Source organism: Podarcis erhardii, assembly GCF_964252035.2.
Source record: "Podarcis erhardii genome assembly, chromosome: 4".
NCBI classification, from domain to species: Eukaryota; Metazoa; Chordata; class Lepidosauria; order Squamata; family Lacertidae; genus Podarcis; species Podarcis erhardii.
The window spans coordinates 61482470-61554558 of record NC_138508.1 but is presented as its reverse complement, the minus strand read 5'-3'; the positions used below and the strand labels follow the sequence as shown (position 1 = coordinate 61554558).

At 40.2% G+C, this 72089-nt stretch overlaps 1 long non-coding RNA gene across 3 annotated transcripts; it reads left to right on the top strand.

Annotated features, from left to right (window-relative positions):
* Positions 1-28371: 28371 nt before the first annotated feature.
* Positions 28372-53927, top strand: LOC309340256. 3 transcript variants are annotated; one of them, XR_014155890.1, is made up of 6 exons: positions 28372-28389; positions 36370-36408; positions 36557-36654; positions 48615-48730; positions 49399-49530; positions 53803-53927. It is a non-coding gene; the product is annotated as an uncharacterized lncRNA (long non-coding RNA). The 3 variants fall into 3 exon arrangements; XR_014155891.1 differs by having other exon boundaries at positions 36535-36654; XR_014155892.1 differs by lacking the exon at positions 49399-49530 and having other exon boundaries at positions 36535-36654; positions 53803-53921.
* Positions 53928-72089: the final 18162 nt, after the last annotated feature.

The following is a 72089-nucleotide window of genomic DNA, read 5'->3' as shown; positions in this document are numbered from 1 at the left end:
CCACAACTTTGGTGCCACCACAGAGAAGACCCTGTCTTGTTTCACCACTGTTGCACTGCTGACAGTGGGGGCATATGAAGCACTGTAGTATTGGTACTATTTTATACTATTATAGGGTCAGAGTCATGTTAAGAGTGAGTTGGGTTATATTAACAAATCAGAGGGGGAGCAGGTTCTATGGCTCCTAGCTGGAAAATGATTCAATAGATTGATTTTGAAACTTGGCAGTGTAGGAGTGAGTGACCCGCAATTTGCTTCCATTTCAGCCAAATTTTGACTACCCAGAGCCAAAGATTTAAATTAACGTTTTCATTGTTAGATTAATTTGACCACTCTGTGTGCATTTAAAAAAAACACACACCTGGAGAATAGTACTGATTACTACCTTTACTTTTGCTGTCATTAATTGTGACACTATACTGTCAACTTATGCAAATTAACTGACACTTTTGGATTGGCCGTCCCCATTATGAAAGCTGTGGGTGCTGCTGTATGATTAGGATGCTGTCATTTCGGCACAGTTACAGTCTGAATATAAAATGCATTCAGCCCTGTGACAGGCAGCTGTTTTTATACAACATAAAGCTTGGGCCACATGTGGCATTTGGGAACGGGGTTGCGCTCATACTGGTGTATCCCAAATTTGCAATCCTGATCTACAGATGGGTACATGAGACATGGTAATGGTCCCACAGACACTCTTCTTTCTCTTTGAAAGAAGAAATTCTACCTTCTTTTAGCAGTGCTTCCATTAACTGCGCCACCCAGTTTAGAATACATATGGTGATTATGCCTGCAAATGGAAAATCTTATCATTGTCTACTTCAATTATCAACTGCATGCCTCACACACGGATCGTATTTCAAAAAGCTGGCAAATGAAGAAATGAATATTCCTCATTCATGGGCAATGTCAAGAATGTAACTTTTTTAAAAAAATGAAATAAAATGAAAAGTGGCAGGGAGAAACCACACCCCTTCTTTTTTAAAGAAAAAGAAAGAAAGAAACAGGTTGGATAGCTGCCATGTAGCTTTCCTTAAGTAGACTGCTAGTTACCACTAATTACTATTCCTGAATTATTTTCCCTATGTTTATGTTATTTGAAAACTCTGGCATCTGATCCACAATGGGCAGTCTGCACAGGGAACCTGTTTCTTGCATGAATTACCCCCTGGATCAAAAGGGTTTAAAAATCAGTCCAGAGGAACACAGCAACCTTTCCTGGATTTAATTCAAGCACATATCCCCTAACAAACTCCTTAATCCTTTAATGAGTGAGGTATGTGAGAGCTGGGTGCATATTTGTTTTGGGGTGTGTTTTTTTAAACGTCATACATTCCCTTTTAAGCGGGGTTTTGGTTGCAAAGTTTATTTAATCTAAACAGATTGCTGCGCACTGTGTTACAAAGTAATGGACTGCATAGGCAGCTTGTATAACTAAAGATGGGGAAGGCTATTGCCGTCACTACCCTAAAGTCATGAACTTCAGCAAGGCCTCACAAGTGTCGTATAAGGTAAGTGTGTCAGGAGAAGTGCAAAATGGGTACATGGTGAACTAATTAGATGACTGCGTGGCTTGAAATGTGTATTTTACCGTTCTGATATCACACCATTAAAAGGGTCTTGCAAATTGTCTCTAAGTAGTCATGGCAAGGCTGAAAAGCTTTTCTCTTTCCCCTTCATTGCTGCTCACACAAGATCAGCCAGTACTGCCAGAGCCATTTAATGCTTTCACAATGTAACCTATAACACACGTTAAAACTTAATAGGGTTTTGATGTAACATTTTCAGGAAAGTCCATAGTAGCTCGGGCAGATCATAATTGCTGAACTGAACTGAATAAGATCTTAAATAAAAAAAAGCCCTGCAGCATTAAATGTTTTTGAACAGAGTCTTTTTCATTGAAACTAATCAGAAGAGAAATGCCATTGGTAGACTAAATTGTATAAGTGGACAGCACTGATATAGTAAATGAAACCATTCCAAGTGTTCAGGCGGCGAGTGTTGTTGCTTTTGGAGCCAAAAATGCACAGAAACCAGAGACAGGCATCAAGCTTGACGGAGCCTCAAGGTTTGAAGAAAAAGAAGAAGAAGAAGAAGAAGAAGAAGAAGAAGAAGAAGAAGAAGAAGAAGAAGAAGAAGAAGAAACAACTTCGGGAGGGGGGGAACCTTGAGGTGAAGATTGAATGTATTTGGTGAAAATGGAATGCTGGCTGACTGTTGTCAGGGGGCAGAATGGAAAATGGGAAGAATGGAATAAAGTGGCTGGATTCCTGAAGAGGGAGCACTCCACACTTCAACATTGGTATCAGACCTCATCTGTAATTCAGTGGTACCTCAGGTTGCATACGCTTCAGGTTACAGACTCTGCTAACCCAGAAATAGTACCTTGGGTTAAGAACTTTGCTTTAGGATGAGAACAGAAATCGCATAGCGGTGGCATGGCAGCAGTGGGAGGTCCCATGAGCTAAAGTAGTGCTTCAGGTTAAGAACAGTTTCAGGTTAAGAACGGACCTCCAGAACAAATTAAGTACTTCACCCGAGGTACCACTGTACAGATAATTGATCTAGCAGTTCCTTGACAGAACAGATCATGGCAATGTTTTCTACCTGAGCAACCATTAAAAAATAATTGTTTCAATCTTTTTCGCTTACAATTCTCATAGTCGAAAACAAGCCTGGACAAAGCCAGACAATTTGCTGCATCCTTACTATGAGGGGTTAAAAAAAAAATCAGACCATGAGCCATACTATCACGGAAAACCATAGTTGAGATCACAAAGTTTAGTAGGACAAGGACACTAGTAGGATTAGGACAAAGACACTGAAATATAACTTCTTTTTACATTTCAATGATCCCCACTTTGTGTTCACACTCTACAATTTTGAGTGATACCAATAATTCAGAAAATATAACTTTCTGTGTATATATATTTCCTTCCTAGCATTAGTTGTTCTAAAACAGATACCCACCATGATGCCTATGGTGAAATAACAGTTTGAGTAGTAACCTTATCATCACACAAGAGGAGGGTATGGATTTGGAATGTGAAAATATAGAATCAAAACAAATGATGTCTCACTTTCATTTCTTCTGCTACAAGCTGCATTTCTTGTACTGGATTGATTTGCTTTATTTAGAAAAATGATATTTTCCCTTGTTTCAATTACATGTACTTCATATTGCAAGGAATCACTGCCAGTTTTTGACTAGTTTTGAACCTTTTTGAAAATTATATTTTTGGTCACATGCATATCTGCATTGATTTCTATTTTACATACAGTACCTATTTGTTTGGAGAAACAGAACATTAGGTTTGACAGGGCCTTTTCAGTGGTGATTACCTGTTTGTGGCATGCTTTCCTTACTGAGGTGTGTCTAACTCCTTCATTATTGACTTTCAGGACAAATTTAAAAGTATTCCTGTTTACCCAGGCATTTGGTCAGTGAAAGATGCTGTTCCTGGCAATCCTCAGATCACTGGCTGAGACCACTTTTAACTTTTTAAGAATGTTTTTAACTAAAGTAAGAACATTTTAACTATTTTTAGCTTTCTAAAAATGCTTTATCATTGCTGTGTAGGCTCAGAGAGCAAGAGCAGTATATAAATCAGATGCATAATAATTAATAACAATTACTCAAGTTTGCTGTTTGTATTTTGTGAAAACAATAAGCACATGACATTTTGAAAGTCAGGAAATATCTGGTGCAGAAATTCAGCTTAACTCCCATGATGTATGGTAGTCTTCCAGAACCAATGGCAGATCAATGTTGATGATGAAAACACCTGTGGCTCACTACAGCTTTTCTATACCAATTCGCACTTTTCTTCTGGCCTACCTGGTGGTAGTGCCTTGGCTAGCTCTTTCTTGGCAGCCATTACTAATATAATTAAAGAGCTTGTCACTCTTTCCCCTAGGCTGAGACCTTCTCTTTCTTACCTAGAGCAATGGGTTTTCTATTTCACACTTCAGTGCATCCCCGATAATAAGAAATCCAATCATCTAGACCACCGAGCAGGTGATGATTGTTCCTTGACATAACCTTCAAGCAGTTAAACAAATTCACAAGCCAGGTTTGGCTTGTTCCTCCTCCTCTTCTTCCCTCCATATGCATGTATTTAAATTGCAACAGCCAATAATGCAGGCATTCCAGTTTAAGCGACCTCTCCAGCAAGTTACATAAGCATGTTCATATTTTGTTTTTTAAGCACATAATTAAGCCTATGAGATTCAATCACATTACTGTGGTGTTTTGATGCATGCAAACTCACCAAATATTACTGCAAAGCTGTACTTTCTGCTGGGTTTTCAGAGGTAGAATACAGATTGCCAAGATTTTGAGTGAGCTGCCTCAGAGACCATGTCATTGGGAAGATAGCCAATGACAATCTTTTAGCATCTGGATTCTGGAGCATCTTCCTTATCTCAAGAGAACATGAAACCATGCTTGAACTATGCTGTAAAATGGTTTTTAAAAAGGCACCACATGGACAAGCACACACGCATGGGCAGAAAGATTACAGGCTGTGTTCGGTTGGCAGCTTCATGACAGAGACCATGACCTGACTGAGTAGTGTAATTATGACTCCTGGAAGTGCTTTTCCAAGGTTGAGGTACTCCAGTGTGGTAGCACAGAAAAAGGCCAATACTGAAGCTACTTGAAAAATGGAACTTACGGTAATTCTCCATAAGTATGTATCCAGTACCTTATATCATTACATTCTGACGCTTATTAAGCGAAACATTCTTTGACAGCTAGCATAGGCTAGCTCTTGGCAATCATGGGATAAGAGGATAGGTCCACTTATAGATCAGCAATGGGTTAAAGAAAATGAAGCTGAAATTAGAAATTAATCAACAGATCTCATAATGGAGGGATGTAAGAAGGGGGTGTCACACGCACACGTAAGTACGGGGGCTGTGCTTTGTAGCATGTTTGTAAATGACCCGGGATTAAGGATGAGCAGGGCTTTTCCCCGGCCTGAACTCACTGGAACTCAGTTCTGGCACCTCTCAGATGAGTGCCATGGCCATTATAAGAGAACAAGGGAGGTGTTCATCATGGTGAGTTCCAGCACCTCTATTTCTAGAAGAACAGCATTGGGCATGAGCAGTATGGTGGTTATGTTTGTGGATGACACCATGACCTGCTTGTGGGCTTCCCACAGACATCTGGTTGGCCATGGTGAGAACAGTATGCCAGACTCGAAGGGCTCTTCATAAATTTGATGGTTAAGAGTAAGAAGTCATGGTCTTTGATTATGAGCAATGAAACCTATATGCATTCTGCAAACCATGACCCGTCATTTTACCTTAAATAATGATTGTGAGGACTTACCCCCCGGTATTATTGTTCATCTTAATTAACTTATCTCTGTTGATGACACACACTTCCATTTTAATGCTGTTTCTCCTGTCTCTGTCAGATGTTTCTATCATCTCTTCTAAATGTTTACTTGGACGTCCTTAAAGAGAATAGTTTTCTGTTCTAAATCCTTTCTTTTCCCCATGCTGCTTAGCCCTTACCTTACTGAAGGGGGAAGTGGGAGGAGGGGAAACCTATTGACAAAACAGTTGCAGAAGCTTGAAACTGTCTCATATATGTTTATTGGGAATTTAGCTATCCATGTAGTTCAAAAAGCTTCTTACAAAGCTATCTATCAAGTAGAGGGGGGGGAACAAGAAACCTGAGTCTAAACCAAAATATTTTATTTTGCCTTTGGAAGCAAGGATATTGCAAAACAGTAGGAGCATTTACTTTCCATGTGTATGGCTACTATTTAGTGCTTCTAGGGGCCTTTCAGCACTTACCATTTATAGTAGCATAGTTGCTGTTTGATCCAATGTTTTTAAGTGAATTCATAACTCATTGCCACCTTGGTCACATGTTGCTGTTATTAGAGAGTGAGTGTGGACTTTTCTTTTCCATGCAAATGTGCCTGAATTGAGAGAAGTTCAGCGGCTGTAATCATGCCCCTTATATACCCCTGTATTCCTCCAGCCGGTAAATGTCAGAGTTATGAGCAATTGCGTGGGGACAGCCTTTTCACAGCTTTGCGTGGGTGGGTAGGGGTTATTTAATGTCTAGTATTCCAGAATTCTATTTTTGTGGGAGTGTGGGAGATTATGAAAGGAAAAATGTGCATGCCTGAGCTATGGCGAACCCAGTTATTGTGATGAAATTTTGTCTGCTGTTAGTAACTGCTGTTATGGGCAGTACTTTGACTTGGTACTGGTCTCTACATCTGCCATATCTCTTCTCTGAACTGAGCTAGCAGCTCAGAGGGACGTGGCACAAAACAGACATCTTTCAAACCACAAACGCCAATCCCGTCCTCACAGAAACAGGGGTGATGATTCTACACATGCCACACAAATGAAAATATTGAGGATCCTTTCCAGCTCTTTCACAAAAGTCAGCTTTTTGTGGGGTTTGGAGTACATTATTCCAGAGTACTGGCCAAATAATGACAAATTCAGCATACCAGAAAATCTGTAGAAAAAGCAGCAACTATGCCACTATAAATGTTAAGTGCAGAAGGGCCCTAGGACCAGAGTGGATAAGCTCAGGTCCAGGGGCCAATGCAGCCCTTCAGGCCTCACGGTGTGGCCATTAGGACCACACATCCTCTTTCAAGTTCACCTCCTTCTTTGTTCACAGAACTTGAGCTCTGATAATAGGCTTGCCTGAACAGAGGGGTGTGTGTGAATGTGGGCAGAAACTAGCCTACTGTGCAAAGGTAATATTCACATTTGGTTCTGCACACACTTTTGCTTCTGGCCCTGCTCACCACTGGTATGTGGCCCCCAAAAGGCTGCCCAGAAGGGAATGTGGCCCTCAGTCTGAAAGGGAAAAAAGGGTTCATCAGCCCTGCTTTAGGATGATACCTTAATGAAAGCAACATTTTTTTCCTGAAAACACGAACATATATTTTGATTAGAAAAAGCCCTCACCTTTGTTTATGTGATTTTTATGCTCTTTGTACTTGTGGCATTTGTAGCTTGAATAAGATTTGCAGAGAGAAGCATTTTGTTTACTTTGGAAATCCTAGGCAGCCATCTTTGTTAATTGTTCCTCTAATGCTGTTTCCCAGTCTTTAAGGTAGCTTGCTTTGCCTGTTGTATGGATTTACTTGATTAAATGTTAGCATATAAATAGCACTGCCTTCATTCTTTTGTTATAAGTAAGCATTCTTGTCTCACGCCTGCCAAAAGACATGTTAAGAAATCTAAGTGCATTATACTAAAAAAAAAAGTGTTTCCTTTATCATTAATGTCCCCAGAGCCAAAAAATGTTGGGAGGCATGATATAGCTTAGAAGTCAACTGACACATCAGGACCATGGACCACTCACCAACAGGGGAGCAGAACGGCTGAAGTATCCAAAGGCCAAGCTTTGGTGTTGGTCTAGAGCAGGTAATGCAGTAAAGGATTAATAACCATAACACAGTAACAGACATATACAAAGCTGTAAGTGCAGAATATTGACATAAACTGATAATGCCCTTTAGTAATTGTAATGGTTCTAGGGGTTGCTCATGCGTAAATCGGCGCCACACCTGGCTGGGTTGCCTGAGTGAACCCTTTCTGTCCGGACAGCCACTCACCCGTGGCTGTCTCAATCGCTGGCAGAATCCGTCAGTGGGCGTTTCTTGAACTTCTTCCAGCAAAGAAGCTCTTTGACGCCTAATCTCCACCTACTCTCCCTGAGCAGAAGCCTTCTGCGCAGGGAGGGTGTGGGCAGCGGAGGACCCGTGCTCTCCCCGCTGGTCTCCGGTGAGGAGTCATGGAACCACCTCGCCGATTCCCCCATCTGCCCCCCTTCTCGACTGGTGCTACGCTGATTTCCTTCCCCAGAAGATAGGCTGCTTCTCTCCCTCCCGGGACGCCCTCCGGAATCCCTCTGGAGCCCTCCCTCTCCCTCTGGCTCCGATGGCAGTTCCCTGACAGTAATCAATGAAGAGTCTGGAAGCACTTCGTGCTCCAGCATGATTGAAACTAAACAGATTATATAATATACAGTATGCCCAACAGGTCGCACCTGTTTGTGCAAGTGTAATACATCTTGTGCAACTGATCTTCTCCCCTGCAGTTCCCCAAAACATCTCCAGTGGTCCTCCAGGTGAATCACCTGAACCTTATAGGCTGGGTCATTTTGGAACTGCAATAGGATAGAGGAAGTACCTGAAACTGAGTGGAGGGATCGTGTAGCAACAAACTCCCATTCATTCAAGGTCCCTTCCTCCTGGCACTATAGTCCCACATGACATAGTCCATGCTGCTCAAGAAGTCCCCTTTCCTCAGGACAGGCTTTTGGGGGCAACCAAGGGGAGGGAAAAATGGGCTGTGCAAGCTGGCTGGATCTGATAGGAATTGTAATCCAAAACTTAAGGAGAGCCCCAGGTTGGACAAGGCTGAGCTAGCCATCACGTTAGGACCTTTGTAAGGCTTCTGCCTCTGTTTTGTTTTGCTTTGCACCATGTACGAAGAATATTTATTTAGTGGGAAAGATTCTTGAGGATATATTTTGATGGGTGAATTTCAAGATGTACCTAAGGATGTCCTTTTACTGATGCGAGACATTTGTGATTCAGTGGAGGCTTCTGTCAATGCTCCAGGGAGGGAAGTAATTTTCAATGAACTCTATGGGGCCCCATTTTCTCTGTCCCATTCTGTCCCAAAGCACTGGAGAATTACTTGAAACAATATGGGTAGCAATATGCAGGCTACAGGTGGGAGGGGAAATTGGCAAAAAATCCCCTTCCTCTTTATTCCACTGATGGAACCCTCTGGTGCTTCAAAGAGTCTCCTGTCAGCAGAGGAATACCAAACTGTATACAACCCTGAGTTAGTCCAGTTTTTGCCAAGGCAATTAAACTGAACAAGAGGTCTTATTTTGAAATGAATGTTATTTGAGGAAGAATGTGTGGTTTGTGAGTATTCAAGATTAATGTGAAGTCTAATTAATGTGAAGTCTAAATTTACCACACTTTTTAAAAGATGCAATTATCAGTCTGAGGGCAAAGCAAGGGAACAGAATTATGACATTTAAAAGAATGTTTGTACTAAATTTTAGAACTGTGTTCTAACACAGATCCTTAGAGCAGTTCTGCACAAGCTATTAAGGAAGAACAGGATTTTAAGGACTTCCCCTGAAAACTAAATGAGTGACTGTCCCAATCTCAGATTTTTGGTACCCAGCTTCCTGTGCTTCAGTCGATGAGGACTTCGTAAAGTAATTTCTGCATGAGATGTTTTCAGGAAGTGCAGTCAGTCAGGAAGATTTCAGAGCACAACTGCAATGTATAATGGGAAGAAGAAGAAGAAGAAGAAGAAGAAGAAGAAGAAGAAGAAGAAGACGACGACTATTTGTAGCCACCTCACAATGATTAGGGAAATTAATCACACCCACTAAAATTTTAAAGAATTTCAAAAATGCTCTGAGAATAGGCAGGAAAAAATGGAGTCTCTTTCCCAGGAGTGAAAGAGGAAATGGGGAAGACACGTTTTGGTACAGCACTGGTTTCAAAACATCTGCTAGCCTCCAGCTCAGAATTTCATTTTTAGGGCAGAGGGTGTCCAGCAATGGCATACTGAACCACTATGTCTGTTCTTGGGGAAGCATTCAGACGAGCACATTCTGTGCAGCTTAAAATAGCAGCACAAGCAAATTTTTCGTATTGCTTTCTGTTGGCAGTTCTAAATGGTTTCAGAAGAGAGGCTCTTTTCAGTTATCTGGCTGAGAAGCAAAAAACAGAACAAAAATCTTCAGCAAGAATAGTCAGTGCAAAACAAGCATTCTACCAGGTATAGAATATTAGACCCCTGGAGTGCAACTCCCTTTATTGTGCATCTTCTGCAATTTTTTTAATCTTTTATTGAAGTAAAATTGCTTCTGTGTAGAAAAGGAAAAGCTTTTGCTGTTCTCCCTGCCTACTCTCATTTGAAATATCTAATTTTGCATGTGGCTGCAGAAGAGAGGCTCTGAGTGATGCTTGTCAGAAGCTCTTTATGTGGGTGGGGGGAGGAGGTAATAGTGTGGAAAGAGAACTAGAAAAAAGGCAGTGTTCTTGCATAAAGGAGAGTTTCTACCAATCTTCCAAGTCAAATCCCTGAAGATGTGTGAGCTCTGAAGGGTCCTCTTTAGAAACACATGAAAAGATATAATTCAACATAGCAGGCACTAGCAGGAGCCAAGGAATATATGATTTGCATCTGCAGGAGGCACACATACTATAATAATATAATAATTTATTATTTATACCCCGCCCATCTGGCTGGGTTTCCTCAGCCACTCTGGACGGCTTCCAACTGAATATTAAAAATAATACAGCATCAGACATTAAAAACTTCCCTAAAGAGGGCCACCTTCAGTTGTCTTTTAAAGGTAAAATAGTTGTTTATTGCCTACAAATGACCTACAACCCACTTTGAGAGAATATTGCAAAACTAAATCTATTATAATCTGAATCTCTGATATCATATTAGTTCTTAAACCCCCAGGTTGCCAAAGAAAGGCACTTAAAAAGACACAGAGAGCACCAAGACCTCTTGACTTCCAAGCCCTCTGTGTGAAGAAATAAGACATGGAAGGGAACAGAACTGTGCCTTCTGGTCCCGTTCCCAATGGGCTCTGCCCACCAGTCATTATCATCCACCCCCATGCACCTACCGATCTATGTCCTTCTGACTTCCTTCCGATCTATGTCCTTCCGATCTATGTCCTTCTGACTTCCATGGTTTCATCGAAAGTCTGAAGGACTGATCCCAGCTGTGGGCTCAACCTACAGAATCTCCAATCACATAGGGCTCCCCTAGTTGTGTGAAGAACGCCCCACGCTTACATCTGGCTTCCCCTTCAGACCCCCACCAAATGCAGAGGTCAGAAGGCTTCAGTCAAGCTGGGTGTTGGGAAGGTGGGTAGCAGGGATCTTCCTTATTAACATGTTAGCCCTCCACATGAAAATAGAAATTCAGATTACTGGGCAAATATTTTGGCATCAGTCTGATAAAGTTTGCAAATGCCTGCCAGGAACCTGGGAAGAGGTGAGAAACTCTATGGAGAACACCAGTAGAACTGGACACCTAGAAGAAACCACTTTGGCCAAAGGCACCTAGTACCATAGCCATGTTGCCTCAGCCTCGGAGAATCTCTCTGATCATGTTCCAAGACCTACCTTGTCCCCGATTCTTCCCTTCTTGGATCTCAAAGGTGGCAGCATTTAGGGATGTGTGTGTGTAGATGCTAGAAGAGGATATATTTTTCCTTTTTCACATGTGTGAGTTCAGCAGAGTGCACCCCTTTGCAGATTAAAATGGAAGCTTTGATGGGCTAGTTTTAGCCTTTTAGTTTAAGTAATCCAGGATGCTTTAAGGCAAACTAGATTCTTCTGGTATTTCCTCCTTTTCTCCCCGTTAAAACAATAATCACACAAACAGTATTGTAAAAGGTAAAAAGAGCAATTACTCAGAATACTTGAAGAGTAACTGATACAGCAGCTTTGTTCATGTGGGCTTAAAATGGTGATCCAGTTCCAAAGTCATATTTTAGTTTAGACTAGGGGTTGTGAACCTGGTCCCTATAGCTCACTAGTGGGCGTTTCAGGATTCTAGCTGGGCGGTAGGGGGTTCTATGGCACAAGCTGAATCCTCCTTCCATTGAGCACTGGTGGGCGGTAAGGAAATTTTACCATCAAGAAAGATGCATTAGTGTGCAGTAGGTATAAAAAGATTGACTGCCCCTATTCTAGACAATTGTTCTCACATAGCTGGAATGAGGGGGGAAGAGGAAGCGCCCTGGCCAGGTGAGGAGATTATATTGAAGGATACACCCTCCCCTTGACAGGTTACTGTGGGAGTTTTTCCTCAGAGTCCTCTAGAAAACTTACAGGACTCTGAGCTTCAACACCTATCATGTGTCTATCTAGCAAACATGCATTGTTGGCTTGACTCTATTGTAAATATCCCAAACAGCAGACCTAGTGGGAAACCAAGAGTGGAACAGGAGTTCTTCCTAGGCTGGCAGGAGGCTTTAGGGTCTCTTTGGGATGAACAGTCTCCTCTGTAGGAAGGAGATGCCAGAGGAGATTCAGCTTTGGACAATGGCCTGGAGATGACCAGGAAAGGGAGGGACTGGCATAAGCCTCTCTGGTTCTTTGGGACCCTTACTGCAATAACAGTTCCAGCACGAGAGCCAGTGTGGTGTAGTGGTTAAGAGCAGTAGATTTGTAATCTGGTGAACTGGGTTCGCATCCCCGCTCCTCCATATGCAGCTGCTGGGTGACCTTGGGCTAGTCACATTTCTTTGAAGTCTCTCAGCCCCACTCACCTCACAGAGTGTTTGTTGTGGGGGAGGAAGGGAAAGGAGAATGTTAGCCGCTTTGAGACTCCTTCGGGTAGTGATAAAGTGGGATATCAAATCCAAACTCTTCTTCGTCTTCACTGCTCACCTGACTCTGGGCTAGGTGAAGCTATGGTATATGAGGATGCTTGATATTTTTAGTTGTCACTAGGGAATCATTGCCACAATTGTGCACTTGGCCCTAGAAATTTCATGTCACAATTCTGGATTTTCACTGTTTAAAACAGCCACTGTTTAAAACAGCAGCAGCATAATAGCTAACAAGTTAAATGGCAGGAAATAGTGAGAAAAGCTGCATGTAGCCACACAACAGGAGCAAAGGCATAATGGCAATTGTGTTGTTGTGTTTTCCTTAGACTAATAAGGAAGGCTGACAATGCATTCGAATGGTCTAATATTTCCTTCCCACTGTGTACCACAAAAGCTATCAAATCACTCTCTTCAAATAATATGTAAATACAAAGTTTGGCAACTGTGCAACAGGAAAAAGTCTCTGAAAATATAACATTTCTGTGAGCTTCTTGAAGAAAAGTGTAATATAGAACATCTACTTAGGATGATTAATTACCCCTGTCTGTCACTTTGCCTTGATTAATTTCAGGTAATGTTTATCATCAACTGGTAAAGTTTCTTTCAGTTAGTTTAAAGTGCCCCAGTACTAAAACATGGTAATAGCTGACAAATCCCAAATAAGCTGTATTTAACAGACTAATTTCATGCACATTCTGCTGGCAATTGCAAGGGTGTGCCAATTTTGTGTTCAATGATTAATAAGCAGGTTCTATATTGCACTAATGTTTTACTGGATTAATAAACAGTGCAGAGATAAATTTATCCTACAAAACTAATGCTCCCTGCACTAAAATTTACAATGTTTTTACTATAGTAGCCTGTTGGGGTTAATTAACATTTCTTCTGACCCTTCAGGATAGTATTAATCTTCTTCAGTAAAACTATATGTTTTCTTCTAGTGGGAATTCAGTGGGAATTCAATTTGCATGTTTAGACTTATCTCCGGAGTTAAAAACATACATGCTATAAGAAATGCAGAAAAATTGAAACAATTATTGTGAATCAATTATTAAGATTTTAAGAGGTCATCAGGAAACCTCAGAAAATTACCTCTCTCTCAAGAATTGAGTGCAACCTATTTTAGTGCTCAAGACAGGCCAAGAGTTAGGGAAAACAGAGTCTCATCTGGTCTCTGAAAGGAGGGTTTTATTGCCAGGGCTAATCTCTTGGCTCAGGCACTAGGGTGATATAGATAGACCAGCTAATCCCAAATAATCTCACTCAGAACCTTTAACATTTAAAAGGGCAGTTTCATTAGGAGGTAGAACAGCAGAAAGGCTTAAGAACAGCTAAAGGAAAGGGATGTTAAAAATCTCTTTCTCAGTACCGTCACTTTTCTTCTTGGCCCTGCTCTCTGTTTCCTAGGTAGGCTATGATCATACTTAGACAGAAATCTTATGCACACCTAATGAACACTGGGATGGCAGGACCTCTGAAAGGAAGCTCACTGTTCCCCAGGCAAAGCTTAAGAAGATTAGTCTGCAACTGGAAATTTGCATTTTCTCAGATGTAGCAAAATTTCTTATAGAACAAGAACAAATTAGTAATTTTTAAATCCAGTAAGTATGATTTCCCCTACATCAATAAAACAAAACATTTCTAGGAATTGCCGAAAGGAGGACTAGCTCTGCAAAAATCAGTTGTCATCACTGAACCTCCCTCCTTTGGTGATTTTTTTGGGGATGTAAGTGTGTAAGGCAATAAGATGTTTCATGTGCTCAAAAGTAGCACCTTTGGTTTCATTTACCCTCAGTGATGTCATCAGTTCAGTATTCTTGAACAGCTAGGATCACCCATACAATTCATCCAGGAAGCATTAACTTTATAATAGCTCCACATTGCAGACATTTTCTGGCTTGCCTGAATAAGTCCTGATATTTATTAGCAACCAAATGAAAAATGGGTGGATCATGTAGCCAAGGAACTCTGCATTTTTGATACGTACCAGTACTTTTCAGCAAGCAAGGATTTAATAACCCACTCTAAAGGTATTTTTTAGGTGTGCACTGTACATCATTGATCTTATTTATAAAATATAAACTCCAATATCTTCCCAAGATGCTGCTGTAAAAACAAAACAAAAGGTGTGTGTTTCCATTAACGATGGAAGTGTCATTCAGTGACAGCTTTTGAGGAAATGCTGTTCTGAGAAATTAATAACAAAGCTAGAATGGATGCCAACCACTTAGCTAGGCATTGCTGGGGATATGAGATGGATCAATTTATTAACATGATTATATTTATTTATACCCCACCTTTTTCCCAAATGGGACTCAAGACAGCTTACAGATAAAAAAGGAGAACCACTAAAAACATAGGGGGGAAAACATTAAATTCAACACTGATAGAATTAAAACTATATGTTTATATAAATCTTACCTCCAACATTCACATATTGTCCGCATATCATCAAAATATTTGAATTGATATAGTCTCCCTGCAAGAACTGGGACTGATATACTGTATATGCAGTTGCTGCAAAACAATTGATTTTAATGGAATCGAACCTAGTTTAACTTTAAAGGAACTCCAATGATCAGCACACTTCATTGGCAAGCCCAACACAAAAGGGTCTATATAGTCAATACAAAGTTCCCATTGAACAGAACTGATAATCTTTGACATCGGTTGCAAATAGTTTACAGAAATAGATAAAAAATGCAGCATAATTTCCATAGGTCAACTTTGAGCAATTTGCAGAGACGAATTAGACAATTCTAATTTCCAACAAGTGTTTTAAATAACCTGGTTTGGGAAATTTCATTGACCATGTGGAATTGTGCTTCTTGATTTGCAAACTAAGCTATGGCAGGTTAGCAAGCTGCAAGCAGCAAATTATTAAGTAAGGGACTCATATAAAGAAATTATTTATTGAAACCCTGTAAGCAGAATGAAGCAAGTTCTCTATTTTGTGGACTCTGTTTTAGTTCACCTTACTATGATCCACCCGTGTGATCCTCCTGCATGCTTGTTTTGAAAAGGCACATGGCAATGTACAACCCATCTATATATATTTTTAGTGTCCAGGGTTATAGTCATCCTTATTTTTGTGGATTTCAGTGTAGCAGGTTATAACTTTATGACCCAATAACAACCTCACTTGGCGTACCATAGTGCTTCTCAGTTTTCTGTTACTTTTTAATAAATAGTCTGACTCCTTGATGCCCAGTGCAGAAATTCCTCACAGCATTAATAGCTCCCCGATGTGTTTTTTGTAATTAAATTGCTGCTGTTATTGAAATACCCAGTTCTTGAGATCAGCTACATCTGTGCTTTTAAGTCAGCACACTCAACCAAAAATTAGTTACCGGTACTCCTTGGACCCCTCTTCACTCCATCACCTTCACCCTCTTGTCTTAGAACTCTCCTTTAAAATGAATTCTGTGGTTGCCCCTGGCAACCTGTCCCTTGAATTCTGATTCTTCACCGTGGGTATTGTAGAGTTAATTGCTAAAGATTAAGCATCAATTGCCTTTGAGAAGCTTTGTTCACACTTCAGCTACAGCTGCTTCCAGACAAAAGCCTTTCAGATGGGGGGGGGGAATCAGGCATGATTATTTTTTGTATCCAGCAAACATGGCAGCCTTGCTCCCTGTTGGCCATGGGGCAAAGGAACTACAAGAATGTGGCACAGAAATAGCACATAGCTGGCACCTCTTGCATGCAATACTTTCTTCCAACTCAAGAAAAGGCTGTGTAGCTCAAGTTTATGGACCAATGGAAAGGCATGGGCGTGGCTACCCCTGAATCTGGATTTCACACTACAAATTGTGAACATATAGTTTCTCCCACCTGTGCATCCCAAGGCAAGACCAAGGCACCAGTATGCAGGTTTTTTACGGCCAATTTTACTACAGTTTACAAAATTTAGTGGACAGCAACACTTGTGGGAACTTTTCCATGTGGTGTAATCCTAAGTATGTGGATTCAGAAATAATTCCCAGAGAGTGAGCCACACCCCCCTAGTAAATAGATTTAGCACTGCATCCTTCATTATGTGAAGACAGAAATGCACAGGGTAGGCAGCGTTTTGTGGACTAAGGTTCATATTGAAGTGGTATCCTCATAAGTAGTACTCATCTAGATATCCAAACCTACCCTGAATGACCTTTCTGAAAACATTGCTTTTAACTGATGCAAACAGAAGCAGATGATATAAGTGAGGCTTGCAACCTGGGGAGGTTACTTTGGGGCTGCTAATGCAGCACTTTGACTTCACCTCCGAAGGCACACTCCATCGTCTCTCAAGACAGTTAGATGCCAACAACAACAAAGGTGAGGCATATTTGTCAACTAAGCACACTTTTGCTTTGCACCTTCTGCATGGTCTGTAGTTCTCTGGGAAGAAAATACAGTGGTGCCTCGCAAGATGAAATTAATTCGTTCCGTGAGTTGCTTCGTCTTGCAATTTTTTCGTCTTGCGGAGCGCGGATTCCCCGGGTATTAACGGCTTTAAGAAAAAGGAAGCAAACCCTCAAGATGTTTTCGTCTTGCGAAGCAAGCCTATAGGGAAATTCGTCTTGCGAAGCACCTCGAAAAACGGAAAACCCTTTCATCTAGTGAGTTTTTCGTCTTGCGGGGCACCACTGTACCCAGAAAAGGCCCACTCTATTTGTGTATAGCCCTGATGGAATTCTACGGTGTGTTTCCTACCTACAAAATATCTTCCAACAGTATCAAATACCTAACTACAAAACAATAATGACATGAAGTTCAGAACACAATGGCTTAAAACCTATAACACCACATAAGAAACAGTTCTTAATTTCCCCTGTGGTTTTCTGTGATCTCTGACAATGTATTTATATTCTATGTAGCCTTCCAATGTGTGATAGGATCCCTGAATAGCAATATAAATGTAACATGATTCCAGAGAGTGATATTAGGATACAAGAGTTCTCCCAGACAATGCATTAGCTATTGATAATCTTTATGAATAATTTTATTGCTTTTTATTACTACAAGATTCAGTTTTATTATAGTCTATTCCTTGCATTTTCAAATGAATTATTTTGATAGTTTTGTCAAGCAACCCTTTTCAAATGCAATTCTGGAATTGCAATTCTAGTTTGGATACAAAATGTAATTAACATCCCGTCATCACTAATGTGAAATTGAAAGTAAAAATATATCCCTGCCTTCTTACACTTGTCTTGCTTTTTTAGTCTCTAAGACACATGATAGTGTCTTACTTTTCACTTTAGAATTCAGTTTGCTACTTGTAAGGAAACATTAATTGTTCAGTGCCTTTTGTCATTAGATATTCCATATTAAAGTTAAGCATTATTTGGGCCCAAGCTGTTCAGGACGAGTTTGTGCATTTCTATGCATAAGAAAAGATTGTACAGATGTCCAGTGCAATGAACATGTGCATCACCACACCTGTGTTAACTTTGTATGCTGAAGGTTGTTTTGTATGAGATCCTCTCTTGCTGTGGCAAGGATATGGGAGACTGTCTTTTTATGGGAGTGATATTCTACTCCTTTTAATCTTCACACTGGTTTCAGTCTCTCTTTTTTGTTCACACTGCCTCCCCGCCCCTCCAGTTTTCCTGTTGTTGTGTGTGTAATCTCTCTCACTCTCTTGCTACAAGAAGACTTTCCTACCTGAAAAACGTACTGGTTTCTATTGCAAGGATGCTTATATAGTTTGTAAGAATCAAGGTGCGAGACAAACTGATTTCAGGCTGGAATCCTATGTGCACTTACCAGAGTAAGTTCCAAGGAACACAGTGGGGTTTGGTTAGGTGTAAACATGCATAGGATTGCATTTCCATTTCCCTGGGGAGGGGCGGGAACCTCACCTCGGTCTTGCTGCAGATAGTGGGTTAGTGAAGTTGAAAGGTGAAAACTAGAGCAACTCTTTGCTGCCAAGGTGGAACTAAAAGGTGCTGAGACTGATGTTACCTGTAAAAGCCAGGCACAAAGAACAATATGTAAGTTATTGCAGTTTTCAGAAGAAACTCAAGAGAGAGAAAGCACACTCACACACCAAGAGATGAGGCAGAAATTTAGCTGAAGCTTACGTTCTCCACTTTTTTGTAACAAACCTACTTACTTGATTCACATTTCCCAAAAAAATATGCAAACCAAAATGCAGATATCATTCAAAATTCACACTTCTCTTAATTTTGTGATGCAGTTCTCCAACCAAAGGATAGGTATAAAAACGTGCACACTCAGGAACAGTGTGCATGAACATGCATACAGTATATTAGTGAAAATAGCAGATAATGAAAATCGACAGATTTGTCCATCCTTGTACACATCTACAGTGGTGCCTCGCAAGACGAAATTAATCTGTTCCGCGAGTCTCTTCGTCTTGCGGTTTTTTCGTCTTGTGAAGCACGGCTCTTAGCGGCTTAGCGGCTTAGCGGCTTAGCAGCTTAGCGGCTATTAACGGCTTAGCGGCTTTAAGAAAAAGGAAACAAACTCGCAAGAACTCGCAAGACGTTTCGTCTTGCGAAGCAAGCCCATAGGGAAATTCGTCTTGCGAAGCACCTCAAAAAACGGAAAACTCTTTCGTCTAGCAAGTTTTTCGTCTTGCGAGGCATTCGTCTTGCGGGGCACCACTATACCTGTTTTAGGCAACATAGGAGCAATTGGGTTGTATATGCTGAATTATTTGAAACTTCTCCCTTATTTGAAACCTCCAGATGAGAATAGTGAGGTAAATGAAACGTTAAGCACCCTACTGGGTTTGCCTGAAAAGGCTGCATATTCCTGTGTGTAACATTTGCATAAGATGATTTTCTCTTTCACTGTCAGTTCAGCAGAATATTCCTGGTTCTGTTGAGGGCTATCATTTGGGAACAGAGGCATTTCCATCTTATCCTGCCCATGCTTCAGTTTATACCTGATTCCTCACAATGGCTTTATCTATTATTAGCTATAAAATATGTAGACACCAGATGATCCTTTATCTCACAAATAATGCATGAGCTAGATACAAAGGGGCCCATTCAGCTTTACATATTCCCTGTCAGCACCTTGGTCTCACCTGCTCTGTTCTAGATGATGAGGTCTTTAAGGTGCTAAAAGGGTCTAATGTAAAAACATCCTCATTACTGGAGAAGACCATGAGGCTCATCTGTAGAATCTGAATGTACTTTTAGATTGTCTAGCAAAATGTGGGTTAAGAGCATGGCAAGGTGATGTATGAGTTTGTCAAACCTTTCCTTGAATACTTCAGGTGTTATAGATCAGGGGTGGCTTAACTGACAAAGCTATATGTCTTGACAACATAATGTTTATTCCAGCTGCTTAATTATAATGGCACATTTCTACTGAACTTAATTAGCCAGTTTATTAACAGGCTACATGAATGTCTGTCAGCAAAGAAGAAATGGATCACAAAGCATAAACATACATGAAGATGACCAAAAAACATATCCTGACTTCAAACACATTTTGTATAGCTCCTTTCTTTTGCAGCCGGCATGTGACCTCTCCCCGTATGAAGTGGCCATGGTCCTCTCTCACATTTCTTCTGATGGCACAGTGAAATGAATTGCTTCATGTAAACATAACACATCTGAAAGGCATGACATTTAATGATTAAGATAAAAATAATTTAAAGCCTTTATCATTGGTATTTGCCAAATCATTCCTAAGGCAGGGGCGCAGTTGTCTTAGATCCACTGAAGTTTGACCTTCAGATATGCTTTCTATTTTCACCCTCTCCAATGCATGCTCTAGGAGTAATTTTGCAAACCTGACAGCCAGTTCTGGAAATGCCCACTTCAATATAATTTTGCAAACCTCGTGCATTTTCTCTCTCAGAAGCAACAAATTTAGAAATGTAAAGGCTAGGGCTATAATCCTAAACACACTTGTTTGTGGATAAGTGCCACTGAATAGAGTGGGGCTTACCCTTGAACAAATATGACAGGCTTGTGCTATTCCCAGAATTCAAGTCAATTGGACCAGAAGGATAACTGACTATGAAAGCAGCTATCAACAACACCATGTTAAAATTTAAAATCAGAAACCATCAACTGACTATTAAGGAATAATAATAATAATAATAATAATAATAATAATAATAATAATATCTTTAATACGGTCAATGACTGTATTAAATATATTTTCTTAACTGCTTGTAACAAGCCTAGTGGAATAGAAGAGTTTTCAGCAGATATTTAAAGGCTCAAAAGAAGACACCTACTGACTCTCTGTTGGTAGAGCATTCCACATGACTGGGGTGATGACACTAAAGGCCTGGTTTCTTGGTGCTGTCAGATGAGCCTCACGAACTCAGGGGACAGCCAATGATGTCCCTGCAGATGATCTCAGGGACTGAGATGGAATATGAGAGTTTAGGCAGTCCTCAAGGTACCATTGCAAGATCTACAAATATTTCCATAGGGGACAACAGTTTGCACTGCCACCCTCCTCTCCCTGCTTGTGAATTCCCCCAACAAATTTTATAGGCATTTCTGTCTCTCAGCTCCGGATGGCCCACCTAGACTCCCCTCTACCTACAAATACCATCTCTAACTGGCAGATGAGGATGTTGGCCGATCTGGATAAGATAAGATAGGAAGAATGTGATAAATAAAGACAGCCTTTCCACAAAAGTTACCAACCTACAATTTTTTTACAGTGGTACCTTGGGTTACATACGCTTCAGGTTACATACACTTCAGGTTACAGACTCCGCTAACCCAGAAATATTACCTCGGGTTAAGAACTTTGCTTCAGGATGAGAACAGAAATCGTGCTCCAGAGGCGTGGCAGCAGCAGGAGGCCCCATTAGCTAAAGTGGTGCTTCAGGGTAAGAACAGTTTCAGGTTAAGTACGGACCTCCGGAATGAATTAAGTACTTAACCCGAGGTACCACTGTACTAGCCTGCCTCGAAACACACACCTGTGTTAGCCATTTGTGGCAGATTGACCTGAAAGAATAAAAGTATCATCTCTTTTCCATATTATGGAAATTTTCTTGCCTGGCCCCATGAAGTCAGTTTCTATTTTATTTAGACCAGGAGAAGTAATGGCTTGAATGAATGCCACGTTCTTTGTTGTTCAAGTCATACATTGATGCATACCACCTCAATCTCTGAGTAGTAAGGTTCTAGGGTTTGGTTTTCTTTGGAATGAGAGACAACAGAGACCGTGGTGTCCTTATGATACATGGCTTGTTTACACAAATATACAACCTGAGCCTGTGATGGAGGGACTCACAGCATTAACATCCCAGAAGGTCTTGCTTTTCCCATAGCCACAAAATTGGATCCCAGGAGAAATCAGGCCTGGCTCTATCTGTCAGTTGCCCAGCCTTCTTCCTGCTTCTAGCTTCTCACTCATACTCAGGTTTTTGTCTTTCTAACTTCCAGCAGGTTGAGGGAGAGATGCAGAGCCACTTCCTTTTTTTATCTTGATGACCCACACAAAGGCAATTCTTATGAAGCTGGCCTGGCTATTCCAGCAATGGAGTCCTCCATTTTTTAACCTTTGCTGGATCAAGGAATTAGAAGGATCTCGGGTGCAAACACACAATGCTATGTAGCTTTATTTCAGGGTTGGCCATAGTTAGTTTCTGCAAGAATCCAGAATCTCTTTCCCTTCTTCCTGTTGCCTGTACCATCTTTTTTGTAATCTCCCAAAATATGCCTGCTTTTAGTGTTGTTGAATATTCAAACTGAATATCCATTACAAATCCTACAGGAAGCAATTTGGAAGCAACATAGGAGTAAGCTTATCAATATTTTTACATTAATATTTATAAAGTTCTCTATCATACTTCCTCATCAGTAAATGTCACATTAAAAAAAGAGCTTTGGATCAAATTAAGATCCCAGTAGAGGGAAGATATTTGTTGGATAATTAGCAATTGGAGGAGATAGTAATGAAAGCTTCCTGTGTAGTAAAGCTGTTTGCTTAATGTAAGAGAGAGAAGGAACAATTATTTCAAATCCAAGGTTATGAAGAAATAATTCAAATATCCTCCGCAGTTTAATTTAAAGATTTTGTACCATTGACCTGCCCCAAAGGTTATTAAGCAAATACCTCTGTGCCACAAGACATGCGCGACCTCAGCATTGTTCCACAATACAAAGCACAAGACATGCATTGTGCCATAAGACATGCCTAACTACCACTGCCATAGGTGGTAGCTCTGTTTGTTTTTAAGACCACAAATATAATTTCCCTTGGCTTTTTATTCCACACTAGTTTTTCTTTTTCTTTTTGATAGGATGAGAGGGAAATGTGTACTTGAGGAGTTAACTGAAGAAGAATTGTTCTGGGATTATCAGGGCTGTTAACGAATTGGGTGTGAAAATTAACTTGAACAATTTGTGAGGGTCTTCAATTGGGAGAAATTAATCAAAGGTAAACTGATTTGGCAGAGATATTGGTGTGATATTAGTTGAGGAGTTAAATAATTGAATGGAAAGTTATTTGTGGGTGAACTGGGTACATGTTAATAGGTTTGTGTGTTGTGGACATTGTGCTGCATTAGTAAATGTGAAACCAAAGGTAAGATTTGGTGCTTGGAAATCTTCTGGGTCTTGAACTCAATTCCTTGGCACATTGCCTATCTGTCATTCTCTCTGGTCTGTTTTCTGTGAAACTGATGCTTTGTTGCAACAATAAATGTGTGGCTAGATATTGAAGCCATTAGGCTTTGCTGGCTAGTCTTACTTGGCTTGGTGCATAGAATATAATGTGTCTTTGACTCACCAGTCATCATTTTTACGATACCATGAAAAGAAACCCCCCTGAAAACTTTATTTAACCTAGACCCTAGAGTTATTGTTGAATGTCACTTCAGCCTTCCTATGATAGCATTTATAACAGTGGATTAATGTTCAAAGATTATTCATGACATACCACGATATGCCCTGCCATATGATTACATATCTAGAATATTTATAAGACTTAAATTCATTTGAAAGAGAGAAAACTTGAAGAAATCTTTTGACAGTGGCATAAAGTATTACCGCTAAGCTCTAGAAATAATATTCTCTGTCAAAAATATTAGATATAGTGAAGAAATCATGGGACACTTTTGCAATGAAGAAATTGAGAAAATGTCCATTTGAGGAATATTTTGTAAGGAGCTTGGCACTATTACTAAATTAGCAGATTAGTTTATACGGGGATGATCTAGTTGCCAATGCAGACCATGTAGCAGAAGCTTTGATCAATAAATTTTTAGCAGAAGAAAGAAAGAATTAGGCCTACCAAATTCCCTTCATCTGAGAAAATGGAGCTATTGAGGTACTTGACACAGCAGGGCTCCACTAAGTCAGTACATTATTATTAACATGTCCCTGGTGCCAAAAGTCCCTTAGCCTATATACTTAGCAAACTGCATAATAAGAAGAGGATGAACACTAAAACACTGAGATATAAAAAGCACAAATATGCAGTCCACAATGCACTAAATACACGGAAGTCATGCTCCATTATCTGAGAGAGAACTAAAGCAAATGTTCTGCTATCAGATCTCCAAATGTCAGTCTGATACTTAAAGTGTTAATAATTATTTTCAACACATCAATATTTGCGGGTCTAATGTACAATGCAGTGACATTCGGATTTCTAGGCCAAGTTTTTGAAGACAAACTTTCTTGTTTGTTTTTCTTTGCAGATGGAAGTTGGCTTAGATTTTTCCAATATGGATGGAAGAATCATTCATTCCTTGATGAGTAGCCAAGGAATAATGTAATATACACAACAGCTGCAAAGGCAGCTGCACTTGCTACCCACACAGATGGAATACAAGTGTTCCAGTGCAACTGAAAGATGACGCAGAATGAAAATGGGGACAAAAGAAAACCATGGAAGGGTCAAACACATAATTTGGTTTCTTTGTAGGATGTGAATGTACACATGCATCCCTAAGATTGCTATTGCATCAAATAGCTATGAGTCCAAGAAGAGAAGCCAAAAGTTGTACTGATGATTATTATAAGCTCATGTCTGTAGAAAAACAGGTTGTTTAATATATGAAAACTCTACACAAGATCCTAATGAATGGGTAAAATGGGTACTGTGTTATCCTCACAAACATTAATATCTAGCATATGTAATTGTTACTGCCCTTAATAACTCTGTGAAGAGAAAAGGTTCAGATGGGCTGGTCATTATTTTCACTTAGATGAAAATACCCTTTGTAGATTGAGGTTTCAGGATATGTGTGAGAGGGCTTCAACCTACAGGAATAGCTGAAATTGGACTACAAAAAAAAAAACGGTTTTCCCTCAAGGAATTAGATATACAGTACCATTATATATGGTACCTGCATTATATACAGTACCTGCATTCCTGTACCCGTGAAAATCTACGAAAGCAAATACCATTATATATGTATCTAGGTATTGTGTTTGGTGTTGTGTATGTTGAAGAGGGGACTTTATTGTGCTCATATATGCAAGGCAGAGAAACTAGGAGTTTAAGCAATGATTGTACTGCTTTTCTGGTAGAGAAACCTCACATATCAGTTTGCAAATAGTGATCCATAATATAGTACCATACCAAAGAATTGATGCTTTTGAACTATGGTGCTGGAGGAGACTCTTGAGAGTCCCATGGACTGCAAGAAGATCAAACCTATCCATTCCCATCCCTAAGTGCTCACTGGAAGGACAGATCCTGAAGATGAAACTCCAATACTCATGTGAAGAGAAGACTCCCTGGAAAAGACCCTGATCCTGGGAAAGATTGAGGGCACAAGGAGAAGGGTATGACAGAGGATGAGCTGGTTGGGCATTGTTCTCGAAGCTACCAACATGAGTCTGACCAAACTGCGAGAGGCAGTGGAAGACAGGAGTGCCTGGCGTGCTCTGGTCCATGGGGTCACGAAGAGTCGGACACAACTAAACGACTAAACAACAACAAAAAGCTTTCTAAGTGTGCAATGAATGATGGACTCTTAGAAATATAACTGTGTTTCAACTGGCCGTCAAATTAGACATGGAAACCTTCTTCTATATGAAATATTGGTAGTCATAAGTGCTAAGGGAACCTACTGTATTTATTACCTTTATATTTCATTTGTTTCTTTAAAATCAGCTAAACACAAACCATGCGATCAATAGCGATGTCCCAAAGGTTTGCAGTAACATTGTTTAGATTACAAATTTGCCTTGCTTGTCCTTTACAAACTACTTTCTGTCTCCAGCTGATAGATATTTTTCCATGCCATCAGAAGCAAATATCCTAGTACAGATACTCTTTATATTTTAGGGCTGATATTTCCGTTCCGTGTCATCACATTTATGTAATTTGTTTGTTCTTTTCTTAAATACGTATCCTGGTTTGCTGCCAAATGGTGCTCAAGACAGCAGCAATCAAATATAAAATTTTAAAAATGTAAGAGCGAGGGAAGCAAATCATCAATAACAACCAGTTAAAACCAGCTCCAACTTACAAATCAGCTTATGGGCCAAGGACCTGTCTAAATAAAAAACATTTTTGGCAGTCTGCAGAAGGTCATTCTAGACAGGACTAGATGTGTCTCTTTTGGCAAGAAGTTCTAGAATCTGGAAGCAGCCATTGAGAAAAATATTTTTCAGGTTTCTGCCAAATGTCATTCAGATGTCGGTGGGACAGAAAGAAGGGCCCCTGCTGAGGCTCTTAAAATTTATTCAGGCTTCTTTGGGAGAATACACTCTTTCAGATCCTGGTCCCAAGTTGTGTAGGACTTTGTAGATCCAAAGCAACATTGTGAATTGTGTCTGGAAACAGACCAGTCAAATGGGGTTTAATGAAAACCTATATAATTTACACTGAGCCCATTATACCTGGGCCTTAGCCAAGTATACCTGAAGGAGCGTCTCCACTCCCATCGTTCAGCCTGGACACTGAGGCCCTACTCTGGGGGTCTTCTGCTGGTTCCCTCACAACAAGAAGTGAAGTTACAGGGAACCAAGCAGAGGGCCTTCTCAGTAGTGGCACCCTCCCTGTGGAACACCCTACCTTCAGATGTCAAGGAAATAAACAACTATCTGACTTTTAGAAAACATATGAAGGCAACCCTGTATCAGGGAGTTATTAATGTTTGGTGTTTTAATATGTTTTGATATATGCTGTAAGCCACCCAGAGTAGCTGGGGGATTAATAATAATAAAAATAGTAATAATAATAATAATAATAATAATAATAATAATAATAATAATATAAAAAACCAATGCATAAAATGAAAGACAATTATCATTTGAAATTTTCACTTCTATGAATTTTGTAACACAGCTCTCTGACCAAACAGTATTTACAAAAATATACATTCAGAGAAACTGCATATTTTCACAGGAAATTCACTGCAAAAATGTGTGTATTAGGCAAAACTGCATACAAAAAAGGTGCACTAGGAGAAATTCATATTAAGATGCTGATGAATTTTCTTGAGGATTTTTTTTATTAAAAAAAATGCAGATTAATGTGGAAAAATGGAAAGATGCTTTTAAGATGTGTAAATTATATTTTCAGGCCATACCCAATGTCAATCTCCCTATATAAGCAGACAATAAAACATCAAACATATCAGCAATAAGATGGGATGTCATTTAATAGAACCATTTAAAGCAGTCTAAATTTAGGACTTCACAAGCAAAGGGCCTCAGAGCTTTTGCAAGACTTCCATTGTTGAAAGATCCCCCCAGGCCTATTTTACTAAAAGCTCAAGAAATACATCTTCATTTCTAGACTGTGTCTGGAAAATGAATAAAATGAAGCTTCTGTTTTGTTGTGCATGGTATTTGATTGCACCATTAGCATGTTCTTGCCCGCACAAGCAAACAAGAACCAGCACAGAAGGATTTGGAAGAGCCTGGTAAGCCCTTGTTATGTCTCTTTGAAGTTTGTCTAATAACAATGAAATCTCTTTAGACAAAGAGTTGTTTCAACTTCTTTATTAATTTTTTTAAAAAATATTTTTAAACTTTGAAATAAAATAACAGGTAACAAGAGTGTCTTTTACAATCAAGAAACCTTATGTAACACAGTAATGTCTCACAGGAGAACAGTCTGTGTACTAACAAGAGTCACATATTATGCAAGTACATCATGCCATAACGAATTCTGAGAGGTAGGAAGTCTCACCTTTCCATCTCTCAAACTGACAACTAATATATAAGTATCTTTATTTCTTTTTTGTAAAATTCTCTTTCTTGAGAGACTGCTGCATCATTGTGCTCAAACCAAGATGGAAACTTTCACGGAAATGTGATATTCCTACTTATAACTCGCCCATTATCAGTATTAACGTGCTCCTATGAAGTGTACAATCTGCTCCTAAGAATTGCATTGCATGTCTATGTTGATTGAAGTTTATTGCCTACATTATTGTTAGCAATGTAGAATACATTCCCAGCTCCTTAGCCCTCTGCTTGGCATCAGCGTTATTGCTTCATCTTGTTCAAGTACTGCTGGTGATTGTCTGTAACGAAAAGCTCATCTAGGTCCGTTTGATCACAAGGCCCAGGAAGGTTAGTGCGGATACCATATGACAAAAGCAATCTAACATGTATCGTCTTTGAAGCCCTGGGCATGGTAGATCGATATGCCATTAAGATCTTTGATAATTCTTTCCCCCCCTAGTTCCTCTCTTCACAGTGTGCTGCTTGCAGAGTTTTCTTCAAACAGCAATGAAAATATTTGATCTCCCCACTACTTTTGGATAATATGGGGAAGCACAGATATGTTTACTACCACAAGACTTGAAAAGCTGTTCAGTGAGACAGGCAACAAACTGTTTAGCATTGTCAGTGCCAACATCAAGAGGACATCCAAAACTGGCAAAACAAAATCTGCAGTATACTGCTGATAGTATCTGAAGAACTATTTCTTTAGCAGTTCCATTGCTTCTGGGTAAGAAGAGTAATAATGAGTGACTGTAAGCACATCTGCTTGATGTGTAGATCCCAGAATGTTGATGCCTTGCTTGTTCCAAGGAAGAATTTTAACTGAATTGGTGATCATGTAAATGCATGCAAGCAACACAGGTAACATACAGTGTGTCTAATTTGTATACAGTGCACTGCATCCCTGGTGATTTTCACATATATTTTAGCCTTGGCTTGTTGATTGACATGGTTAGTGTAAATATTGGCAGAGTCACCACTCTTGGAAACCATTAGGCACTTTCTTCTTGAGCCCTTTCTTACAGCCAGTGTCAAGTCATCCTGTAATATTTTGTGAACACATTTCCCCACCACTTGATCCATAAAGATATCTGCTTCTAATGCTCCATACGGACACGGTTTAGCTAGTTCCTTAAGTGCACTATCATATGCATTTATAGATTTATCAGGGGTGTGTTTTCTATGTCCAGATAAGCCTTCCCATCACAACATTTCTATGTGGTATGAAATGCAGCTGTAGCTGGTGCAAAGGTGCCATTTCCTTTTGGCAAATAGCAGGAGCGGGTTAATCATTATACTGGAGCTTCTAGTCAGTTGTTTGTTTCAGGACTGGTGCTCCTCACACATTCAAGTTTTTGTAGTGTTCATACAACATTGTCAGCACCAAGATACCAGCCCATAGTTTTCCTCACTTAATCTGGGAAATACCATTTTTTGACAAAATCTAATATAATTTTTGCTAGTTACCTGCTTACAATATCTAAACAACCCATTTGCAAATTAAGCTCCCAGCTGGGAAAACTCACTGTAGCTGTGTTGTGGTCATTTTGTACTTTGAAGAGCATTATTTACCTTGTCCAGTTTGAATTTTGTAAATGAGTCACAGTATTAACAGTGTTCCAAGATCCCACCTTCATTTCCAGATGGGTGTATCCCTTTGAAGTTTGTCTAACAACAAAATCTCTTGTAATTGTAATTGTTTTAGCTTCTGAATTCCTCTAACAGCATTTCTAATCTCTATGTTTTTCTTAACCCTTTGCCTAGCTCCTACTTTCTGATTCCCTTTGCTTCCTATATCCCTTAACAGAGACTTCCGGAAAGTGTAGTATGGAGTGTATATAAAATGGATAACTTGACAACAGTCAAGCATTTGTGTGCAAGTGCTGTGCTCTTTCCCCTGAGTGCAAGCAAAGAGTGATCTTTCTGCTTGTTGCCTTGGTTAGGAATAGTTTCCTGCCAAGCTACTGGGGTGTTTAAAGGCAAAGCACCAAGGTTCAAATCAAGAGTGCTGATCTTTTCCTTTTCTCAGTTGGGAAACTCTGGATGTGACTTGAAGCCGAGGACAAAGCAAATGTCACAAGAATGCAAAAAGAAAACAGCTACCCTGATTCAAAATTATCTATCTCAAATAGATTGAATTGAAAATACCTTTCTGAAAAGAAACAAATTAACTGGAAGCTATTTTTAAAACAAATGCAGACAGTTTGTTCAAGGATGCCACAGAGCTGGCGATCTAGATACGGAATTTGCAATTGTGTCCAAATGAAAGGACACACCCATCTGCATCTTCCAAACAAAATCTATAATAGATCAGAATAAAAGATGCTGTGCAGAACTCTTTATGAGATGAGAGATCCTAATTAAGGTAAATGTTACTCTGAGCTGTAATTATGAAAAAGTACCTACTGTGGAGGGACAATACTTTAACTTCAATAATTAATTAGTCATAGCTGGAACCTGCCTAATTCCTTAAATCAATCTTCAGTTTGAATTACTTTTTGAGTCTTCAACTTGTTGTTTCAGATGGTTAATGACTAGCTCCCGTGTATGGCTCCTTGGAAATAGATTTTGGAATTACATGTCATCCCACATTTTTCTCTCTCAAATAGCAAGATGTATCATTATTTTAGCTTGCTCTGTTCACAATCTCACTATTTTAAATTTTCCATAGAATCTGAATATGTAATGCAATGGCAGATGAATGTTTAGGGCACGCTACAATGACCATTGCATTGGTGTACTGCCACAATATGATGGCTTCTTTGGGAGGATGGAGCTAATTCTATGGTTCTTGGGTTCCTAAAGGTAAAGGTAAAGGGACCCCGGACCATTAGATCCAGTCGTGACTGACTCTGGGGTCATCTCGCTTTACTGGCCAAGGGAGCCGGCGTACAGCTTCTGGGTCATGTGGCCAGCACGACTAAGCCGCTTCTGGCGAACCAGAGCAGCACACGGAAACGCCGTTTACCTTCCTGCTGGAGTGGTACCTATTTATCTACTTGCACTTTGATGTGCCTTCAAATTGCTAGGTTGGCAGGAGCAGGCACCAAGCAACGGGAGCTCACCCCATCACAGGGATTAGAACCGCCAACCTTCTGATCAGCAAGTCCTAGTCTCTGTGGTTTAACCCACAGCGCCACCCGTATCCCATTCTTGGGTTTCTAGCCCAGGTTTATTATGGTGTTGCACATGTTTAGGGAAGTTTTTGGTGTCTGATGTTTTACCCCTTTTTTATTATTATAATTAATTCTGTTGGGAGCCGCCAAGAGTGGCTGGGGGTATAAATAAATTATTATTATTATTATTATTATTATTATTATTATTATTATTAACAACAACAACAACAACAACACTGGGTCCACAGTATCTAAAGAGTTCCTATTTTTAAAGTACAGAATGACCTCTCAGTGTCCAGTCTCAAGGATCTCAGAACAGAATGATAAAATGAAAGAAATAATGAAATATAATGTCAACAAAAGTTGGGAGATCCTGAGAGGTATGCAGAGAGGGCTGCTGTGAGAGGGGGAAATCAGGTGGTAGCACGATCTTGCCCCACCTTCCTTGTAGAGAATGAACATCCAGAAGGGAGGCTATGAAATGATGTGTGGAATTGCCAGGAAAAATTTTTTTCGTGAAACTCATTTAGCTTCCCTCAGAATTCCTTGGACATTTTGCCCAAAGAAGAATCTCCAAACTTGCTTCACACATTTACTTTTGGTCATTTAGGTACCACATGTGCAGCTCAAGAGAATGCCGTTCTTGCTCAATAGCTCTGAAGCTGATATTAATCAAGGGGACAGCCAAATTAGATAACCTTTATCTTATAAATATAATCTTCCTTCATTCACAACCCTGCCATCATCTGGGAGCCATTCTGGCACTTAAAATATCAAGTGCGAATAACCTCATTTCTTTAAAATATGGCTATTCCTCTGTTTCTTAATGGGAGAAATTTTTTTTTTGCTTTCCTTTACTGCTGTATTTCTCACATTATATTATATGGATCCTAACTTCCATTTTTTGAAAGAAACAAGAGTCCACATTCATGGAACAGGTCTTTCCCACCGCTCCATTTCTTCCACACAGCTCTGGAAAAAAATGCTTCTGTGCATTGAGAGACCCTCAGGAATGATGTAAGGCAGGTATGGCGAACCTGCAGCCCTGGTATCTGGGGTAAAGTTAAGTCCAGCAACATCTGGAGGGCCACAGAATCCCATTCCCTGGTGTAGGTGATGGTCCAAGACAGTGGTCACCACCTTTTTTGGGTCTGGGGACACATTTTGAATTTTCAGATTGCTGAGTGCCTCAGTCAGAAATGGCTACCACCAGGAATATGACCTTTCACAAAATGGCTGCCACCTCCAAAAAAGCAGGAAAACAAAAGAGTCAGGAAGATAAAATAGTTCAATTATGGAAAAAAAATATTCTTTTTGTTGTTGTTTGAAAAACTTTTTTTTCTTAGGCACTTTTAAGTTGTAGGGTTCACACTATTGCAAACGTTCCATCTACAGAAACATTGTGGCTTGCTGGTTTGAGTGATCCCCTCATCTCCTCCCCACATGGGTCAATAAAACATTTTCCTCTCTAATAATAAAATACAGGAGTAATTAATTTGCAAAGAAGGACTGAGAGGCTAACCTTATTGGTCAGGAGCCAAACATGTGCATGCCATGATCTTCTGAGCAGGCATGGAGGCCTTCCTCAGTTTCCTTTCAGGCATACTTCCTTATGCCACATCTAAGGTTGCTCCCAAAGGTCCCTTCAGTTTTGGGAGCACTTGGCCGTCTTGCATAATCCCTGCACAGCACTTCAGATGATGACCACTGAATGTAATAATGGAGGGATACAATCTATTTCAGAGAAACAGACCAGACAAGAAAGGAGGAGGAGTGGCGTTATATGTCAGGGATGTGTATACCTGTGAAGAGATCCAAGATTTAGAACCTCAAAGCCAAAGTGAGAGCATTTGGGTCAAAATTAAGGGAGAGAAGAATAACAGGGACCTCATTGTGGGAGTTTACTATAGATCCTCAAGCCAAATGGAGGACATAGATGATGCCTTCCTGGAACAGATGGCCAAGCATGCAAAAGGAAGGGAGATAGTAGTAATGGGGGACTTCAGTTACCCGGATATTTGCTGGATGTCAAACTCAGCCAAGAGCATAAGGTCAAACAGATTCCTCACTGGCCTTGCAGACAACTTCGTTGTCCAGAAAGTGGGAGAAGCAACAAGAGGAACAGCCATTTTAGATCTGGTCCTAACCAATGTTGATGACCTGGTTAGTGGGGTAGAAGTGGAAGGATCATTAGGTGCGAGTGATCATGCTCTTCTGAAGTTTACTATACAGTGGAAAGGAGCAGCCAAGCATACTAGGACTCAATTTCTTGACTTTAAGAAAGCCGACTTCATATAACTTTGGGAAGTGCTGGGTGAGATCCCGTGGACAGTAATACTAAAAGGAAAGGGAGTTCATGATGGCTGGGAGTTTGTTAAGAGGGAGATAGTAAAAGCACAACTTCAGGCAATACCAATGAGACGGAAACATGGAAGGGGCCTAAAGAAGCCAGGGTGGCTATCTAAAGAACTTTTAACTGAGTTAAGATTTAAAAAGGATGTGTACAAAAAATGGAAAAGGGGGGAAACCACCAAAGAGAAATTCAAACAAATAGCCAGCACGTGTAGACACAAAGTCAGAAAAGCACAGAATGAACTCAGGCTTGCTAGAGAGGTTAAAAGCAACAAAAAAGGCTTTTATGGGTATGTTCGTAGCAAAAGGAAGAACAAAGAAACAGTGGGGTCACTCAGAGGAGAAGATGGTGAAATGCAAACAGGGGACACAGAAAGGGCTGAACTCCTCAATGCCTTCTTTGCCTCAGTCTTCTCCGATAAAGAAAACAATGCCCGACCTGAAGAATTTGGAGCAAATGATTCAGCAGAGGAAACACAGCCCAGAATAACTAAGGAGATAGTACAAGAATACTTGGCTAGTTTAGATGTATTCAAGTCTCCAGGGCCAGATGAACTGCATCCAAGAGTATTAAAAGAACTGGCAGATGTGATCTCAGAACCACTGGCAATCATCTTTGAGAATTCCTGGAGAACAGGCGAAGTCCCGGCAGACTGGAGAAGGGCAAAAGTTGTCCCTATTTTCAAAAAGGGGAAAAGAGAGGACCCAAATAATTACCGCCCAGTCAGTCTGACATCAATACCAGGGAAGATTCTGGAGCAGATCATTAAGCAAACAGTCTGTGAGCACCTAGAAAGGAATACTGTGATCACCAATAGTCAGCATGGATTTCTGAAAATTAAGTCATGTCAGACTAACCTGATCTCGTTTTTTGACAGAATTACAAGCCTGGTAGATGAAAGGAACGCAGTGGATATAGCCTACCTTGATTTCAGCAAGGCATTTGACAAGGTGCCCCATGATAGTCTTGTAAAGAAGCTGGTAAAATGCGGACTTGACTATGCTACCACTCAGTGGATTTGTAACTGGCTGACTGACCGAACCCAAAGGGTGCTCATCAATGGTTCTTCTTCATCCTGGAGAAGAGTGACTAGTGGGGTGCCACAGGGTTCTGTCTTGGGCCCGGTCTTATTCAACATCTTTATCAACGACTTGGATGATGGACTCAAGGGCATCCTGATCAAATTTGCAGATGACACCAAACTGGGAGGGGTGGCTAACACCCCAGAGGACAGGATCACACTTCAAAACGACCTTGACAGATTAGAGAACTGGGCCAAAACAAACAAGATGAATTTTAACAGGGAGAAATGTAAAGTATTGCACTTGGGCAAAAAAAATGAGAGGCACAAATACAAGATGGGTGACACCTGGCTTGAGAGCGTACATGTGAAAAGGATCTAGGAGTCTTGGTTGACCACAAACTTGACATGAGCCAACAGTGTGAAGCGGCAGCTAAAAAAGCCAATGCAATTCTGGGCTGCATCAATAGGAGTATAGTATCTAGATCAAGGGAAGTAATAGTGCCACTGTATTCTGCTCTGGTCAGACCTCACCTGGAGTACTGTGTCCAGTTCTGGGCACCACAGTTCAAGAAGGACACTGACAAACTGGAACGTGTCCAGAGGAGGGCAGCCAAAATGGTCAAAGGCCTGGAAACGATGCCTTATGAGGAACGGCTAAGGGAGCTGGGCATGTTTAGCCTGGAGAAGAGGAGGTTAAGGGGTGATATGATAGCCATGTTCAAATATATAAAAGGATGTCACATAGAGGAGGGAGAAAGGTTGTTTTCTGCTGTTCCAGAGAAGCGGACACGGAGCAATGGTTCCAAACTACAAGAAAGAGGATTCCACCTAAACATTAGGAAGAACTTCCTGATAGTAAGAGCTGTTCAACAGTGGAATTTGCTGCCAAGGATTGTGGTGGAGTCTCCTTCTTTGGAGGTCTTTAAGCAGAGGCTTGACAACCATATGTCAGGAGTGCTCTGATGGTGTTTCCTGCTTGGCAGGAGGTTGGACTCGATGGCCCTTGTGGTCTCTTCCAACTCTATGATTCTATGATTCTATTCTATGATTCTAAGCTTTTGAATTATACCTTCTTCTTTAGGCATAAATGTTCATGGCAAATGTAAAGTAAAAAAAAAAAAAAGATGCTGGTACAACCCTAGGCTGCCATTTAGCTACTGGAAAAGCCTGGTGCTGCTTAGAACAAATGAAATATGAGGCCAGAACAGGCTGTTCTAATTAGGATGCAAATAGCCCTGCTGTACAGCCCTTGAGTTAACTGGCCTTTTAGAGTCAAAAGTGAATGAAAAATGTTCAGCGAAAGAATATAATATTATATATACTCATTTCATTAAAGATCTGCCTAGCTTTTTTTCTGTCTCAAGACCCTAGAACAAGAGTGGAGAACCACAGGCCCACGGTCACATTATGGCCCTTGCTCTATCTGGCCCTTGAAACTTTTCTGAGGCCATATCCTCTTTCTCCAGGGTACATTTCTCAGTGGCCTTGCTTTACATCCCCCCTGAGTGTTTTTGTTAGGCAGGAATGTGTCCTTGAACTCTGAGAATGACTCATGCTTGCTTCAATGGAGGATCGAGAGAGTTGTCTCTGTGTGTAGAAACTAGCCCACTGTACAAAGCTAAAATTAAATTTGTTGCTCCACCCACTTTTGCCCCTGCACCTGCTCCTGCTCACCACTGCTATGCAGCTCCCAAAAGGTTGCCCAGAAGGAGTGTGATCCTTGGGCTGAAAGCAGTTCTCTACCCCTAGCCCTAGAATGTGTAGGGTTAGCCCATGAGACTGATCAAGAGAACATTCAGAACAAATCTGGAGTTCACCTATGTTCCAAAATCTGGTTTCGAACCTATGGTACTGTACATCTGCAGCATAATTTCATAATTTCATATATAAGCATTTTTATACAGTTATATGCATTGTTGTATGTACCGGTATCTGTTCATGTGCTGGTTAGTTTGTGCGTAGCATACAAGACATTTAATAATGTGTGTAGCAGTGTATATAACATGTGAGAATTGTTTATATATTCAGCAGAAAGAAAAACTCCCTTCAAGGGGCGAAATGCAAAATAGGAAAAAAATATCTTAGGTGATTTCTGGTTCCTTAACATTAATAAAAAGATTTATTGTTGGTGTAATTCAGCAAAGGATTTATTTATTTATTACATTTATCTCCCATGAGGCATAAATGGTACTTGCCCTCCTAAAATCATCCTCATAACTACCTTGTGAGGTAGGTTAGGCTGAGAGTTGAGGATCACATAGCCCAAGATGACCCAGTGGGGACCACAATATCCAATATCTGACTTCTCTTACATTATGCTTATTCTTATGTTATGTTCTTTCTTTAAGCTTCAGCTTGGAGTGTATGTGGAGATAGCTGGAAAAGGGGCGAGTAGTTCTCATTTTTAAAGATGATTTTAAAATCCTCCGCTTCAAAGATAAAGCAATGTTCAGGAACGCTTTTGGATGTCTATTCTTGTTACAGTGTGAAATGACTGATCTTCTGTTTGACAGCCTTTAAAATTGAATATTACAGAGACAAATTTTGAGACCTAAGAGAGATACTTCATTTCTGCCTACAGCTGAGGCCTGACCTTTGCTCACTTGAACTAGAGTCCAACTGCTCTCCCCCAGGTATGTTTTGGTTGGTGTTCTCCAGTCATTTGAAATTATTGCATGGGAAGTCAGTGATAAAGTGACAGCTTTAAGATGCCACGCTGCCAGGCAGCTTGCTTGGCTGGAAGCTAGAGCTGCATTGAGAACATTTGTAAGAGAGGCAAATCTAATAGCTTCTATTAGATCTAGCCAAGAGGAATATTTGGCAGAAAGGGGAATGTTCCAACATCAGGCTGATACCAACTCCTCCCTACAGCCAAGGAAACATATATACTAACAAAATACCTGGTTCCTGTGGTGAAACAGGGTGCTCATAAAAGCGCCATATTTCTCCTCCCATGTAGGCATTTTTATCATTTCACTGCTGCACTACTGTAACACACTCAATATGGGGGTTCTCTTGGGACTGATCCAGAAGCTGAAGCTGGTACCAAATGCTGTGACCGGGTTGTTGAGTGGGACCCAAAGCACAGCAGAATACCTTTGAAGCACAGGAGGTACAGTCCTGCTCCTTGAGCCCTGATTGTCCAGGTGGTTAAGACACGATAGGGTCAAGGCTCGAAAAGAAGAAGAAGAGTTTGGATTTGATATCCCACCTTATCACTACCCTAAAGAGTCTCAAAGCGGCTAACAATCTCCTTTCCCTTCATCCCCCACAACACACACTCTGTGAGGTGAGTGGGGCTGAGAGACTCCAAAGAAGTGTGACTAGCCCAAGGTCACCCAGCAGCTGCATGTGGAGGAGTGAGGAATCGAAGCCGGTTCACCAGAATACGAGTCCACCACTCTTAACCACTACACCACACTGGCTCTCCAGTGTGAAAAGGCAATATAAACCTTTCTTTATCACAGCTGTGAGGTGGATGCCTCTAAGGAGTCACCTCTCGGGCTTAACCAACTAACCACCCTGGCTAGCTTGCGTCCAATTCCCAACATCCCTATCCACCCATTCAAGCAATCTCTCACCCACCTTTTGTGAGCTGCATAGCTTTGCCTTAGAGCTCGTGGCTCCTCCCTGTCATGGGCTCTGAATGATGTAGTTCAGACACGAACTTGGGAGGCTGGTTCTCTGAACCATTAGGTCCTCTTGAGCCAAGGGGCCTTAGTTGCCAACTGCCTCTCTGGCTTCTCAAGCTCATGAAAAACAACACCAGTACCCTTAACCACATGCTGCAAATTAAGTGTGTGCTGTGATGCAGATAGCCCTTAAAGCCCTTGTTCTGTCTTACCACGATTAATTCCTTGCCTATCAAAGAGGTCTGGAAAGAACACCATAAGGATTATTTAGTCTCTAGTAGACTCACTGGAATGCTTCTTTCAGCTCAATGTGCATCTCTCCGCTCTATCCATCTTGCCACAAGGTTGTCGCCATTCATTATTAGTGAATACCTTCTGAGTCATCATTAGCATTTCATTCTTCCTGTGCAGAAGGCCTTCTCAAAGTTCACAAGGGGAACTTGCCTCTGCTTTTTGGGGGTCTGAAATAAAATAATGGGAACAGCATGGGCTGTGACAGTTCAATTAGGAAGTGCTTGGAATGGCAATGTTTGCTAGAAGCAAAGAGTATCTTGGCCTTGGAAAGCTTCCTGCGAATGAGAAATGTGAGGCCTTTGGCACATTTGTGTAGTACAACACAAAAATAAATTAAGGAGTGGAATATGGGTAACCAAGCTGGAAAGCTGGAAGAGCAGCAGAAAAGCTTCGTCTAAATGACTCTCTATTGGCACGTTCTCAGTAACAACAGCAAATGGTTGCTAAGAACTATGCAAACTATTTTCTCTTCTCATTGTGCTTTTCTGCAAAGAACAACTTCTTTAGTTTGGTGATTTGATGTTGTTGGACTACAGCTCCCATCATCCCTGACTACGAGTTATGTTGACTGGAGCTGAAGGAATCTGGAACCCAACAACAAATGGGGAGGGCACAGATTCCCCAAGCCTGTCCTAAGGAGAGCCAGTGTGATCTAGTGGTTAAGAGCGGTAGTCTTATAATCTGGGGAACCGGGTTCGCGTCTCCGCTCCTCCACATGCAGCTGCTGGGTGACCTTGGGCCAGTCACACTTCTCTGAAGTCTCTCAGCCCCACTCACCTCACAGAGTGTTTGTTGTGGGGGAGGAAGGGAAAGGAGGATGTTAGCTGCTTTGAGACTCCTTAAAGGGAGTGAAATGCGGGGTATCAAATCCAAACTCTTCTTCTTCTTCTTTTTCTTCTTGTTTCACACATGAATGTTCATTACTTGATCTGCAACATCACATGGGAGAATGAGTCATCATAGATATAATGCTGGAGGTAATACTTTTCTGATCACCATATGCCACCTCAAATGCAATGCTTTCCCATAGAACCAGTTCACATATTTAGCTGTCAGTCATCAAAAATAGCATTTGGAATGTGCATTATTGCATTACTGAATTTGGTTTTTAACTATCTCTGCTTTTTATACAAATTTATTGTAGTAATTTGTTACATTCTGAGGCTGTTTTAATATGTTATTGGTATATTGTGTATGTTGTTTTAAATCGTCAGTTTATTATTTTCTCTTTGTCATTAGCTGCCTTGAGCTCTGCAGAGAAAGGATGAGGTATAAATGATTTAAATAAACTGCCACATTCAAAGCATGGAGTACGTACTCTGTTAGTATATATGATGTGCACTGAATGCAAGAGGCATTATTATTATTATCTGTTAAATTTGTATATTGCCCTTCATCCAGAGATCCCAGGGCGGTTCACTTACAAAAATCTCATACAAGGTGGTTCCTGCTCTTAAGCTTATTTAGTTGATACCACCCAATGGCATTGTTCATTCAGTATCAACATGTTCGGTAGTAGTCTTTACAAGCTGCATTTTACAGTAAATGGACAGTAATCAGAAAGAGCATTCTCTTCATTTTGTGCAGGTATTTGTTAGGGCTATGAAGTCTGACCAAGAAGCATTACCATTTGAAAACCTGTTATTCGGAAGGGTATCATCCTTGAGGATGTAATGCTTATGATTAAAAAGTTAAAATTTGGCAGCTATTATTATGTACAGTAGTATTCAACAGGCCACATCTTCTCCTTGTGCATTAAGCAAGTAAGTTATGATGGCATTTGGGGTGCTACCTGTAAAACACCCACTAGGAGAAGTTTGATCTTTTCAGTTCTTATTTCTGCATCTCGTGTAGGTGTAAACAAACCTAAGATAGATTTATCTGCAGGAAAAATGTGAAGTCGAAGAAACCATTTCCATCACCCAGTGGGAGTCTGTGTTCAATGCCTCTGATTATGGGGCTGTTGCACATGAGTTTTTGAGCTGATCAATACTTTGAAAATTCAGGCAGACTCTGTTTTTTATCTTCCTTGCTGAAACTCCTAAAATATTCTTTCTCTTTTGCCAACACCTGAGACAAATCAATGGTTAAGGTAATGAGATCTTATTCTTTGACATATCGTGTTATTAGAAGAGTGAAATGTGGGACTTTTATGAGATCATTTCTCTTTGAACTGAGAGTTGCAAGCTATGAAATATTGGTGGTGTGTGTGTATGTGGATTCAGGTTATGCATGTAGTCCTTGGTGGGAGAGGAAAAAATGTTTTAATATTGGCAGGTTCCTTTGGAACCAGCCCTTTGGGGTTTGAATTGTTTGTCACTTTATAATATATTTCAGGTAGAAGTAGATTTCTTGTAGTTACAGCTTAGACTTTTTACAATAACATGATTTGTCATGCAGCTGAAATGAGCAGTGAAATCAGAGTTTAATAAACTGCATATATGTGGCTAAGGCCAGTTCTCTAAGCTTCTCATGACTCAGCAGCAGCGAGAGGATTTTTGCAACCAGAAATGCCAGTTTCCTGTTGTGTCTTGTACTCCCAAACTGTCCTTTAGCGGGACTGCTTTGGAATTTACATGGCATAATATAAATGCAAACTAGATAACTCTGTATTTCTTGGAAAGTGGTATTGAGCTTTGTGGAGGATATAATATAAACACAGACTGACTAAAGTTGCACATGAGACAGATGTTTTATCCTCATCAAGAACTTGGGAGAAATTACCTAAAATACGAACTCTATTCCATTAAAATTACCAGGATTTGTGACACTAACAAACTAATGTCATTTAATGTATGAAGTATGAGCCAAAACTGATGTATTAATATAATCACAGTATAAATATGACAGTGGTCATAATCAAATCAAGGATCTAAATTTGTTGACATTTAAAGAGATAATCCTTTAAATCACCTGGCTAATGCTCCTCTGGTTGGACATTTGAGAACAGCATACTGGACTAGATGGGACGTTGTCAACAAGCTTTCCTTATGCTTTTATGATGGCTGAGAACTGCATTAGTCAAATGTGGTATAACTAGCTTAGAAAATATTAACTATGTGTTAAAATGAAGCCACTACTGAAAAAATAGTTAATAGTTATAACTTCTCAAAGTTAGTTTGGAAAGATTTTTGCACCTTGATAGACATGTTCTACAGTGGAGAGGCTAAGCATAGACAGAATAAATAGCCATACAGTGGTACCTCCATATAAGTCCGCCCCATCCAGCATCTATTTCAGCTGATGTCCACGGCCAACCCAGAAGTACCGGAACGGGTGACTTCTGGGTTTGCCACTCGCGCATGTGCAGAAGTACAAACTTCTCCACATGCGTGCACAGAGTGGCGCTTTGTTGAGCATCCTTTTCCTCGAGCGTCCGGGGCTCCAGAACGGATCCCAGACTCAAAACAAGGTACCACTGTACATACATGGTCTGTTATTCAACCTGTGGTAATTTGCAACCTGGATTAGCACTGCTAAATAGTTCTCAATAAGGAATTATGAGAGTATAATATTGGGTCTATGCTATGTCTATCATTGACTGTAAAATCTTATCTGGAGATAATATTTTTCATTGATGCATCATAAAAGGTAAAGGTAAAGGGAACCCTGACTGTTAAGTCCAGTCATGGACAACTCTGGGGTTGCAGCGCTCATCTCGCTTTACTGGTGAAGAGAGCTGGTGTTTGTCTGCAGACAGCTTCTGGGTCATGTGGCCAGCATGACTAAGCCGCTTCTGGTGTACCAGAACAGCACACGGAAACGCCGTTTATATTTGTTCTCAATTCAGTGAAAATTCTTACTGAAACTTCCATTTATTAAATATATGAACATTTCAGCTTCATAATAAAATTAGTACTTGTGTTGGTGGTACATACTAGATTTTAATCATTTCTGACATTATGTTCTCTCATCCTTGTATTTCTTTTTATTTATAATAAGATTGTGAGGTTTCCTCCAACCCATTTTGATAAGAGAGATTTTCTTTAGCATCAAATAAACAAATTGAATGACACACAAGTTTCCTAAATAGCACACGATAAAGTGGAAAGGTTGAGGTCATGATTGTTACAGATTAAGCTTTGAAGTCCCATTCCTCATCAAACTCTTCAGCCTTCTAGTCATTGCAAACATAAAAGAAAATTCTGGTTCCTGTACCAAAGGATTTAGAGCAGGGATGGGAAACTTGTGTCCCTCCAAACATTGTTGGACTTCACTTCCCATCAGCTCTGTCTATTGGCCATGGTGGCTATGGCTATGGGAGTTGACGTCCAACAATATTGAGAGAGTCACAGTTTAGTCATCTGTCCAGATCCTTTACATAAAACAAGAGAACCCCTGTGGATGCTATGCACTACTGACAATAAGTATTCAAGAAGAATTTAAAGATACCCAAAAATGGGTATATTAGTCAAAGCTTCATACAAATATGTTATAGTAGGAGACATTCACTCTAAAATGCTGATTAATTTTCATGAGGATTCGCAAATTGCTGTGGAAATGCAGAGAACTGAATTTAAGACTGGGCACATGACAAACTGAAATGGACAGCTTTGTCCACCCCTGCTTGTAACTATGGCTTGGTTGAGTCTGCTTCCCTCTGGCTACAGTGCCAATGCAGCAGCCAGAAGAATTGCTGGCAAAAACCGGGGGGGTGGGGGATACCAAGTTTATGCTGAAACATATTAGTATGTTTGCAGTAGCATGCTCAAGGTTCAATGTTTCTTAACTTCCACTTGACTAGACAGAAGACAGATTTTAATAGCAGAGTTTCCAGCATGCAGGAAGCAACGAAAATCAGTTGGAAACTGCATCATTTTCTGCTCAGTCAGCACCAGCTCAGGCATCGCTTGCCACATCCTTTCTCCACCCATCATTTCTCAGCTATGACTGTATCAGCACTCAATTTGCAATTCATGATTCCATGGGCACCATTTCTTTAAAAAATGGGGGTGCTTCTTATTTCTTAGTGTTTGTGAGGCTGAGTGAACTCTTTAAGGTATAAAAAGTCACCGACTCCTGGCCAGTACCTTCCTCCTATATTATTCCACACAACAAACCACCACGAAAAAGATAAAAGATTTAAGACAAATAATTTAAAAATCAAGTAAGCGTGATTCAGATAGAACCTTATCCTTCACAAATTTATCTAATCTCCTTTTAATTCCATTTAAACTGGTGGTCATCTCCACATCTTGTGGAAACAAACCCCACAATTGCTACTGAAGTATGACATGGATTGAGTAGGCGTTATGTCTAATCAAGTGCAAGGGATTAAATGAGTTTGGTGATAAAATTGGGATTCTTTGAAGAAAAATGTTAACCCCCCCCCCCAAAAAAAAGGTGGGGACAGGGCAGAAGGGAAGCTGCATTGTTTCATAAAATATACACACTAGTTTTTATATGAATAAAAGATATCAGCCTTCTGAGACAAATAGATATTAGGTTATAATCAATCATTCATGTCATTTAATCCAACCATAGCTCCCAATATGAAATTAGACCCTAAAGCTTTACATTTTGTTTGAGTTCTTTTGGGCTTTACACCCCCCCCCCTTTTTGTCACTTAGGTGGCTGGATATTTAAGGCAAACAAATGCGAACTATCAAAAGTGATTAATTAATGAACAGTTTACCTACACCCAGGACAGCAAAAAGCTGTGCTTATTTGGGGGATACAGACTATTCTATGTGGGCCTCTACTGCCCTATAGAAGTGATCATAAAGCTATATGATCCTGGAATGATAATTGTCCATTATATGAAATCGTGGGTAAAGCTAAATTGATTTAGTCTTGTGCATCTAGGGCAGGGCAATGAATACATTTTTAAAATAGCTTTGTGGGCTTTGCTACAAAGGAGAACAAAGAGAAGTCTGCACTTCTGGAGAATGTATAACCAAATGATACCTACAGCTGTGGGGGGGAAATGGTCTGAACAATAATCAGAATGCATCTCCACAGAGGACTATACTTGAAAGTGCCCTTCCCTAAAGTATTACATGCATTTCAGCATTGAAAACAGAACACAAGATTGCATCTGAAGGGTTGCAATGAGCATAGGTTAAACTCATGCCATTTCCTATTCATGTTACAATCTTGGTCATGAGAAGAGATTGAGGAAAGAGCAGAGTGAGGGTTTTCTTTCTTAGCTCCCACTGTGTCCCAATAATTGATTGCTGTCTGCTGTGAATCTTGGTGTTTTTGTTTCTTCCTGAATGGGGAACAGGAGGCTATTTTCCTGCTATCTACTGTTTTTATTCCAAAGTATCTACATTCTCTGCTCTATATTTATATTCAATATTGCTCAGAAAGAGGGCCTGAGTATCACTAAATGCCTTTGTAGGCCATGATGTGAGACCCATACATAACACAGAATGCCCTAGAGAAGTACAATGTGTTCAGCCTGAAATTATCCTCTAAATCAAAGCGTTGGCAGCAAAGGTATAATAAAAAGATACAGACTCAATTCCCCCTCTCTTCCTGGTGTCTAAACTTGCCTACTATTATTTACAAAGGAGATACAAGCAATCAACATCCATGCCAAGGCAACTGGCTCTGGAGTGGCTCATGGTGACCATGGGGCTATCCCAACATGTCACCGACCCAGTGCTTATGGCAGGCCACACTCTGGACCTTGTTTTCTCAACTGGGCAGGAAGAAGGTGATCTGGAAGTGAGTGGGGTATTGATGCCAGTCCCTTGTCATGGTCAGATCACTTCCTGTTAAGATTTCAGCAGCTTTTATTCTCTGCACAGGCAGGGGACCTATTAGGATGCTCAGCCATCAAACGCTTATGGATCCAGTGGGTTTCCAGATGGCTCTGTGGGATTTTCCAGCTGCTATGACAGGCACTCTTGTTGAAGCCCTGGTCAACCTATGGAACATCCAAATGGCTCAGGTCATTGACACAATCACCCCGAGCATCCTCTCTCACTTTGTGGACCCCTTTTGGCTCCCTGGTATACTCCAGAGCTCAGGGCGAGTAAACAACCTGTGTACATGTTTGTGCATGGACATATATACTTTAGGGTGTTGAAGCTGCAACATCCTTATCATTTTGCTGAATTGATAGTGTGTATAGCCTACATTTTATAATGGTCTGTGGTGGAACACTAAAAGCCCATTTGGGGTAATAAATGTAGAAGGGCATGCATGCTTTTCAGTGCATGCATGCACTGGAGTAGTTTGGAATCAACATGGCTCTTATTCTTGTGACCACCATAGTAAAACACACACACAAGAAAATATATATATTTCTCTGCATTGCTTTAAACGTTTTTATTTTCTGATATATCATTTATTGTATCACTTTTATGCGTAATTTCTTCATCTTTTTTTAGGGGGGGGGATGGTCAATCATAATTTGGTTTATACAGCAAATTTTAGTATTGCACGTCTGTGATCCCAAGCACACTTTCAGGAAAATAAATTACTTTGAAATCAATGAAACTAACTCCCCAATAAATGTCCTGAGACTAGAAAATCTGGTCATAAGATTTCACAATGCATTGAGAAAAGCACTTTCAATCTATAAAAAGGAGGGTTTTTGTGCTCCTTGATCTTTCACAACCATTTCCAAATCTGGAAGAGACAGGATTCTCACCAAAGTAAGTGTGACTGAGTAGTCTGTCTCTTTAAATTTAGTGCAATGTTGCATTCTGCTTATATAGCATCACTGTTGGCGGTTGCAGTAGCTGACAAAGTGTGAATCACAAGAAGGTAACCAGAACGAGAAGGAAACAGAAAACTATAAATGGAGCAAGTCATAAGAAGGCAGAATCCATTGTAGCAATTTATTGAAGACTGCTTCTTACTTTACAGTATGAGTTCAGCTGTATGGGGCTGAGTCAAAATGGCCCCTCTTTAGAGAAAGTTGGGGGGACCTGTCAATAGGCACAAAATAAAGAGACAACCTACTGCCAAAAGGGATTGCCTTCCTTCTGCTGCCGGGCACACTATTTTTTACCCACCAGATTGTGGGAATAGTTCATTGTCTCTTTAAGAACTGGAGAGGAAATGTTGTTAGTCAGAAGTGGCAGATACCAGTCAGCAGGACTTTGTAACAAAGCACAAGGAAGCAAGGCCTACATTTGTAGTCTTATGTCTAGAAATGTTTTACCTTTAGAAAAAAATTTTTTTGCTTGTAATAAAAACTTGCAATCTAAACCAAAACAATACACAGATGTGACCTGTGGAGGACAGGAAACAGCTCCATGCACTACATGTACTACAGTAAGCCCAAAACCTACATGGAGGTTATAGCCCAGGGATCGTCTTTTCCCCCTGGATGCCCACCTCATTTTCTCCTGTTTTTAAATTTTATTTAATTTTATTGCCCAGTGCATAAAACTGAATGCACACAAGTTAAATGCACATTAGTTGTGCGCTTACTACACTTTTGTTTGCATGTACTCTCATAATGATCCTTTGAAACGGAGAAAAAGGGATCTATGCAACAGTGCCCAGTAAATCCATGGAAATCTTCTTCATCTCCTGACCATACAAATTCAAGTCCAACACAGATTTCCCTCCACAGATTAAACCACACACATATGATTTACAGGTGGAGTAACAGCAGGGTCATACCTGTTTGCCCAGCTGCCAGCATTGGTCGTCTCACTGCCTGCATCCCCCTATGTGTTGAGCAAGGCATATAAGCAAGAGTCAGCTACACATACTGTTGTAGACATATAAAGGTAAAGTTAAAGGGACCCCTGACCATTAGTTCCAGTCATGACCGACTCTGGGGTTGCGCACTCATCTCGCTCTATAGGCCAAGGGAGCCGGCGTTTGTCCGCAGACAGCTTCCGGGTCATGTGGCCAGCATGACTAAGCCGCTTCTGGTGAACCAGAGCAGGTGCTCCATAACTGCCTAGAGGGGAGGAGCTGGACTTTCCTTAATGAGAGCTTCAGAGCCAGACTAGAATGTCACCACCCCATCCAATGCTCTCCTAGTTCTGCCTCTTGGAATGTGTAAGGTTTCCAAACCTTACCTAGTCCATCCCAGTTACATTCTTACTGAAACGTAAACAAAATTGTTGTCTGTGTCTCCTCCCCCAAATTTGGGCTCCAGTTTTTTACAGCTGTGTTCAGTTTTCTATTTCTTGTCTTTATTAGTACTTGTCACATGTATGTGTGTGCTGCAAGTACATTGTACACAGTCCAGGGTTGAACAGGTCTGGACTGGTCCAGACTGGATCAGGCCCATTCTGGATGTACAAATTAAAGCCCCAATCTGTGCACAGCCCTAATAAATAACCTACATTTGGGGGCTATCATGTAAAGCGGTGTACTGTACTCTGTCAGATAAATCTTACTGGCTCTCTACTACATCAGTGATTCAAAAATGATGAGTTGATCACTGAATGCTTGTGAGTGAAGCCCAAGGAGACCATATGCTGCAAGTGGAGAAAAAAAGAAGGGATCATGTCACAACTCCCAGCTATCAGACAAAGCTTCAAATTCTGTTGGTGGTATTCCTTACTTCAGTATTATATAAAACAAGTCAAGGCTTCAAGAACAAACCAGGGCTGTTTTACACAATACAACAAATCCCACTTCACGAGGCAGATACAGTTTCTGTAGCAATTCTTTTGATTTCTTTTATAACATTACCTCCAGTGGTGCTGCCTGAGGTGTTTCTTTAAGTGCTGTGATGCTCTGCAGTTTGCTATTAGAGAGAGAGTTCAGTCAGTGTTTCCATGTAACATGTCCCTCCATCCTACATTAATGCTACAGCAGTGACAACCAACTAGCAGAGCGGTACTCAGCACCTGTCTGCTATCTAGCTCATGTCTTCCCATCAAACTTGTCTGCAGGAGAGAAATTAGCTAATCATTGATAGGGCATGTCGTTGAATAAATTCCAAATCGCTGCTAGTGCTTTTTATAAATAATTCAAAATAAGATGAACGCTAAAGCAAACACAGCTGTAGCTCACGCTCCATCGCCCACCTGCTGATGGTACATCTTAGCTGGCATCTGCTCATGCAAAACTTGTACGCCTTCCACGTCCTCCTCCCCTTCCATATCCGTACAATGTCAGCAACCATGAATACTCTTTAGCCTTCTCAAGCAGTGCAATTTGGGTTTTGATTGGTGGCATCAGCTGACACATGAAGGCTTCATTCCTTTCCATCGACCATCATATTCTATTATTCTCAATTCAAATGTCTCTATTGATACACATCTTTTGGAAAGAGCCTGAGGCTAGTTTGCGACATGCTTATGCAGTTGCTTTTACAGAAAAGATGTAGAAGGAAGAACCATTTGTGTTCGTAATAAATAGAAAGAGATATCCTGTCATGAAGAAGACTGTTGGTCCATATAGGAACACTGAAAGTTGCCTTGTACCAGATCTTCACTTGAGAGCCCTGAGATTGAAACAATGACCTTTTATACACATCATATGTGCTCTCCTACTAAGTTATGTCTTTAGCATTTCACCTTTTATTAAGTGGACATTTGTGTGTCTCCCATGATTCTGTTTCAGAGTTAAAGCACATAACTAGAAGCAGGAAATGTTTCCTCACCTAAAATTGTGATAAAAAGGGAGATTCTGAACATATCATGACTATTCGAGATGAAATAGGTTTGTATTGTGATCCGTATAGCTAATATCTCATTGTACCAAGGTTTTACATCTTAACTCTTGTGTTTTCTAATTAGTGTCCCCCAATAGGGTTAGATACTTATTTACCTGGTTTAAGAAGAAGGGTCTTTGCTTGCTAACATAATATGAACACATATTTGGAGCTTCAAATCGGTCATATTGGGGATGACAGGTAAGAAAACTGTATCTTGGTTTCAGAAATTCATTGTTTAGTTGTAACCTGGATTTCATTGTTTAAGCAAAGAAAGCAATATTTCTGAAGTTTAAACAGGTTAATAATGAAAAAGAAAAATTAAGGTTTAAGAACTTTTTTTATATACAAAAAAAAAAAAAGTCCTGTCAAGTAAAGGCATATAATCTTTGCTCAGTCAAGTAGCAGGTTGCCTGTGAAGGTTCAGAACAGCATGTGTGTTTGGGGTGGGGAATTTGACAGCTACTTTTTAGTCAAGTACAATTCAACTAGGATAATAGACCAAAATGAGGGTAATTCGTAGGAGGAAAAGTATATCTTTAGTAGAAGCTATCTTTAGCAGATGCTAGAAAGCTTGGAAATATCATTGGAACGTCTGTTAAAACACAAGCATTTCAATTACTTATACTAGCAAATCCTGCCAGTGTTGTGAAATCAAAGATGACTTTGAAAGGTAAAAATATAGATTACAAAACACACAGCAGGACTTGTGTTTAGATCCGTAGCTTCCAAATAGTGAGCTCAATTTGTAATCATTTGATAGAGCTCTAGGAAATACATCCTCTTTTCCCTCTTATCAGAAGCAAAACAAGAACTCATTTCATATCTCGAGGTCCTGACTGCAACAGCATTATTTCTTTCCACTCCAGGAATAATTATCATGTCTTAAATCCTTTACATTTTTGGCACTAATAGTCTTTTGTGCTCTAAACACAACAACAAAAATCTCCTGGAATTGTACAAAGACAAGGGAAAGGCGACAGACTTTAGAAGAAGATACGGTAAAGTAGCCTATGGAATAGGGTGTATTCGGACTGCTTCAAAAACAACTTTAAAAATAGAGCCTCATTTTCTGAACTTCAAAAGGTCTCATTACTTTAAAAAGAGACCTGTGGGTTGATGAAAGAGTGGTATGTGTCAGAGAAGATAAGTTTCTGCAATTATATTATTCAATATTTTATTGGGTAGAATAGTTCCTATTTTAGTAACAAGTACTGTAGGGTAATAATAAAAAGGCCCAAATGGTTATCTCAGTGAGCAGTCACAACATCTGAAGTTGAGCAGTTGCTTTGTGATGAACAGAAATGGTCCAGCCAGTCAGAAAGAAAACTGGTGGTGAAGAAAGGCCCAGTATGTAATAGTAGGTGGCGTGCTGGTAAATGATGTTTTTATAGAACTAATTGGCTGAAGAATGGAACAGGAAGGAGCAAGCAAGGATTCTAACAGGGTTGAATAAAACATTGGATGGCCGTAACACCTGTAATTCAGTTGCATAAAGTGAAAACGCCATGTTACAAATGACCCTGGCTGTTGGTCACATCACAATATGAGAGGGAAGGATTGGGTAAGAGAACCTCTCTCTATGCTGACCTTAGACCAGGGCTAGCTAACCTTTTTTATGCCTTGGGGCACACTTAGGAACGATTCACCTCTGAGGGCCACATGCCACTGCAAGCTGCACATGTGGGCAGTTAGACACACAGAGCAGAGGTCCACTCAGTTTTCTAACTCCCACTTGCTAGAATTCCTCTTGTCTCTCCATCCTCCCCCCTCTCTCATCCTCACTGTGCACATACAGCACATTCAAGCACACAGCTCTTGCACTCACTCATTCACACTCAAACCATTTAGATAATGGCCACTCGGGGACTTCCGGGTTAGCGCCAACGTCTAATGGCGGATTCCCTCCGAGCTCCGGAGGGAATCGGCTCAGTAGGGATCGGGTTCTGCCGTGCCGGCGACATGGGGACCCTTAGAAACCACAGGCGCAGAAGCCTGTGGACTTGGTGACTCGGCAGGCACCATTTGCGCCCCCCCGACCTGCGAAGGAGCCTTTTTAAAGGCTTCGGAACGGGGGACGGGGAGTGGTGCGGTGCTGAGAGTCCTCCGCTTTCCCTGCTGAGTGAAGCCGCATGCCATGGACGGAGAGCGCTGACTTTTTCCTGAGAACATTCGGACTGAAAAGCAACAACCCGTGAGTAATACAGAAATTGGACTTAAAAAGGAATTTTTTTCTTTGAATTTGGTACGACCGGGGAAGATACAAAAAGGAAGTCCGTCTCCCCGCCTTGTAGGCAACTTAAAGCAAGGATTAAATAACTAAGGTCGAGAGAATACTTTTTATTGCAACTGAACAAAGTTATTAATTTCACGATTGGACAGTATAAGTAATTTTGCTGGAGGATAAGAGTGGATTTTGAGAGCTGCGCAACCCCCCGGGACCCGGGAGTGATCAGCGAGAGAACCTGTTGGAAAGATACAGAAGACTTTGACAGCTGTCAAACTAGCTGTCAAAGTTGGGGAATATAAAGTAACATTGTGTTTGCTGCCTTTGCCAGTTGGATTTGTTACATTTTGGTTATAAACTGTCGAAAAATAAGCTATTTTGTTTTTGGGACTGGAACTAGAAGGATAGTAAATATCCATAATCCCTCTAGAGGGGGATTTGGGACACTGCAAGAATAGCTGGAAGTGGAAAAATACTCACTGAGTTGAACAAGACTTTTTATCTTTTGGGAAAGCTTCAAGAACAAAGTAATATTTTGGCTACAGGGGTCATGGGACTGAATGAAACAGTAAATAACCTTACTGAAAATGGAAAGGACTTGACCCAAGTCTTTGTCTTTGAACCAAAAGCCCCTGTAGCGGAAACAAAAGACTTTGCAGCTGAGCAGGAAAAGAAATTTGACAAATTTGAGAAAGTGGAACAAGTGGAAGAGAAACATGAGGATCTAGAGGGAAAGGAAGGAGGAGTCATAATGTTGCAGAAGGCTAAGGAAGGCCAGAGGCCTGGCAGGAAGGTTATAAAGGAAAATAAGAATTGGATGATCAAGATTTGGCTTGAATTGGAGAATGAAGAATGGAGTGACCTACCTAGATGGAGACCTGAAGATTTATGGATTACAAATTTGATTAAGATGGAAGTTCGAGCATTTGGGACATTTAAATTCATGAACTCTTTTAAACATGGAGGTCTGGCCGGAAGAAATATGGACTTTTTTGGGATTGTACTCCTCCGAGATTCGGGGTTTAATATAAAGGACTATCCAAAGAACTGGCAAAGAGGAACTGAGAGAGACTTAAAAGCCTCTGATGTGAGATTGCCAGGCTGATAGCAGATGGACTGATGGACATTGGTTTGGGGATCGAAACCGGGAAAGGGAGGGTGGGGTTTGATGAATCCAAAGGTTGTATAAATATTTTTTCTGATACTTTTTATTTTGTGTTTTTGGTTTGGTATTAATATAAAATTGGGAAATTTGTGGAAGGGAATTTGGGCCGACCTTGGAAAAAGGGTTTAAGTAGAAGGACTGAGGTAAATAAGCTAAATAAGTTAAAATGGGTTATTAAAAGGATTTAAATATAACAATGAAATAAGGTAAAAATTGGGGATAAGAACTTGTTGAACTAATATCTGGAATTGGAATACAAGAAGGGGAGGCGAGGGGAAGTCGTGGGAAATAAGGTATAAGAAACTAAGGACTGTAAGTATACTTGTTCTGTATGTTTTTTCTGTCTTTTTGTTTATTTGTTTTGTCTTATTTGAAACTTCAATAAATATTATGTTAAAAAAAATAATAGATAATGGCCACTCGTAGGGTGTATCTGGTTCATGTCAGCTCATCCCTAAGAGACAACGGTATAAGTGTTGTCATTTAAATGGTAATTGAATTAAGCTTGGCAATGAATATTCAGAAATCAAAGGCATCTATGTAATAGAGACTAAAGGGCAATTGCATACAAAACAGCAACATTTAGAGAGGGGTGTGATGTACAGGTGTTTATATAATAATGTCTGTAAGCCAGGTCTGGATAAATAAAGTTCCTGTTTTTAAAAGCAGGACCGAGCTTAAGTTTCTTTAAGTTCTATTTTCATGGTTAAAAAATATCTATGTTGATGACAATCAGTTCTGTTTGTTACACCTGAATCAGGTGGGGCCATATAGGTTCTGGATCAGTGCGAGAGCAGAGTAGTGGTTTGGATAAGGGCGAATATGAAGTCGAATTCTGACCTTTTATGGGACACTGCAAATTAGTGCTCCTGCAAAGGTTGACACAAATAGGAGCGGACGGGTAATAGTAACAAAAATACCAGGAGTAGTTCTGTCACTGCACTCCAGGGAAAGAACCACAGCTTAGTGGTAGCGTGCATGCTTTGCATGCGAAAGGTGACAGCTTCAATCCCTGGTGTCCCCAGTTAGGGCTGGCAGAAACACCAGCCTAAAACCACTGACAGTCATTGTTGACAATACTGAACTCAAAGCAGCTTCCTATGTTCTTGGGGAAATCTTATGCTACTGAGACTCAGGGCTGTCTTGGTTTTTTTATTCTTAAAGGTAAAGGCCACAGCCTCCTCCCCCAACCTGTTGGATGAGTCCTCCTTCCAGTCACTGTGAAACATGTTTTAGTAGGCAATGTAGGTGGTGGCTTAAAGGCAATGTTTACCTTGCATTCCTTCTACAGGGATGGGGGCGAATGGTGTCCCATGTGCTAAGCTGACTTCTGGACAGCTACAGCCTCTGAATGAATGATTATGATGATGTGGGGGAGGGGGACTATTTTCACCCAAACTCATCTTGAGATTTTGCCATTCTGAATTGCTGAGCTATCATACGCAACTGCCTAGGTACGTTATCGGGAGCACAAGTTAGTATAATTGAAAAATACTTTGTCATCTGTAGTAAGCGCCTATATTTGGCCATAAAAATGGCATCCCCAGTGCGTGATTTCTTGGGTTCTTCTAATTATATTTTATAGCTATTCTGGTTTCCGTCCAGTTGTGCTTTTCTTTTAATAGCTCCAGAAACATCCAGTAATAAACATTAAAAGAAATTGCAGAATGATCAGCCACTACTTTCCGCAAGCTGTACTGATTAAATTCCTGTAGTCTCATTTTCATAACAAAGCCCGAGACAGAAAATAGTACACTCTGAATCTTCCCTTGACAATGATTAAGATAAGAACTGAAAATAGCATGAATGAAACCAATTTCTCCATTTCATCTTTGTTAGTGTATGGCTGACTTAGTCCTTTGATCTTTGTTCACTCTGCAGGAGTCAAGACATACAACTTACAGAGATGATATTGACATGCTTTATCTTTGGTAAAGTAGGGGGTTCACTCTCTAGCAATTGCCTTTCTAAATGTCCTTGGGGGAAAATGCAAGATCCTGATCCTGCCAGTGCTTTCTACTTCCACACCTCACTCAGCAATGACTTACACCCATGCCTTTGGTGGACTTAAGGTAGAGGGCAGAGGATATTTCAGCAGTACTATTAAAGAAGCAGAAGCCCTCTCCCGCTTTTACATCTTGCCATGCTAGAAACAACAGAGTTCCCGGGAGCAACATTTTACTTTGTAAGTAATATTACGTTTAAGTGAATAATATCAAATTCCTCAGGACTACAAATAATACACAAGTAGGCAATCTTGATCAATTTGTGTAGATTTGAATGGTTCCCCCCCCCACACACACCCAGATATTTTTTATTTTCTGACATTCCAAGAGCAGATTTTTTTTCTCAAATGGAGGTAACCTGTTGCTCTCCGTTTCCACAGGGTTAATTTAAGCAGAGAGAATGTGTAGGCGAACATACTCAGTTCATTGTGATGTTCATAGCAGAACATAAATATATCCAGCTAAATGTTAAAGCTAGGATGAAGTGCTGGAACATAAAATTATTTTCACAGTTTGACCAAAGATCAACTCAGGGGATTATATTAGGAAAGAGAGGAGCTTTGTCTTTAACTAGTGGTGTGTGACCTGCAATTGATTTTGAGTTCTCAAAAGTAAGGAGAAATACAAATGCTTGCCACTTTCTCATGCGTTTTTTTTTTTTATTTTTTTTTATTTTTTTAATAATATTTATTAAAGTTTTCCAATTAATTACAAATTAATAAAACATCCAATTTCAAATCTTTTTCCAATTACATCCTTTCAGGACTTCCCCTTCCCTCCCCCCCTTGTATTCCAAATCTCTCAAATGATCTCAACAAGTTCTTCTCCTCAATTCAAACTTGTTATCCTTAACCCAAATTTTTTTTTTTTTTTTAAAAAAAAAACATTATTTTCCATTCCCCTAAAATCGGTTTAATCCCACCACGAGTTCCCCACTTTAGAATACCATGTAGATGTATATAGCCTAAATAAAACATAGTTTACGCCTTTAAGGATTCCACATTTCCCACCCCCCCTTTTCCCGGTTGCGTTCCCAATGTTCCTCAATGTCCGATATTTCCACGTCTCTCTAAATCATAGTCCTTTGCCAGTCCTCTTTAGTTTCGAGTGTCCAATCATGGAAGGATTCTGTCTTAAAGAGAGGCCCATTTTTTCCATCCAGATTTTTATATCCAGGAGTGAAAAACTCCAAATTATAATCCTTAAGCTTGTCAAATCTGGATGTCCCAAATGTCCCCACTTTTGACTTGGTCCAATTCTTGTTATTTTGTTGTTCTTATTGATCACACTCCTCTTTCTATTTCTTTCTGTCCCTGTTTTCCTGCACAAATGTCCTAATTCCAAAAGTTAGTTCCTTTACAGAGGCTTGTTATTCAGAAACAAAACATTACGTCAAGTTCCTTTCATTCCACAACAGATGATTCCATTGTCTTCTTCGGTGTAGTGGCCTCTGTAGTCATAATAATGTTCCATTTCTGCAGTTTCCCAGGAGATAAACAGTTCAGTTCCAATTTCCAGCTAAAACTTGTAATATCCCTCGGCTCCTCTAGGTGGATTGCAAAAACTGAGTTCTCTTCCAGATCGCATCCATTAGCCCTAGTAACTTTGTAATCCTTATTTAAAACAATTTGTATCCAATTTATAACAAATATGACCAGCAAAGTCCTTGTAACATAGTCTCTATCTTATTTTCCGCTTTGACAGCTCTTTGACAGCTGTCAAAACTTGCCTTTCTCCTCTCCAAGCTCCGTCATCGATCGCTCCCGGGGTTCCAGGGGGGGTTGTTTTTAAGTCCGAATTCTACTTTCCTCCTCCAGCTCAATCTCATATTCTTCACTCGTGAGGTTAAAAATTTGCCAAAATGATGTTACTCCGATCTTAGTTATCAGATCCTTTGCTTTGACCCTTCTACAATGGAGGGGGTGGCTGACTTCCTTTTTTGCGCCTCCCCCGCTCGCTCCGAAATTTTTAAAATTTTTGTCCCTCTTTTTAGTCCAAGTTCCAATTACTTACAGGTTGTTCTTTTAGGTCCGAATTTTCAAAGGAAGAAGCCAGCGCTCTCCGCCGAATGGCATGCGGCTTCGCACGGCAGGGATAGCAGAGGACTCAAAACACCACGCTTCTCCCCGGCACCCGATCCGTAGCCTTTAAAAAGGCTCCTTCACGAGTCGGGAGGGCGCTAACGGTGTCAGCCGAGTCTCCATGTCCACGGCCCCCGTGGCCGTGGTTTTTAAGGGTCCCCGCATCGCCGGTGCGGTAGGACCCAGCCCCTGCCGTGCAGGCTCCCTCCGGAGCTCGGAGGGAGTCCGCCATTCGGCGATGGCGCCGACCCGGAAGTCCTCGCCACTTTCTCATGCGTTAAAAGGTTTTCCCCTGGAAACCACAATCTATTCTAGGTGCCTGTATTCAGATTCTAGTAGTGCCTGATTTGAACACTGTATCTAGATGCATATCTGGTATTTTAAATAATTTTATTATTTTCCATTACAGTATTTGATTTTGAAATATGGTTAATCTAAAATCTCCCAGTGACATATCACTGTGCAACAATTTAGGACTAGCGATGATGTGATAAGCAATTGGTTTTTACTGTTGAAAATGAAGAGGGTTCAATGAGTATTGGTGGTTCAATGAGTATTGGTTCAATGAGTGTTGGTGGGAAAACTTCCTCTGCCCCACATTTCAGTTGCAATTGGTTTATTCTTTTGGAGCATTTTCAGCGACTCCACAGAAATGGGTTGTTTTTTTTCTCAAGTATTCCCTGAAATATTTCAAGGACTTGGCCTATTCTGAATTCTTCTCCATCAGTTTTTTAATCTGTCCTCCATTTGTCTTCTCCCTGCTTGTGAGCATTCCTGGACCTTCCCTCTTCTCAACAAAATTTACCTTCCAGCAGCAATGAGGGTCCTTCCAGCATCCGTGACTGGGGAATGAAGGGATTAAGTAGGTCACAATGCTTTACCAGTAATACCCAACAGAAATATATTTGGGAATTACAATTTGCCATGGTTGTTGGGACTTTACTATAAAAAAGGCCCAGAAGCCCTTTCGATTATATGCCAGTGATCATTCCAACTCTACAATTCTATTATTTGTTCTGGGAAATTCCTGTAGGAAAGCTACAGGGGCAAAATTGGTGCATTGGTAACTACTACGGGGCTCTCCTTGCCCATGTCTTGCCTTCCTCCAACCCCTCCACAGAAGCTTTTCTCTCTCTCAATGCAAATCACTTTCAATACTGAAGCACAAGCCATCCTTACAAATCTGCATTTTTCTGAATTTTGCAAACCTGTTCTCCAGGCAAGCAGATTGTACAAAAATTCACATATTGGAATAAAGTGCTCATAAAAATGCATATATGAAAGGAAAATACAAAAGTGCATTATTTCAATGAAAATTGAATTTTAAAAAATGTGCACATTAGGCAAAATTGCAAATGAACCTGACTATTGGAAGAAATTCATACTGAAATACTGGCGGATTTTCATGCAAACTTTTTTAAAAAACTGCAAACTGATGTGGAAATGTGGAGAAGTGCAGTCTGGAAAAAGGAGGAATTGAAATTGACAGACCCACCCATCACTACCCCTCATCCAAATACTCCATTTGCTAATTCAACAGTTCGCAGGCAGGATGGAAACTGGTGCAATTCTGCTGTTATGGGAAGGGAAAATCCAAATTACAGAAAATGTCGAACCAGGTGGGAAGATCTGTGGGTATCTGTCTGTGGGAAGGAAACTGATATAAGTTCTTTCTTTTTTTAAAAAAAAAAAAAAAGCTTTCTGAGAACGATAAATAAGAATGTGTGATGTTTCTCCTTTATTTTGTTGTTGGGGAAATGAATCCTAATCTTAGACAGACTTTTAAAAAAAGTTAGAAATATACCCAAAAGCAGATTTTACAGATTAAGGGTCCAGGTTGTTCAAATTAAAAGGTATTTGATCTGTGAGTTCCAGCATGAACTCTCACTTCTGTTCAAAACAGAGAAAAAGAGTTATAGGAGTGTTTCCATGTTTCACTGTTTCTTACTGCACTTCAAGGAGTGAACTCCATTGATACTAGTTAGAATTTATGGATGACTTGCCTGGGCGAATGTATTTTTGATAGCTCCCTTCCAATTTCATCTTCTGAGGTACAAGGTTCCTATTCCCATAAAGAATAAAAATGTAGGTTCTTTTTTGTCTACTTTTATCCTCATGGGAGAGCCTTTAATGGCCTGTCTTTCATTCCTTGCAGCTCCTGCATTACTTTCTCCTATGCAGTTAGAAGTATCATCACATCATCACACAAATGGGAAGCTGGGGGGAGGGGAATTCAGAGATTTGTAGCTTTGGGAAGTCTCTTGGCAACTGATCATGACAGTATCGGTTGGGTTTATCTAAATTAAAATTAATGAAAATCAGATCTCTGAAGTATCCTTGAATAAAGGATAAATACACTGTCCATACTAATACGTTCCCTTTTCTGAACCAAAGAAATATTTTCTTGGGCTGTATACATCAGATTCAGATTAATTTCTGAATTCTGAAGTCTGAGTCAAAGCAGGATTCTTACAAGGCTGCATGAATTGACAATACAGACATCAAGAAAAGTAGCATGGCATTGGGTCCCAGGATCAGTTTATCATTCCACAAGCCCCATGTTGATGGAATGGATCTGCTGGTTTTGGACTGCTCCAAACCTGTACCCTGAGAGTCGGCCATTGCTGTGGAGCAAGCCAAGCAAGCAAGGTCTTACTGGGGGATTAGGGTGTAGATTCCAAACAGGCAGATACCAAACCCAAACTTAGGTTCGCTATGGTCAATCCTCCCCTGAGGCCCCTTATGTGTCATGAATGAACCAGCCACCAGGGAAGGTTTGCAGCCAGCCCCCAGTGAAGGTTTACAACCAGATCACAGTGAAGGGTTGCAACAAGCTGAAGAAAGCTGCCTGGAACAGAGAGGGTTAACTGCCAGACAGGATGAGCATCAGTGAGTGCCAGCTCCCCTGCCCCTTGGAATGCCAGTTGATAAGAGAATGGCTGAGAGTGCCATCGGGCAAAGGTGTCCAACACTTATTGGGCATGGAACAGGGCTTTACAAAAGGTAAATGTGTGGTTGCACTTGTGTACCTTTAATGTATCATCTAGTTTTGCCCCTATTTGATGCAATATCTTTTGTTCATATTATGCTTTTCATTTAATTCCCATATTGAGTTCTGAAACTATAATAAAGTACCTGTGAAATTTCCTCATGCAGGTTAATCTCCATATTCACACCATTTTCTCTTAATATTGGCTTCATTATTGATAGCAACATTGTAGAGTATCACCACAGAAGTCATCATCATATGCCTTATGCAGCTTTGAAACAATACTAATCACAGTTATTTAGAAAAATGACCCAACTAGATATTCTGCGTGTGATAGTGTTGGCACCAATATTGATCCTGACAAATACTAAAATGTCCTTCTAATAAATCAAATGTGCAGATTTCAGCAAGGAAGTTTTCTACGTAATACAACTTGGTAATATTTTCCTATGTAGTAAGTATTAGGTATAGTTTCCTTTGTGCTGACTTGCACACAGCAGTGATCTGTTAAAGTGAGGTACATGAAGCTTAAGTTCTTATAGGGTATTTGTTGCCGCAGAGGCAGTCTTAGGGTAGCATGACCAGTGCGGCTATGGTGCCACGTTGCAGGGGCTGCCACAACAATGCTGTAGAACAGAGCATGAGAGGCAGGGGTGCCAAATTTTAGCATCAGCCAAATTTGAGAGCCCCAAGTCCACCACTAGTTGCTGTTTATGCTGGCAAAGTTGGGGGGAAAGGTCATTTGCCTGTGTCTCAGCATGGTTGAAAGTGGATGTGCATATTAGTGTTTATAAGTGGAGTAGGAGATAAGGAAGTATGTTGTGGGGGAATTAGGAAATGTGGGGAAATAATTTTACACCCAAGCCTCTAGTGCTTAGTCTTCAGGGACCACAGAAAATAGGAAGAAGTAATTAAGCAAAAGTAATAGCTCTTTACCATGTCCAATTTATGTACAGAGAGTGCTAGAGCAATAAATAACAGTAAAAAAGCATGTGTTCTAAGCATGCCAATGAAAATTTGTTCCATTTTCCTATTCAAGGTGAATCTAATTACCTAATTTGCACATTCTGAAATAATATGTAAACTGAAACACAGCCATCCTTCAAAAGCCACATTTCTCTAACTTTTGCAGTACAGTTTTCCAGCTTGTACTAGGGTATAATATGCATACAAATGCATATATTAGTGAAATTATATTATATTGAGAAAAATTCATTTTCAAAAATGCAAGACTGCATATAAAAAGTGTAGATTAGAAGAAATGGGAACCTAATTTCTCAGGGATGTTCATGGGGGGGGGGATCCGAACTGATGTGAAAATGTGAGAACCAAGCTTATGAGAAACAGAGAGGAAACCATTCCTACAGTAAAGTAGTGAGTAAATTGAATGGGAGTTTGATGTATGGCTCTGCTACAGTTTTAAACTTTTTACAATGTCCGTTTTTTTTGGGTGCTTCCATTTCCCATGGGAACATGATTGTAATAAGAGAGCAGGGACTTCCTACACTGATGTGGAGCAGATTTTGACCCGCATTCCAGTGTGGACAGCTTGACTGTCCATATCTAGGACATGTAAGTCAGTATTGCCAATGTTCCCATCAACACATGCTATTGTGTCCATGAAAGGTCACAGTAGATATCATTTCAAGAATTCACAATGCATGAGAGGCTGTTTGGTATTCCTGCTTAGTTCCTGTTTATATTGGCTCAGCCTTACCCACATTTCATTGGATGTCATCTTTTGATACCTGTTATCCATTCTAAGCAGAAAGAGCAACAGTGGCAGTGGCTTCTGTAGGTGGCTTTTTATGAAGGTGGCTGATGGAGCCATTCCTGGACCATTTTGCCATGTGCCACACCTCCACGGCATCCGTTTTGCGAGTGACATCATAATTCCTCAAAATTCTAAATGTAAGCTATTGCTAAACATGTCCTCTGTATCTTCCAAAAGGGTAGAAGGCATGGGCTTGGTCAAGGGGGAGGCAGCTGCCCCCCTTAGATCAAGTAAAACAATAGAAATACTTAACTAAGTGACCAATGTGGGTTTTGCCCCCCCCCCAAAAAAAAACCAACCCTGGTAAAGCCCACACAGTAGTGGACAAACTCCTCCAGATTCAATTCTGATTGGGGATATCAGTTAGAGAAAGTGGAAAATGTTCAAGAAAAAGTTCCCATTTTCTGTGTTCTTCCCCCCCCCTTTTTTTTCTTTTTTTTTAAGAATGGTTCCCTTCATTATACATTTACTCAGTCCCAAGCATCCTTACCCAATTGCTCCTGCTATTATGGCTCTTGGTTGGTCTCCCAAGCCCTAGTTTATACAAAGTAGTAGGTGAAATAGCTTGGAAATAGATTTACTACTGTCATGTGTAGCTCAGTTTATTTTTAATGTAGATTAAAAAAAATGAACATATCTAGCAAAGCATACTTTTGGAGCACACTTTCTAGAAAAAAATAACAAGACAAACTCATTACTAGATGTTGTGGCAACTTGACATGTAGGCTTGGGTACTTATAATGTGTAATAATGCTGAATATTGGAAATGGTAATAGAAATCTTGGCACATATTGCTAGAGCCTTAATAGTTATTTCTCATTTCCAATACTGAAAATAGATGAGTGAGTGGTGGAATAAAGGAATGCAGTAATTTACAAAGCAAGTTTGCTTATGGCTAGGCATGGTATAATGTAGAATTCTTACAGTCCTGCGGCAGCAATACAGAATATTCTGTTTATCACATAGATACTGTTGCCCATCTTTCTGTGTCAACATATATTTTGCAACGAAGCCCAAAACCATGCTCCAGGTAATGCATATTTGGTTAGCTACCTACTATGGGATATGTTTCTCTGTCTTTAAAAAATGAATGTGCAGTGCACATTCCTGAATTAATTTTCTTAAATGAAGAGCTTTCATTCAATCCCATCCTTCAAAAGATCACAACAGATGATGATGATAGATAGATGATAGATAGATGATAGATAGATGATAGATAGATATTCCTTGTGAGTTACCCTGTGTGCATTTAACAGCTGTGCAGAAGGTAAATAGCCAACAGCTACAGCTTTTACTAGCATGAAGACTGGAGGGTATGAGATTCATTTATTCTTATTGTGCAGCTGTTAAAGACACGGGAACTCCACTATGGAAAAACAAGAATTCACAGAATCATCTCCAGGAGTAGAATAGTAGAAACCTGCTTTTGTGGCATACCAGCCACACACTACTGCTGGGGCAATACCATGTAAGTCTATACCGTTTCCCATTTGGTAGAACAGAAATAGGCAGATGAGTACTTGGAGTGAGTTGCAGGTTGAACTTTATTATATTTATCTTGATTATTCCCATTCTATTTATTCCTGATGTCTAATTATACAGATTTCTGTTTTTTGAGGAATAAGAAGCATTCCTGGCATGGAAATCCTGACCAGTACAAGAAAATGGATTAAATTATTCCCACAATCCCTTACAAACTAACTGTTCTGTGCCATAAATAGAAAAGCAGTAACTCTCAGAAACACTCATTGGATTAAGTTGGAAATTTCTTGATTTTTTCCGAGGGGGGGGGACTTAGGGGAAAAAGAACCTGGAAGACCCAAGTTGTTCAGAGTTTTGTAAATCAATACAAGAGCCTTGAACCTATGCTTGGTAGCAGATTAGCAGCCAGTGCAGCTGTTTTAACAATGGTTCTTGACCAGAAGTTCCCATCAGCAATCTGGACACAACATTCTGCTCCAACTGGAGCTTTTGAACCAGACCCAAGGGCACCCCACATAGAGTGCATTCGAGTAATCTAGCCTCAATGTTATATCCCTGTCCCCTGTCCAGGAACAGTTGTAGTTCCCAGAATCCTTTGGGGAAAGCCATTGCAGTTTGAAGTGATATCATAGTGCTTTAAATATATGGTGTGAATATCGCCCATATAACTCTCATGTAAGAGCACATGCATGGTTTTCAGTGGGCAAAATGCTAAAGAGTCTTTGACATTTATTACAGTCTGTTTTCTTACAGAATGAAATCTATGTAGGAAAATAATTTATGTGAAGTGACGCTGACACTATTAGCACCGCGGGTAAAAGTGGTGAAATCTCATAAGAACATCCCTGAACATTGCATTTAATTTAGCTCACGAAATGCTTTGGTATCCATTTATAGACTGTGTAGATGAGGGAGCTATTTTCTTTTGTCTCACTTTGTGGCATAAATTTAAGGTCTCACCACATTTTTCTTTAAAGCCTAATTTTCTAAATATCAAAATAGCTTACCCAGCATGGTCTTTCTCCTGTCAGGTTTGTTGGAGATGAGGTTAGCAGCAATTTACAAGAGCCATTCTATTTTTGTACCTAATAATAGGGAGAGGCAGGCAATCTTCTGGTGCACAGATTCACCTTTTTCCCAGGGCTTTTCAGTTTGATTCACTCACAGCCTTGTGCAAATCAAGGCATTGTTTTACTTCAGTTCCCCCCACACACACACACAATTGATGGTGAATCTCTGGAATTAAATGGAATGAGTGGCCTTTAAGTCGGGAAGAAGAAAAAAAGTGTTTAGTGTTTGGATTCATTTCTATGGCAACAGGATGAGTAAAGAATAAAAAGGAGAGTTCACAACAACAAATAACATGCCTGGTTCCCTTAGTGTGTCCAATACTGGCAGATATTGCCAAATGCAAGCATTCTGCTACAAGTGTCAGCAAACAAGAATGTGACACTTTTAAAGCTTATTGATGTAGAAGAAGGTGGCAAGTTCTGTTTATTTCGCCATGATGCTTCAGACAGCTTACATTTTAACTATTTGCCTTCAAATGATGGGGAAAGACAAATTAGAATGGCTTCATATGTAACTTCATATGTATGTCAAAAATGTGCCCCCCCCCCAATGCTACGCCTCTGGTAGCGCCTCTCAATTGTGCAACAATTAAGGAATGTGGTGCCACTAAACTGAGCACCTTCTAGACTGTCAGACTCTGTCTTACGTCGTAACATGTGTGAGGTTCAATTGCATTGGTTATTGGGGCCAAATGGGAATGTCTCACAGGAGCACCAGCAGTCCTATGACAATACATTGTATATGGGTTTGTAAATATTTCAAAGCACAGCTGCTAGATAGCTAACAGGCATTAATTGACTGAATCATCTCTCTTTTGTGCAGAAATAATTTCAGCCCGGTTTCTAAGCTTGGTTACATGTGCTGGTGTTTACCTTTTAACACCCTAGAATCATAGAATCATAGAGTTGGAAGAGACCACAAGGGCCATCGAGTCCAACCCCCTGCGTTCCAGTTTGTCAGTGTCCTTCTTGAACTGTGGTGACCAGAACTGGACACAGTACTCCAGGTGAGGTCTGACCAGAGAGGAATACCCTACTTGTCTTGGGCCATCTTCTCCTGTACCAGTTTGTCCATTCACTGAAGTCATCATCTGAGGCTCTTCTCTGGGTCCCTTACCTTCTAAAGTGGGTGAATGGAGAAGGAGCCATCTTTAGAATACCCTCCACAGGAAGGCTTGCCCCGTTACACAGAAAAGTCCTTTTTATTTTCCCAGGCTTTGAAAGCTTTTTTAAACATTTCTGGGCAGTGTGCTTTATTTTGTGTTCTTCTGCTCTGTGGTTATTATGTATTGTTGTCCTGGGCTTGTTTTATTGTGTATTTTGTGTTTTCTATAAGGTGCCCTAGGAATGCTGTTCTGTTGGAGGGCAGAATATAAAATGTGGAAAATAAGCAAATGCATATGCTATGGTTGCATTTTGGAGTCCCACCATATGGAATAAATTTCTTGGGACCTACCACATAATCTGGGTAAATATGAATCAGGCTTGTAATACCAAAATAGATCTGCTGAATATGATGGCTTCCCTGTTTTCTTAAGTGTAAAGGGCACTTTCCTAGAAGGGTCTGGGAACCCCTACATGTTTAGAATTTTTGTAGAACCTTCAAACTTCAAAGAGATTAATGGATCATGAGAGAGAGAGAGAGAGAGAGAGAGAGAGAATACATTGCTACCAATGTAGAGAAACAAAACTGCAATAAAATATAGAATAAAGTGAAGAGCAATAAAAGAGATGAGAAATATAATTCAGACCATGCTTCTTTCCATAAATTAACCGTGAAAGAGAAGAGGAATCCCAATTTCTTTCTGCATTGATGTCAATGCTAATTTAATGTATTTTGAAGACCAATGCAGTTTAAATGAAGTGTTTCTACAATATTATAAATGAGATTGAGAATTTTATTAGTTGCAAGGTTGTGAAATCTGTTCCTTCTTTGCCTCAGATTAGCCAAATCCAATCTGCCAAAAAAGATTTCTATGAGCAAACAGATTCTGCTGCAAATGTTGTGCTGTCATTAGAGGCAAATAAGCACCAAGATTGTGTTGTAAAGCCTCAGTGCTCATTTTACTCTTGACATGAGCTAGATTTAGGTAAAATGCTCAGGGATGAAAGGCTGGGGAAATATCTTAAGTGGCAAGCAACTAGTTTCCTTGCCCCTGCCGCATAACTCTTTCTGGTTTCCACATCTCCATTTGTCATTTCTGAGTAGTACATGGTGGTAAAACCGAGCCCTGCAGCCTCCTTCAAATCTAGACAGGTTTGTTTACCACGCTGTATGTCACTGTCAGGAGCAACCTTTGTAGGCCTCAGAGGAGGCTGGCTGGTTCTTACATACAACTTCTGTTCCAATTTTCCTACCTGAAGAACAAGACGTAGTAAACATAAAGCATGGCCAAAGGGTCCAAAACCTATTCCAAGTTTATTTAGCTCCCTGGAAAAGGCAGAATTAAAAAGGGAGAAAGTAATCTGTGAAAATCCTTCAACGCTGAAAATGCTGCTCCTGGGGGGGGGGGGGAACCCAGAGACCCTCTTAAGACCTTTTCAAACAGTGAGGAAAAAAACTGACTTTTACTCCAAGCACTAAAGTAATGCTAGCTTGAAATGTGCATTGGCATGATTTCCTGTTCAGCCACAGCGCAACAGCTTTATTTATTTTCCTTTTTTGTTTTGTTAAACAAGTTAGATGTTGTTGTGCTCTGCAGTAGAAATGGCAGAATGTACAGCCTAGATAAGAAAGGGGGGTGGAGGAACTGGTGGACAATTGCTTTAGAGAAAAAGAACGCCTTGCTGAGCCTTACTGGGGTATTTTCTTTGAAAAGGTTGCATGAAAACATCATTTTGAGGTGCCACAGGGGAATCTACATGATGCACCATGCAAAGTCTCATGCCACCTTATGTTTACTTTCGAGTGAAATTTCTAAAGAGCCAAATTATGGTGAGTAACCCATTCTTTCTCAATGGGTGAGGAAGGGACATAGCATACAATCATTCTGACTAATTTTGAATTAGTTAAGAGACCACCTAATCTCATCAGAGAGTTGCAATTCGCAGAATTGCCTGGGAAGAGCTTCTTCTTCTTCTTCTTTGGCAATCACTCATAGCCAAGTAAGATTGTATTCCATAAACACGGTTTTAACAATGAGTCCATAAGTGACTATGGAGGCCACTTCCACAGGGGGGACATTGGTTTGCAGGTGTGAGCTGATCACGGTATGGATTTGCCCAGTGTGCCTTCCTCTTAGCACATTTCTCCCTTGCGTCCTGAGTTCGAGAGCAATTGATTGTTAAACCACTCCAAAATTGTAGTTCTGTGAGGGGAACATGGGTCTCCTAACAACGCTTAGCACCCTTAACAAACTCCAGTTCACAGGATTCTTTGGAGAAACCATGATTGTTTAAAGTGGTATTTATTTATTTAGTTTTTAAATTTATATACAGGGGTACCTTGGGTTACATACGCTTCAGGTTACATACGCTTCAGGTTACAGACTCCGCTAACCCAGAAATAGTACCTCGGGTTAAGAACTTTGCTTCAGGATGAGAATAGAAATCGCACGGTGGCGGCATGGCAGCAGCGGGAGGCCCCATTAGCTAAAGTGGTACCTCAGGTTAAGAACAGTTTCAGGTTAAGAACGGACCTCCGGAACGAATTAAGTAACCAGAGGTACCACTGTACCGACCTTCGTCCATAGTTCACAAGGCAAACTGCATAAAAATACAAAATGAAACTACCAAATACATAACATAACAAAAAACAAGCAAACAGAAAAGCCAATAATTCTCTCAAATAAACACATTTGTAATCAGCCAAAGGTCTGGTTATTGAGGATTGTTTTCGCCTGGTGCCTAAAAATATGTGATGAAAGTGCCATGTGAGCCTCCTTGGGGGAGAGCATTCCATAAATGGGGAGCCACTGAAGAAGAGGCCCATTCTTGTGTTGCCCCCCTCTGGACCTCTTGTGGAGGGTCCACATAAAGTATGATGCTGCTCTAAATGTATGGTGTAGATGGGGCCAAATTTGTCTGCCTAGACTGGTGCTATCTATTCTGACTAGCTGTGGCTCTCCAGAGTCCCAGCCAGGCATTTTCTCCATCACTTCCTCCTGTTCCTTCTAACTGGAGATGCCAGGAAGTGAACATGGAACTTTCTGTATGCAGAGCATGTGCAATCCATTTGTAACATACCTTGTTAATTATTTTCCTCTTATAATAGTCTCTTGAAAAGACATAATTCATATTCATCTATCCCTTTGATATAATCTTAGGAAGACAAGTTAGAATTTTGAAGGCAGCGATGAATAAAGTAAAGTCTGACTCATTTTCAACTGTTGACTCTTGGCATTGCCAAGCACAGCTAATGGAAATGGAGAAAAATATCCTTTGTAGGTCATCAGACTAATTAATCTTGACTAGTCACCAGTGCCTGAGGAAACTGTAGTACTGGCACAAGATCTTTCTGGATAAAACGTTGGTCTTAACCTTTGTTCTTCTAATTATGCTTTATAATAGGAGCAGAATGAATATGCACTGCAAATTTATTGCCCTCCAAATAAAATCTTGGAAGCATCACAAAGAAAGAGTTTTTGCAGGAGCTACTTAATTAGGGGAAGATTGTGTCCTTTCCAGTCTCTTAAGATGACCTTGTTATATAACAAATGTTTAGAGAAGTGTTTGCTGTTGATTGTCTCCCCCTACACTTCATTTATTTTCTTTTAGTGTGAAGTACACTGACCAAAAGAGCACAATCTTTCTTAGTCAGTCTCGGGGAAAGGAACCTTGTATAATTCATTTTTATTTTACGGGTTGTAAAAGCGATTTTATTTCATTGTCTGACAATAAAATCATGAAATAGCCATTTTAATATCTAGACATTCTCAGAGTACCTTTTGATGGGCAATATAGAATTGGGCAATGGCAGTTTTTCCTTCATGTGAGGGCACAGCTGACCTTCTGCATCAGGGTACTTTCTAGCAAGGTGTCCTGATGGTGCTCCTTATTTGTGGGTTGTATTCTCATCTTAGACTGGGCTGGGTGTACCTTATGACCTGTAGCAACACAGAAGTCTAGCATGCAGTGGAGATGAAATCTAGTTTTTATTTATTTTTTAGTTGTGCTAATACTTAGAACCATTCTTTTTATGTTTGATCTTTGAGAGATTGTAGTGCTGATGGTTTTGAATATGAATGCAAATGTAAAGTACTTTACGCTTTTGTAAGCCCCCCATGGAATTGTTTTACACTGAAGAGAAGGATACAAATCCAGAGAATCCAACCAAGCAAGTATTTTGTCTTTCTCAGCAGGGTATGTTTCATGCCTCTCTACCGAACAGATATTTAACCCTATCCGCTTTGGCAATGCCCTCCGTCCCACTTCTGTTTCTTGTAATATAAGCAATTAAATAGGCAACATCTATGAATTGATAAAACTTTGGGGAAAGGAAGCAAGCTATGTTATGCCTCTTATAAAAGGAGTAGGGGTAGTACAGTTCCTCCCTCCCACTTTTAATATCCCCATTCCATCTTCTCCAGGTCCATTCAACTGCAGTGAATTTTCCTAAGCAGTATTATTGGCAGTTAAGTTTGTCTGGTGATACCATAGGAGACCTCTTTATCTTCACACCTAGTGAGACTGCCAAGGTAACGCCATGTCATTAGGATTGCCATGTGTCCTCTTTTTTCCAGGACAAGGCCACTTTTTCATGGGTAGAGTCGCCATAGTGATCCATATTTAAAAGTAGAAGTTGGCAAATGTGTCCTCTTTTTTTCTCTTCAGAATATGGCAGCAATTTTGCAGAGGGATTGAAAAAGACATCACATTCATTGACACATGTCGAAGTCAACCAGCAATTCATTTCATTGAGGTGATGGGGACGTCTCACACCTTAACAATCCAAAATGAGAGCACTTATTGGCACTCACTTATTGGTCCACATACCCTTTTTCCTCTGTTGTCATAACCTTGCCTCTCATCTGTTTTAGATTGTAGACTCCCTGGAAGCAGGATCTTGTCTCTTTTGGTTTACAAGATAGCATGTTCCCTAATAAAAGTTTGCAAGGGCTGAATGCACCACTTGCCTAAGTAAAACCAGGAGTCCTGATGCAAAAGACAGAGGACCCAGTCAGCGATAGGAAAATCTGCCAGGCCTGTCACAGTAAACACTCTTTCCCCTCTTCCCACAGCACCAGGGCTCCAATGAAATTTGGATTCTCCTGAACCTATATTAAAGTTCAAATAAAAACATTGGAAGATCTACTCAAGGATCTCCCATCTAACATGTCTGTGACTCGTAAATGGCAAAAATGTAGTGGTGTACATTAGAAGCACCATATTGCTTGATATAGTATAATCTTGATTAAAAGCTGGAGAAAGACTAGAGCTCTGCAGCAAAGAACCCACCAGGCCTTAGTGGCAAAGGATTACCGGTACATTAATCTGGCCTCAAGGAGAAAATATGAGGAACTGTTAGAATTCAGGGGCTCTTTGGCCATGGTTTATAGGTAATCATGGATGATGCAGGTGCTCAAAAAGAAAAGAAACATTGGATATGATATGTGCCCCAATGGCTGAAGTGGTATATAGGGTTGAAGATCAGCAAAGGGGTTATTGGAGACCTTCACTTCCCTGTCTCTTTCTTTCAGGGCCATAGGAAAACACACAAGGTAACGATGCTTATTTACTTATTTCCATCCAACCATCCTTGGCATGATGTTTTATGAGGAGGAAGTTTTACTTATTTTCTTTCTGGCTGAAAGACAGCTGTCAAAGGTACAAGAGCCAAGTAATGAAGAAATGGTGGGAATCTCATGTCCTACAGATTTAATAATTTTACCCTGTATACCATGTTCGGTTTATCCACATGCCTGAACTAGCCAAAGTTCATCTAATTTAAGTCAGATGGGTTTCAGTTGGAATTAAAATGCAATGGGATACACATCTTCACTTGTAAATACTGTATCTGGCTGACTCTCAGCTAAGTGGGAAAGGAACAGCAGCCGTAAAGTGCTTAGCTCTGGCTAAGTTGTAGCCTTGATTTGCACATTTGAGAGTATTCTCTGGTTCCTGAATTACTGGATAGAAGGTTGGTTATAATTCATGAAGAATGTGATGTGGTGTGAAACTAAAAGCTCAAGAAATTGCATACCAGGTCCAATTCACCATTAACAGAACCTTAACATTTAGCACTCTGCAGTTCTTTTGTAACAATTGCTTTCTGGACCAGTTCTTCTCAAAGAACTGACTTACTTAGAAGAATGGTCTCATTCAGCATTTTAAGAAGTGACAGTAAATTTAAGCCTCCATATTAAAAACACAAGAGCAGCCACTTTTCAGCTTATGTTTAAGAGGTACTCCTTAATGATTTCAGCTTAGTACATTAGTCTATGTTCATCAAAGGTCAGCTGCAACTAAAATCATTGGGAGCTGAGCCATTGATTTCAGCCAGAGTAGCCGAAAGTAGCTATTTTTAACAGCAAAAGAAATACAACATACTTTCTACAGTAAAAATTCCAAACATTATCTGGGTTTTAGGATGAAATGTCCTGGATTAAATAAGGCATCAGGACATGTGATGAAGCCAAAGTAAGGCTATAAAGTCTTGGCTTTCACTGAGCTTGAAACAGAGAGCAGATCCTGGAATTAATGGCTGTGCTGCAGCAAATCCCAGACATAAAAAAGGAAGAAAAAGAATTGAGGAGATTGCATTGGAGACTAAGATTGGTGCAGAGATATTAGAAAGTAGTGCTTTACGATAAGAGAGGACTTGCTGAAATTGAATAAAAGGAAAGGGTTTAGAAATGGGGAAAGGCATATAGATTGGCGAGTACAAACCAAATCATCTCCAGCTCAGTGATTTCAGGCAGGGAAGTAAGGAAAGAAATATTTAAATGAAGTTAAAAACAACAAAAACTTTTCTCCCAATCAAAATTCATCCTTGGTTTCCACATAGGTTATGCTAATTTTCCTAGATTTAACTAGTCAAAAAGAACAAATATTATTCAAGTCTGCAGATCTGGAGACATTCTGAAGGGAGAGATTCATTTCTTAAATGTATTTAATTATTTTTTCCAATTCTTTTTCCTGTTTCAACTGTCCATCTTTTTGCATGCAGTACTGTCGAAAGCGAATCACCTTCCAAAATCCTATCTACCCAAGAACTATGCTCCCAAGATGAAGATTGACAGGGCTAGCTTCATTGGGAGAAGATATTATTAATGTTAAGATTTTTGGTAACTGCTGATTAATTTACAAAGGAGGGAGCTAACTACATATTTCAGGGACAATCTATTTCTTATCATATTTGTAGCCTTTCATTATTGTTTTTCTGTGTGTTTAAAGCAAAACAGATATCAATGACCATACTAGTATACTGTAATACTTGCAATATATTTCCTGTGCTAGATTTTGCAACTTATGAAAGTAAGTAATTCTCTACATATCCTAGATAAATGTACTAAACTGACTACATTTCACAAAATGGCATATATATTGACTTCCATGGAAGAGGGAAAATTAAAACAATCAGCCCACGTTGCCACATCAAAGCAACACCAAATCACAGCATACCACCACCAGTATACAAGCCCTGCACAGAAAGACGATAACTTAAATGATAGGGTGCACGATATGGGGCTTTATCTCTCTGACCCCACGTCCTGCTCAGAAGGTTTTCGGTGTACTTGGGGAACTCCCTACTTAACTGGAATCATATTGCTATAAGATTGGAGTTTGGACTAAATGGCCTCTTGGGATCTTTTCCAACTATGTGAT